General features: G+C 35.9%; 1 protein-coding gene across 2 annotated transcripts; it reads right to left on the minus strand.

The window, feature by feature from the left end:
* Positions 1-5,819: 5,819 nt before the first annotated feature.
* Positions 5,820-53,575, minus strand: sema3d (sema domain, immunoglobulin domain (Ig), short basic domain, secreted, (semaphorin) 3D). Of its 2 annotated transcripts, none has more exons than XM_066723994.1 (18): positions 53,279-53,575; positions 44,260-44,448; positions 36,581-36,741; positions 29,345-29,407; positions 29,069-29,188; positions 28,330-28,423; positions 25,577-25,705; positions 24,231-24,373; positions 21,261-21,375; positions 21,102-21,171; positions 20,703-20,847; positions 18,195-18,417; positions 16,977-17,065; positions 16,028-16,069; positions 15,310-15,464; positions 14,632-14,696; positions 14,207-14,346; positions 5,820-7,678 (listed from the first exon to the last, which is right to left on the minus strand). In XM_066723994.1, the coding sequence occupies exons 2-18, from the start codon at positions 44,405-44,407 to the stop codon at positions 7,232-7,234; spliced, it is 2,349 nt and encodes a 782-aa protein (XP_066580091.1). In that variant the 5' UTR covers positions 44,408-44,448; positions 53,279-53,575; the 3' UTR covers positions 5,820-7,231. The 2 variants fall into 2 exon arrangements, with proteins under 2 accessions (XP_066580091.1, XP_066580090.1); XM_066723993.1 differs by having other exon boundaries at positions 15,310-15,467.
* Between the last annotated feature and the right edge of the window lie 18,514 nt (positions 53,576-72,089).

The following is a 72,089-nucleotide window of genomic DNA, read 5'->3' on the forward strand; positions in this document are numbered from 1 at the left end:
CTATCCCTCATCTCCTGCAGACTGAGAGTATTTCAAACAGCCACGGTTTTGTCTTTCATTAAACCAATCACATCAAATCACAGATTTCTGTCCAAAGTCCACAGGGAAGCTCTGATTTCCACGCTGTAGCTGAAGATGGATTAAGCCAAGGTCAACTCACTTTTTTGTTGTATCTGTCTGCTATGAAATTAGTGTGAGTCAGTCTTTACAGTTGATTGGTGAACAGTGTGATCTAGAATAATACGCATGACATATCGAAAGCACTGTTACAATTTTCTGAGAATAATTCACTGCACTGTGTAGTGTTTGTAGTGTTGTTGTGCGGTGCAATGCAGATATGCAGAATGTTTTTTCAAATATATCATTATTAAAATAACTACTGAAAAATTGGGAAATCTTAAAATTATTGGCGTATAGCACCATTAGAAAATATTTAAATTAGAGTTGTAGGAGATGTGAGCTTATTAAGTTTTATTTTACATTTAAATCCACCCACATGTTCCAACAACAACAACACAACTATGTGGATTATTGTCTGTCTTCTTCATATTTTTCTTTTTGTTTTTATTCTTCTAGAAAACACAGGTTTGTATTCTCCTCCATGTATTTAAAGTTGTGATGAATCCCTTTAGTATTGTACTTAATTAATTTCCTGTTCAGGGGCCGGATTAAATCAAAACTTTGACCCAGCCGCTATTAGCAAACTTCAAACCTGTACATCATAGCGGTTACATTTCTGATTAGAAGAAAGTGGTATCTTACTGAAAATGAAGTCGCAACTGAGTACAGTTCTGTAGTTTTCTATAAGCGGGTGGGTCAGACATTTGATTTAATAGGAAATATATCCGTTTCCTTGTAATTGCATATTTCCAGTTCAGTTATGCCTATTTCCTGGGTTTGTGCACCTCCTTCCAAAGTTTTCAACTCTTAAGATGGAAAATGTCATTGAAATGGAAGCTTAGAATGCAGACCTCTAAACCAATGACAACCTCAGTTTGCTCTAATCAATAATGCCTTATTACACACCTGCTTAACAAAATTTGAGTGTGACAGCACCAAATCCCTGACCTCTGATCTTTCTTGTCTGTAGCCAGGATGATTAATTCTGCTGATGTTCCTCCCAGTTTGACATCAAGGAGCAGTCATCTAATGCACAGTTCTGCTCGTTATCCTCCACTCGTTTATGCCTGTCAAGTTTCACAGGCTCAAGATTTATCTCGTGGAGTCTTAGCAAACCAACAGCTGAAGAAAACTTTTGAAAGCGTCTCGGTTTATATGTCTTACAGAAAACATTACAGAAGCTCATTTGAGTTTATAAATGAGAGGCTAAACCTTTGAAATCCTTCAGTTAACAAGGATACAAAAAATCACAATAAAAAATAAATAAATTGAAGTCTGAGCTAATCTGTGTGATAGCCTAGAGATACATAAGCAGGATCACACTGTACTGATATTTTAGCCCCTTTCTAAGCATACTGGGCCAAATCCAAAATAGGATTTAGTCGGATTTAGATTTGTATTAAGATTTCCCAGAGAACATTTTCTATTATGGTGCCCTTCTCAAAAATGATTAAGCAACATTAACATTTAGCTGGATGAAAGTCAGAGACTAACAGGTAGTTCATTTACAATAATGCAAACAATACAATGTGTTCTGCTTAACAGAAATGAGGAAAAACCCAGTGAATACAATATTCAAAATACTGTAACTGTGTCTATTTCTAAGAACATGTATTAATACAAAAACTGCAAGATAATGATGTTTTTAAAGGTTTATAGCAGTAGCTCATTGGAGGCTATTTCCAGGGGTAATGCTGGAGGGTACTGGTAAATAAAATAAAACTTGGTTGGAAGGGTACAGCTATATATACAGATACATACTGCCATTGGCAAGAGACCTGGGTGTTGTTTTCACTCGCCACTGTCAGCAATCTGTAGACCTCAGATCAGCGTGGAGAAGATGTGTACTGGGGTGGAGATTTAATTATGCATCAAGGGAAAGCACTCTTCTCAACTCTCAAAGCTGTATAGATAGAGCATTGTATGAAAGAATGATGAACACTGGTGTAATGATAGCTAGACAATATTTTTTTTAGATCTTGGACAACACCTGCTTCTCATATGTGTTAGGAGAATATATTGATTACAGCACAGGTGCACATTATATTTCAAATCAATGTATCACTATTGCTGTTGGTAGAGAGTTCTGGAGCACCTTGTGTATGATTGGCCAGAAATGAAGCAATGATATTTCATTTATTCAGTGTATATGTCTTACATATAACTCCAATATTCTGCATTTATCAGAAACACCCAATACCGAGGGAAGTGTTTTGTTTTGTTTCATGCATGCCAGCTTGCCATATGCAACATAAGTCAACAATTGTGATTTATGTGAGATTTTGAGGGAAAAACAAAATGTTTTTTTAAGTTTCAGTTCATTTGAACAATAAAAAATAGTTGTTTTTCTGAACATATACCAAAAAGCCTCTATATAAACATATCTAAAGTGCCCTTTAACAGCATGTGATTTGAGAATACTGATTAAAAAAACCTATTCCTTGTTTGCTTGTATTGAACAAGAGAACAAATAATAACTGTTTTTAAACACAGGCACATGCAATATATATTTTTAAAAGTGTGTCTGGGGAGACATAAAAAATAGTTTATTAGAATAACTTACACAGTCTGCACCAGCATTGATCATTATTAAAACACTACGAATGTTTCTCACGTCAGCTCACATAGCTCTTCCAGTTGTTTCTTTTTTCAGAAATTATTACTTCTGAGATTTCCAACCCAATATGTGTTTTTGGGGAATAGTTATTACTTTGAAGTTACTGAGAGTTTAATTATGTATACTTAGGGACCTGCATTTGCTGTTGAATTGTTTATGCCCTCATCCTCAAAGGTAATGCTCATTCTGCTGAGTCATTTCAATTGTGATATTAACTCAATACCATAGTTCTAAAATGATTAATTATAATTGGTTTCGTATTGTTTTGTTGTGATGTAATAATAAAAGATAAATAGGTTATTATAGTCTGTCTATGATTCTCTTCTTGGAAGAGGGCAATTTATGGCTTTGCTTACGTGGTTGATATTTTGAACTTGTTTTTTAATTTGAAAATCTTGCAGAGGAAGCACAAATCCAAAACCATTTTTTGTTCACAAACTTGACATGTGACTATGAGAAAGTCTATTTTTCCTGTGCTGTCAGATCTTATACACGACAGTGGTGTGGTTGTGCCAAATGTTGTCACTTTGCCAATCCCTGATCCTGAAGTGTACAGATTATGTGAGTTATCAATATGTGTTGAACAACTGACAAAACCCCCCAAAAAATCTGAAACCGCAGTGAAATTATGTTTTTCGTAATTATATAGTTTTTTTAACTGAAGTTTTATGGAAAACAAATACATTTACACATATGAAAAGTTGTAAATACTGGTCCTGGTCACATGGAGGTCAGTCATGCTTGGATGATAAAACAATAAATACATGTATAAACATTATAAATAAATGTCAGTACCAAATGTGAAACCATTCTGCAGTTTTCATGTGTAAATCAAAGAAATACTAAAGGATGGAGGACTGAAACAAGATGTTGAACCCCTGGCATTAAAGTTTTTAAAAATGTTGTGCAATGATAACTGTTTTTATTTTTCGTTTTGTTTTTTTGGAACAGGAAAATTGTATTGTTCAATAAATAAACAATGTGCAAGCAAGAGCTTTTAAATGTATCACTGAAATATTTATCAACAGCTTTGAAAAGAAAAAAAGAAGAAAGAGACAAAACAAAATATACTGTGGATGCTTTGTGTGCTTTTCTTTGTGTATGTAAATCGTATATTTGTGTTGCATGTCCTTATAACATAAAAGAGCAAAATAAGACTTTGTAAATTATATAAGTGCTTTCACTATTTTTTTATACTCCAAATGGACATGCCTTTGTAAATGACATCATCTCATTCTTTGAATAATCTTATCTGTATGTATTTTCTCCTTTAACAAAACTTATGTAAACTGAGGAAATTAATACATTTTCTTTATTTTTCATTTCTTTTAAAACGTTTAAGCCCTAAAGCATAAACTATACAAAGGCCAGGACATATTATTTATTTTCTTTCCTGTCGAGATGATAACCTGGAGCTTCTTAGTAAAGCTGTTAAAAGTGCATCAAGCTTCCCAAGTGAGCAGCAAGACCAGGTAGAGATTGCATAGGTTGAGCTCAGCCCTCAGCTCCATAACTTGGCAACATCTGCTGATTACGTTCACCGGGTGCAAAAGAGCAACTCCAGGACTGGAAGATGCTGATCTGTCTTTCGTTGGATGTGGGTAGCAGTGAATACCAAGACTGCAAAGGGGGGAGGAGAAACAGGAGAACAAAATTCATTATAAAATATGTATGATGAGATTTTATTGGAACTTTAATTAAATTCTATATAATGAATGCATTAATTATATTAAGTTGATCTGCGAAGGAAATGGGGAACAGGTGATGCTGACAGACAGATACAGTCTGAAGGTCTTGAATCTCCCATCTCCACGTACTGATGCAGAGTAATGTGACTGCACTGAGTTTTATTATTTGCTTAATACCAGATGGCTGCCTTACTTAAGGAATTGATTTATGTAAAGATATCAATTTATATTTTCAAAGGACTTGAGCACGGGGACCAATTTTAAGATAAACTTTGAGGTAAAATACCTGATGCATTCAGAAAAATTGTTGACTTAAGTTGATTTGTGACAAGAAGTTTTTGAGCTCGCAGTACGTGGGTGGTCCTCTTTATATAGACTCAGTTCTGACATTCATTTTTTTTTTCTCCCATGGATAAGCATGAATTTGATAAGCCTACGAAAATCCCAAACAGGAAATGTAAAGGGGCATGCCATCACCGATGCTGGTGAAGCTTTTAATGCACTGTTGTGTTATCGTATGTCTTATTCATTAATCCATCTATTAATATTAACTTACTAGTTATAATGAGGCTGTATTTGCAAGTTAGCTAACATTGGCTAAAACCAAATCCCTTGTAACTCCTCCCCATAGTGCATTGTAAAATGATTTAGCTTGAGATAACTGCAGAAATAGAAATCAAAGTCATTTATCTGCGCCTGCTCTTGATTAAGATATCATATGAAAGCATGACTTCGAAAGCTAATTTCAATGTATGTAGTATTGTAATTAAAATGATTATTATTATAAAGGACAGCAAATCAGATTTCGTTTACAAATGTATTCGTATGTTTGTTATTTAACTTCAAGATGTAGATATTTTTCACCAGACGTTATAAAGCATTAAGACAACTTAGCAGTACTGTCTGAAAGGCCAGACGTACCCTGACCATTTGGTAATTGTGTTAACATCTGACCCCATTAAATCTTTCCAGATCAAAACGTTTTACACACCCACCAGACCTGTCATAGTGCGGTTCAGCCACTTAACATGGCAAAATGTCCATCCGTTTAAACTTGACTTGGGAAGAAAAGTTAAGAAGCCCCTTTTTGCCCTTAGGGTTATCATTCTGTTTATGGGCTTGGTTCAAATTTAGTTCAGATCACAAATCCAGCGTTTTAGGGCTGTCCAGTGTTATGCATTTAGGGTGAGTAGTTCACTGTCCCAAACCACATCTGAAAAGGTTTGTCCATAGATCCGATTGTTCCCATACCAATAAAAGCCAACCCCTCTTCGTGCCAGTGGTTATTCTTATTCTATTTTCAGGCCTGTGGGGTTCAGTTGGGTCTCAGGTGAATTTTCTGTTGTTTTAATGTCCAAAACAACATGTTTTATTATTAAAAGTGGCATTCAACACAAATTGCATCATTTTTTAATCTCATAACCTGAAACATTACAGGCGTTTAGTGACACATGCTATCGATTTTATTCATATGTTAACAATATATACATTTTATATTTGCATTCATTAGAATAAAAACACAGATACACATGTTTGAGATAGTTCTTTAAGAGCAGTCTACATGTATTTAATATCGAGTGCCCACCAGATTTCTATACATACGTGGGCTATAGACAAAGTATTATCCTGACAATCCCATTGGCATTACTATGTTTCAGAAACCTGTTTCATCCCTTGTAGTTTAGTTAAGGTCACATATACCTCACACTACTTTTACGCATAAATCAGCATGATCTCTTTGTCATATTTAGCAGAAGAACATGCCAGAACCACATTCTAATGTGTTAAAGGGCTTTTCAGTTAATCAGGCAGGTTCACTCTGAGATGACCAAGAGATAAACCCTTTAACACGAAAGGGGAGATTTTATGTTCCTCCTCACTGAAATATGATAATCTAACACAGGCAGGGTTTCTCAGAGGGAGAAACGCAACCTAAAATGGCTTTACTAGTTGTTCTGAACAGCTCTGGTTCTGACATTTTACATTAACATCACAAGAGCTAAGGTCCTCTCATATGAGTCATATGAGGTGAATGGAATTGACAGTGGCTAAAAACTCACTTCCCTTTACCTGATTTAAGCTAGTATTCATTAGCTACGTTCACCTATATCATGTGCTGTACTGAATATTATACAATAAATATTATTCAGAGTTGCAACTGAAGGTAATATAAATATACTTTTCTTCCTTCTTTTTCGTCGTTTTCTTCTTCTAAAATCTATTTATACCATAGGCAGTGGATAAATAAGGTGCCAACTATATGCCAGTGTGAAACATACACACAAAATCTGCCTTAAAGCTACAAACCAATCCCCCCCCTAAGTTTACAGCCCACATAAGAAAGTCCTGTACTTTTCACTGAAGTGTTTTTACAACCTAAAGAAAATGTTTACTACATTATATAAAATACTGGAATGTCTTTATACAATAACAGCAACAATAACATGTTTTGTTGCTTTAACCAAATGTACCATTTTGGTTATAACTGGAAGCTCAGTATGATTTCCAAGTCTGACTAATAATAATCTACCTAAAGCAAGTATGCTCTCCTGTACAAGTAACCTGAATATTTACATTTATTCAACATGAATGCATGTTGGTCGTGACATTTCAACAGAGATGCATTGCAAGACATGGCCTTACACATCAGTGGGCACTTAAGAAATGTATTTCAAGTGGCCTTTTGATCCTGGACATGCCAACTATGCCGTACATTTGAAAAGGTGCTGTTGACATGCTTGCTCGGTACAATGGTGTCTTTTGTGTGTTGGCCTAATTCAAGAGAATACCTGTTACTGAATTGGTTTTATGTGTCAGCGGACTCAGGCTTGTGGCCTTGTGTGTGATGCCGTCTGTTTCTGCTCTTCTTTAACTCCTGCATATGCTTCCACTTCCCAGACGAGCTTTTGTTTTTCTGTCGCCGTTTCTCTCGGTACCACATTTGTTCACAGTACTCGTCCAGCGTGAAGAGAGGGTGGCTAACAAGCCGGAGGTAGTCCTTGTATCGGTAGCGGGATTCGGAGGCCAGATGGGAATCTACGCTGCTGTCTCGACTGCGCCCTTCCTGGTCCTCTGCTTTGGCCTGCTTGATTTCCATTTGGCCGTTTTCAATCACTTTTAGATTCAGCCGGAGGATGGTGTGGGCGAACGCGTGCTCTTGGGCAGTGCAGTAATATGTTCCTGAATCCCTTCTGTGCAGAGAGCGAATCAGCAGACCCAGATCGGTGTTCATCACCCTTTCGTCAGGTTTTACCTAAACATGAAGAAAACAAAACTCATGATAGTGACACCTTAGCCTTGTTAGCCTTTGCTATGCTCTTAATCAGTATTTATACTTCTGTTTTCCTGAGGTGGAGTGGTTAAGAAGTAGAAGATGGTACCTGTTAATTTTATTAAGAGTTTTAGAATTTATATGGAGCAACACATAAAATGGGTTAAATGCGTTAATGAACGGTTAAACGAGAAACAAATTGAGGTAACTCATCAAACAGCTTTGAGGAGTTCAAAGGTTGTCATAGCACTCTGAATGCTGTAACATGAAGATGGCATACGGCAGATGATAGCGAAGTGATGGCATCAGGTAAAGGTCAGCTCCCTATGAACTACTTTAATGGGCTGTTTAGATAGCTCCTTCTTTACAAATGAATCACGTGTCATGGTTCTGTCAGGGCTAAAACAATACAGCTGCTTAGGGGGGAAGAAGGAGCTTCAAAGCATACTTCCCTTCACCATCTGAGGTGAAAAATAGATCATAGACAAGATGGGACTTTTAGAAATGATAGATTTTGACCAGACCCTACCGTTTAAGGATTAATCAAACAAATAAGAACTTGGCACCTCCAGACTCAATGTTTGCCAGCCCTAGCCATCATGAAGGTCAGATCCTTCTCATTTTCATTGGACGTTATGATCTTTATAATACAATTTCATGTTTTTCCATAGTTATGAATGATTTAAATTGACCTATTAAAGGGGCGCACACCAGAGTTGGCCAAACCTACATATTGAAGGCATATAAAGATGGTTTTCACAGCCTTTGCCTTTTATGAGATACAGCATTTACTGAGCATGAGTAAGTGGAAAACTACATATGTGTGTCTGTAGCCTATATTCCCCATCTTGTCTTAATTAGCCAGTACTAATCAAACGTGACAATTAATTTGCTTTTAATCTTTGAGAAAACATCTAATTATTTATCTGGAACAGATCATGGGTTTTACTTGCATTGCATTACATAGTGAGACTATTCGTTATACTTTGATCAACAGAATAATACTTTGCTCACAATATCAGTGTTCTTATTAACATAAAGGGGTTAGTTCATGCTTTCACGGGTTAATTTAAGTAGAATTCAAAGAGTTAAGAAATGCATACTGCAACAAATGACTAAATGAATGAGACACAAATAAAACAAGAAAATAAATGGTAGGATGTATTTACCAGTCAGCAAAACCAAATAACATTGCATTACTTTAACTCCTCGTGTCTTCATAGTTTTAAATATCTGTATTATTGTTTGATTTGATACCATTGAGGATGTATGCCCAAAAATCTTTACAAATGTTTACATGCATGCCTTCTAAACTGGATAATATATGTTTATATATACTGGGCTGGTAGGGAGGCATCCATTCATAAAAATTCCAGCTTGCAATTTATGTTCTGGTCTCTGTTTACATCTATTGTTTTCACTGAATGCAAGTGGTACATACGGAAGCAATTATAAACAATTTGGAATACCCACTGAGTATTTTTTTTAATTACCAACTACTGAGACATTGTGTCCACATTGCCCTGCTCTCCTCCCCTTGCCCGATAGCAATCTGGTATTCTTCACAGAGGCCGTAGATTTCTAAAATGGCTGCTGTATGCCAATATGCAGCACACTTCTGTGGAACAACTTTGAAGTCTCTGTTCCCTGGGTACATCCACTTGGCGAAGAGACAGCCTTCCACTTAAATACGAGGCATCTGTGACTAAAGCACAAAGGCTTAGGATGTAAGCATGCCAAGAAGAAATGAATAAACCATTGCATATATAGTACCCCTTTGCAACCATATAATCTTTCCAGTACAGTAATGTTGACATCGACAATTATAAATCACGGTTTAATGAAAAAAGGAGCAATGTATTTGTTCACATGTGGAAGTGAATATTAGAACTTCATTCACGGGAACGACGCCCCAGATAAAGGTCAGTCCTGCCTTTACATAAATCTTACAAACATATTAGAGCTCTATAAACTGAGCAGTACACCCAGCAGGTCAAACAGTTCTCGTGCTGCAAGGAGCAGGTATGTTCCTAATTAAGGCCAATATATTACCCATTTAATGGCAGCCAACACATTCTCCAGCTCTTATGAGTGTGGGTTCCCTCTGCTGGCCCTGGGGAGGTTGTCCACACAATGGTAAATACTATCCAAATACCGGGGAGGTGAGGAAGCATTACTCCATGAAAAATTATGTGAAGGAACTCGCGCTTGAGATCCATGTCATAATCGTGTACTACAAGGCTTAGGTAGGCAAAACAGGATTGTTCTATACATGTGATTGTTGTGTGAGGCATCTGGAAGGCATGAGAAATGTGTAGGCGCTGTTGTGCATATTTTAACACAACGGAAAAGGGTCTTTCATAGCGTCTGAAACGGCAGAATTAACCACTGACAACATGAATTCCAGCAAAAGATCCCGTCTCCTCCCATCGCGTATTGAGAGGCAGATTAGGACCTCGTGCCAAGACCTGATAGGTGACAGGCAGGAGACACCCTACTGAGCCAACAGCTTCCGACGTGGACTGCCGGTCCCCTCCCCTCCCCTTGCTTAACGAAAGTAATGCTGTAATTGCTGTAATGCATGGGAGGCCCTGCAGCCATCACTCAGGCAATGTGTCGTGAATGCTAAACCGTTCAAATGGGTCCTAGTCAATCCCGGTTAGATAGGTTGAATAACTTGACTGTTCAAGAGCTTTACATGAAGAATATCACACATTTAAATCATAAAAAAGTAGATTAATTTTTTGCAACATTCATTATTTTCTAAGAATAATTCAGGTCCCAGTGTGTGTCGTTTAGAAGGTATATGCATAATGCAGTCTGTATACTAGCTTTTCAGTGTCACTATTACACACACACACACACACGCACACACACACACACACACATAATACCAGATAACAGAAAGCACTCTTTTATGTTTCTAATAGGAACCACCATTTCAGGAAATTACACCATACTGGCTATATATTCAGTGTATTACAACTCCATGAAATCCCCTCTGTCCAATTCCATATGACTTTCCACTAAATCACAACTATGCTCTGTGGAAGCACTGATCCCAACAGTATGAGATTGAGTTGCTATTAATTAATGCAACAATCAATAACAATGACAACTTTTGGCTTGGTAAAAAGCGCAACACTGTTACATAAAGGAAGCAGTTAAGGCCTGCGGCTATAAATCATGCATGACTGGTCATCCACAAGTGCGTCTACAACATCTCTTATGTCGCAGGCATGGAAACATTAATTCCAATACAGGAAGCATTACTGTAGAAGACAAGTCATTAAAAGCACAGGGTTTTTCAATATAATGTTTCAGGGAGAAGATTGATAAGAATATGTGGTCATTTCATAAAGTGATACCATGTCTGAGTCAGCATAAGTCTTAAGGCAAAACCCTGTAAGGTAAGGTAGTAATATTGAAACCAATTATGCAGTCCGACTAGTAAAACCAGATATATTTTACAGTCGTGGACAACATTGGAGATCTGTAATCAAATAATCCGATATTTTAAAGAAGACAATCACTATAGATCAGATTTTCACCAATTATAATCGAATGAGATACAAATTAAACTAAAATGAGCAAACATCTTAACAGACCGTGATTTCCAATGTGTGAACATGCTGATGCACTGGGCAAAAGCACAATTGCCACAATCTGCTACATATTTTTCCCCGAGTCTTCTTTGTTTTCTTTTCTGATGTTGATGCCACTTTGTTAAAGCACAGAAAAGGATCTGCTGGCAATGCACCATTTAAGGGGAATTCTCTCAGAACCTTGTTTCACCTTCTTTGTATTCAAATTAGTTTATAATAGCTTGTTAGCCAATGAACACAGAAACACTGAATGAATGCTAAACCCCTTACTGTAAAGTATCACGCTGTGTTGGAGTTCATGTAACATAACCTCCAGTAAGAGTCTTGTTTTTCTTCTTCATGAAGGTTACTCGAAAGCTTAATTTACAGGAAACATTCAGACACAGGTCTGTGACTTCGTGCTGCGATATTTTTAACATGATATAAAACAGCAAAGGTGAAGGTAAGTGTAGGTCATCATGAACAGCTTTACACAACTTCATACCTATTCTGTCTTCCGGCCAGCAGTAAATGTAACTTAAACTGCAAGTGTGACTTTAAATACAAACACATGGTCAACTCCACTATATCCCGATTGTTGGGGATATGCTTTCGACTTTGGAGAATAATAAAACGTTCTGCCTTTTGAAGTTTCAGCACCTGTCTTTATGTTTGCATTCTTTGAAAAGAAGTAGTATAATGGTGACACTAGATCTGCTGACTAAGCTCATCTTTGTCAACCCATTTTGGGGATGTATGTCATAATGGAGTTCAGCGAGCAGTTCTTGCGAATCGTTTTCCATGTGGCTGAAGAATTTTCCAAAAGGCTGTTTCTGGTACCAGTCATTCATCACCTCTTTATGAAACAAAGAACACTAAAGTGTCCAATTGCCAGATAAAACCAATAATGAGTTCAAGTAAAGTAGAATGTGAAATAATAACCAAGCATTGAATTACCTCTTATGCATGCTCTTTTCAAACAGAGAAAAACCTTTACTTTTAAAAAAAAAATGTAAGATACACTTGATCAAATATTTTATTTTACTTTTCAGCTTTTGCACATTTGTATGGTACTTCTCAAAAGCAAAACTGATTTATCGGGTGTTGCTTTTTAACATTGCATGTCTGTTTCATAAATAGAGGCACATTAAATGTTAATAAATATAAATAATATGTTTCAAGCTGCTGTTTTACATGCATATCAAAGTGACGACTGCAAGTACAATATTAATGGAGAATACTATCTCAGTATAGACTATATTTATACACAGACTCTTACATTCTATAAGATTTCAGTAGCAGTAGCACTATCCAAACAGGAGAGCACACTTTTAAAAGACATCAGATTCAATATAAAGCACTAGAAGCTTGTGGATCATTAAAATAGATTAGCTTTATGTGCTGATTCTTGTCTTTCAAAGAAGGACTAATGTTTAATGTTTTAATATGAAATATTATTGGCTGCAACAAATGCTCTTAACTAATTAAATAATGATAGGCCTCACCAGAAGTATACATTGTTTTCATTGTTATAAATGTGTTATAATAACATTTTAAGGATATATTTACACGTATCTAATCTGTCTTTAAGCACTGAACTAACTATATTTCAAGCCATATATATATATATATATATATATATTGCACAAACAGAGGCTGCAGGGCTTTAAATCCAATGGCTAAACCAACCAAGAATTTGGACTAGAAGGGTAGGAATCTCCCAGCAGCCCCCTGTGCAGGTCATAGATTCAGAAATCCCCTTGTTTAAGAATATTATTCAAGTGGCTCAGAGCCAACCGTTGGAACAAACAGATCCCAGTTTGGCTCCCCTTAGCTACATGCAAACCTTGTAATTATAAACCTAAACATCCAGGTGAGGCTTTGTAATCCTGCGATGAGTTATGTGTTATTACTCACAGCATGTGGACAGTTCAATACTATGGTGCCCTGCCAAAATAAAATGAAATCCTCCAAAAGCAGACAAATATTCTTTATGTTAATATATATATATATATATATATTTTTTTTAAGTGATACATTAGAATGTGTAAATTCCTTTCAGAGTGGCATGTGGCGCCTTGTCCTGATCCAAATCAACATTTATTTTATTTTATTTCTGGGCTCATTTTACAATAGCTGTTTGTCTGTTTCTTAGTGGGGGTGCAGTCTATAATCTATCCCTGACTCGGGATGAAGAACCACCAGCAGAGCATTCTTGAGGAACTTCACACAAAGAATCCAGCGCTCTGCAGTAACCTATTGTGGAAATATAATGCCACAACCATGCATCACGCTCTCAGCACCACTGTACTGTTCTGCTCCACCTCTACCTGACAGTAAATGCTTATAGATCGTAAAGTAGCACTACACTAGACAGAAGTTGTACAATGCCCCATACTCCATCAAAGGATGAGAGATAGGAGGTCACACACACACATAAACACAAACACACTAACTCCCAATAATAGGTCTTAAATCCACAGCCTTTTCATGAAAACCAAAATCAATTTTAATCTTTTTAAACAGACTTTGTGCAATTGAACATAAGAACTCAAATTTGAGCGGGCAATAACATTGGAGCTTCAGATAACCTTGTATTGTTGGAGTAGACTGGCAATTGCAAATATCGTTTGTCTGAGGGAATGACATCTGTGACGATGAGAAAATCGAACCTCGAACTGGGAGAATTGAGCCAGGACTCTTGTGATTTGTGACCCTCCAGCAATGGCTGTGATTTGGGTGGTGGAGGAATCTGAAACAATGGACGCTGGAAAGGGAACTCTGTCATTCGGATTTATACTTGTGCATCTGAGGACGAGAGGGGGGGTTCTTTTCTTGTGAACTTTGCTTTTGAACTCCATTGACTTCCATGAATGCAAAGTGTGCATTGTGGGATGAAAAATTATAATTTTAAATGAAGCTTTACCTCTTCCCGAAAGTCAGTCCCAGACCTCTGCAGAAACCACCTGATGGATGCCTGCTGAGACTTTGGGATACATTCCAGGAAGGTTGAATTATGTTCAACACCAAACATGATCTTTTCTTCAGCTTGTTCATTAGCCAAAGCTGAGGGGAAGGAAAGGAAAGGACAGGAAAGGAAACAAAAAAAAAGTATTTTACATAAATGATATGGTTCAACACATAGTACATTTTGGTTATCAAAAAGGCATGTCAAATACACAGTACAGATTTTATGTATTTATTATCTATTGATTTATTTATTAAATGTATTTAAAATACTTACACAGTACAATTATATATGTTGAAATATATACAACACTTTTTTTCTGCAATATATAATTCTGACATTTATTCAGTGTTTTTTTATTCAGAGACAACAAAAATACTTACTATCCTCTATGTCCCAACACTGGCTTGAAGGATCACCATGTTTTATATCTTGTCTTCTTGCTCTTCTGAGGAATCAATTCAAGAAATACTGTCAGACTTAATCTATCTATACCCCTAGTTACAAATGTATGTTTTCATGTTGAATATGTGTAATGATATTTTGATTGTTTCCTTTTATTGGAAAAATGTCACAAATGTATGAAAGAAATTGTTTAATTCAAATATTCAAACATAATGTTCTGACTACACACTCCTCATGAATAAAAAAAATAATTATGGTATTACTCTCTCTTGCTCTCTGGCACTGAGAACTTCCAAATAAAACCACAAAACCTGGAAAACTTGCCCAAGGGAAGACTGATCTCTCAGAGTGAAGTATAAAGTTTTACGTCCTGTGACATTAATCCACCTGCGTAACATTATACTCGATTACTGCAGCTCTTCAAATAAATTAATTCAGAAACTGACAATATACATCTGGCGACACTACAAACAGGATTCTTTTGGAACGAGCAGCCAGTTCAGAAGATGAATCCGGGACTCTGTTTACAATTCTGTTCTTTGAAAGAATAATGAACTGATAGTGAAACTGAAATTAGGGAGTAATACGAACTGAGCCGCTGGCAGGTTTCTTAGTCTTTTTTTTTTTTTTTTTCGAATGAGGCCGTCCAACTCTACCTTTTAGAAGCCGGGACATATCTCGAACATGAATATCCATCCCATGCACAATACGGATCCCTTGCAAGACAGCATTCAGCGCAGACCTTCCCGTAAATGTGACATCTGTGAAGCGAGACTTGAACCAGCCCATCCCTGGAACCGATATATAACTGCTGCTGCAAAATAAACAACACAAAAAGTACAATTAGGGGCACTTAATGAATCCAAGGCATTTGAAATATTGTTATATATAATATTGTTGTATAATTTGTATATTGTACCGCTTATTGGATGATAGTTACTACAGCTACTGACCTTTAATTGAACTTATTCATTGTGAAGACATGTAGGTGTGGGGAAACTTCTCATCCAGTACATTTTAAACACCCATCACACTGCTCTTTGACAGACCTGAGAGTATTGCCCTGAACGCCTTTGAGCTCAGGTGTCCGTTTCATACTGGTACAGCCTCGGCCCAGCCTCGTAATGTTTGCATTTTTACCCTAACCCGCTCATGAAGGTACCACTTTGTTTAATGTTTAAGGGTGGCTCCAGATTTTCAGTTTTAAGTTTTGTTATGTTTTGTTCATGAATAGAGCATTCATGCATTTCATTTGTTTACCTGCTGGAAAAATAGACTGTGATCCAATATTTCAATTGTTTAATTGTTTATAAGATTAGTCTGTATGCTGCACCTTAGAAAATAAATCAGAAATACATAAATTAATGTTCTTACCTGTTTGGAGGATATCTCCATAGTCAGAATGGGTGAAGGAACCTACAATAAAAAATACAAATTCTTGATAAATGTAGGTAGATAAATGTCACCCCCATATTATACTTTTATATTATGTATATCCTCCTTAAAGACCTTGTATGTCCTATTAAAATATAAATCTACTTCAAAGCAGTGTACATAGTGGGATATAGATTGAAAGGTATGCGATTCTTTTAACAATACTCCATTTGTTTTTAAAGGCGTCACAGAAACTGCATATATATGTATGTATTTATTTATTTATTATATCACTATCTACAATCAATCTACAAAGTCGTTTTTTATAATAATAACAATTATATTTTATTGTTTTGTTTCATGTATTAGGGGAATCTAAACCAGATTGTGCTTTTTCAGCTTTGTGTTTAGTCAAGCTAAATTAAATCCAGATGAAACTGCAGATAAGCAATAAGTGTACTGACTCAAAGGCTTGGCCGAAGAGAGAAGAGGAAACTACGCTTGAATTCGAGAGAGCGAGAGAGACGACTCCACAAGATGTACTCCTCTCAATGGCTTCTCTATAGTAAGGCAAAGGTGTTGATTAGTTTTGCTCTCCTGACCTGGCAGGAGCTGTTCTGGGAATATTTGTTCTGTATTTAGATAGGGCATTAATACGTTCCTTCTGTTTGATGTGTCAATTGGTGGCGAGTGAGCTTCTGACTTTTCTCGTGCGAATGTAACTGTCAAGAAGCACGTCGAAGTGTTCCGGAGATTCCAGACGTTGTCTTGCTTATATATCTGTCAAGGTTTTGATGAATTAATTCAACTCCTGAATATGCCTGTTCTTGCCCGTTTCCTGAACAACGACACAAAGGCTATGATACTGTGACTACCCTGTTTAAAATGGTTGTTTTTGTTCCGGACTGATTTAATGGTGCCATTTTATTCCTGTTGTCTTCTGTCTTACCTTAAACACCTGCAGTTCTTCCAGGACAACCTCTTCTGTGAGCCAGTTCTCTTGTGTTATGCTCACAACTTTTAACACAGTCCCTGCATCTAAGAAGTACAGAACAGAGAAAGTAATTATCAGCCTAGCAGACAATCATATACTGTATGAATTTTTATTTTTGAATGAATTTATTAATCCTAATTGTCCCAAATTACTTTCTTCTTATTAATAGAACTATTGTTTTATAGTCTAGTTTGATTAAAACTGAATTTCACTATTTCTGACATTCTGTGCGGCTGTTTACATTTCTCCTTTCTTAGAATTTTTATTTTATATTTTTGTAGACATTTAAGACATTCCTTTGCATTAGCGTGTTTGAGTTCATAAGCGGTATTATTTACATTACATCCATGTGAATTTCAGAGGAATACTCAATTTTGTTTGATGTTAAGGAACAAAGCAATATTGTTTTCGATTTTGACAAATAGCATTACTGCTTTAATTCTGAGAAAGACATAAATAACAGTTCTCCCAAAGGTTTATGTATTTCATCACTGGTTATTTCTATACATATGTTTTTATTTCTTGACAAAAGCATTTTTCTGGCAGCAGCCCAGAACTGGTATTCCCTTTTTTCCTCTTATAAAAAAACATTTGCCAAGTGTTGAAAACATGAGTGAGTTATGAAAATGGGGCAGAGCCGAAGATTATATTGTACACCAACAGCAATGTAATTATAGCTTTTAATGAAAATCCTGATACATACCAATGCCTCTACCTCAATAACAATGCTACACAAACAAACACTGGAGATCAGTTTCAAAATATATGAAGTAAAGCGATAAAGATACGTTTCTTACATATTTGCTGATCTCAAATCATAGTGTAGCCTATAGTGCCATCTGTAGTCAGAAATGAGCAAACTGCACCTCAGGAGATTTAAACACTTTGAATTTACATGAAGATTTATTGTATATAAATAACAGGAAATGGGTATTAAAGGCATTACCCTGTAGGATTATTTCGCCGACATGTATGTAATGAAAAAATAGAATTACTAATTGTAGCCATATATGAAAATAATTTTTTTAAATTACAGCAGCACAACTACGTATTTGATAAAGAATACGATTCAAACAATGCTCAAGGAATTGTGTGTTATTCATCCTTCAAGGCAGCAAATGGAGTTGCTCTGTGCGCTGTGTGTTGTTGTGACACTCAATATGGAAGACGTACCTGTCCCCAAAAACATGACGGCGTATTTTCCATCTTCTGCAACAACACGATCCACCACAATCTGGGTCAGCCTATAATCCACATTCGTCCTTATGAACACAGGCTCTCCAGTGATCGGGTAAACCGGTTTAAACATCATGGGGTGGTATTTAATGAAGCTGATGACATCATCAGGAAAGTCTTTTGTTGTCTTTATTTGGGGATCATACGTCTTACTTGGACACTGTTGCACAGAAAGGGAAAAAAATATGTAACTAATCACTAATGTCACTGTTTATACATATTGCAACAGACAATAACAACAACATTACTATTACTACTAATACTAATATAAATAATTACAAGACAAAACTTCTGTTATACACATCAAGAGCAGAAATTTGGTTTTCATTTAAGAAAATCGGGGAAAAGTAAGACAAACCTAAGAACAACAACATATCATAGTCATATTGCATATTTGACCACATTATACTCATAGCATATAATAAACATACATTTTAAGAGAACAAACACCCCTAAAGTATTCTGGCAAAGCATGTCTCATAAAGTTAGCTTTAATAAAACAACTAAAAACGAAGTAAATGTTTCCCTCTAGTGGCAACATAGAAAAATGCAGCTATAACAAAACTTCAAACAAGCAATTCTTAGGGGACAGCCAGCAAGCTGATTATTTTCACAATGAATATTTACACAGTCAACCCCCTAATGTATGTCGGACAGCTTGTTGAAATTCCAGAGAATGACTTGAAAGCTCCCCTAAACATATTTAAAGTTTGAGTGTTATAATTTGTTACGTAAATATGAGCACTTCATTTATAATGTTGTACAATACACATTTGTGATTGTGATAACGAAAGACTAATTATAACGGCACCATATCAATACCAAGGAATGACCCGTGTTTATTATTTCACATATAAACATAACTTGTTGCAACACCATCCATTATATCAGTACCTCACAGCAAGCTGTCCATATCAGACCACTGCTCTATTTCTCAGCAGCTTCCAACTGAATGGCAGTACAATGCTGTATAAACCTTTATAAACGACCTTGTTTGCAAAGGCATTAATTTAGTGGATACAATTTATGCCATTTCAAAAGTGTTAGATATATTTGCAACAGATAATTTTCCAATCAAGAGATTACATGTAGAATCAAATAATAAATAACATATAATACAGAGTTATATATGTCTGGGTAAAGACATCTAAGATACAAATAATCATAAAAGGGTATAGCTTAATGGATTGTTGATATCCATTATATGTAATGGAGCAAAAATGTTATCTGTCAGTCTCTTGGAAAAAGTCAAGCATCTTAATTTTTATCTGATAAAGACTTTGTAATTTGCTTTGGTGGTTTAAAAAATTGTCAATTGAATGGAAATAACCCAGCCTTTACTTGTAATGGGGGAATGAGTAAAGCAAATTCAATTCAATAGATTGGTTTGAATTTTCTTACGGTTTTAAATCATTTAAAATAGTATGAATCATTCATTTTCATCATGTATATTTTAAAGCAAATGTAGTCCTTCTATTATATTGTTTACTGATCAAGGTTTACAATATTAACCACTTAAAAGCTGTACAAAACCTTTTAGATACAGTATCTTGTATTTCAAGGTTGTTGACATTGTTGTCAACATGTACAAATTGTTATTGGCTACCAACAAATTAAAGCAGAGCCTTTTGGTTATTGTTCAAACTAAGGCTGGGATTAAATCAAAACTTTGACACACCCACTAATAGAAAACTAAAGAACTGTACTCAGTTGTGGCTTCATTTTCAGTTAGATGCCACTTTCTTCTAATCATAAATGTAACCGCTATGATGTACATGTTTGTAGTTTGCTATAAGCGGGTGGGTCAAAGTTTTGATTTAATCCGGCCCTAAATTAACATTTGTCTGTAGAATCGGTCCTGAAAAACGGCCGACACAATGCTGTCAACACCAAACATTTTGAAACTATGATAAGGATCAGTGTCGACAGGTTCTCTAATGCACCGCACACAATCATTACCTTCAAGTTTGAAATAGTGCCTTTGGACAATAATGTTTGTCATTTTAAGAGCAAGGATTGTTTTCACCTAAAAAGTGTGTTCCACACAGCATTCAAAGCAAAGTCTTTGTAAAAATGTGTCTATTTTACTTTCATTTTTGTGTCAAGAAAAACCTTTGAAGATACAGGAATTTCCTCACTAAAATAAACAGAATATTTGTATTGAAGCTACATTCAGAGTCAGCACTATTCATTTCCTATTTGCCAGTGCCTGACCCTGAGTTCTCTACCTAGCCATTTTTTGCACGCCCAAGAAAGCTAAAGTGAAATGTGTCAAACCACAGGCTCAGTTTGATAACATGAATTCAATCAGACACCCTTCTTGCAAAGTGGATACTTTTTCCAGTAAATCAGGGGAAATGACTGTATCCCTTCAGCTTGATTTGCACGTCCTGCCAGTATCTATTTTAACTGTTTCCACTGCAGATGCCACTGTCATATACTTACTGTGCCCGGTCGTGGATACGGTATCTTCCCCTCATACTCAACCCAGCGATGGTCCGGCCCGTCTTTATGAGCATACGGTCCATTGAAGACGGCACGAATATCCGCCATACTGTACACACAGACTGCAGAGCCTTTAAATATTGAACTGAAAGATGTTGGCTTTTAGTCAATTATAAATACAGATCAATTTCCATAGTACTATAAATGATAAACTACAGTAATACAATACAATACGAGTGAATGCAATTACACAAAACTATAACTGAATGAATAACTGAAATAATATTATTATTCTTTTGCAAAACATACACAAAGTCAGTACAAATGTTTACATGACATAAGAATGTGTGTCTCTTTAGCTTTGGACTCCAAAGTGGAATTGGCGGGATGAGTTTGTACCTTGTTGTTGTAAAGACGCCATACACGACTGGGTTTCTATCATCTTTTGTGGAAAGCAGGAAAATGTCCTCTAAAATAAAAAATAAAACAGATAAACAGATATTATATTTATTCCAGCTGCAGCCAAAAATAAAATGGTTGATCACGAGCCTCACTTACGCAATTCATCAAAGTGGGTATCAACACCGTCAGATCCAGGAATGGAGCAAACCAGTCTAGCTTTCAGAAATGTTGTCCACTTGTTAGTTAGGCTCCTGAGACCTCCTACATCATTCTGAAATAAAACAAATTGTGAGTTTATAAGTAGTCAAATAATTGGAATGTCTATGGTTTGGAACCAGTCCTCCATGTTGATGAATAAAGATTGAAGAAGGCCCATTATTCTACTTCCCAATAGACTAAGTATTTACAGAAGTATTAACACATCAACCCTTCACAGCAACATTTAAATAAGTTTTCAAGACTTTGAACTGGGAAGTAAAAGGAATCAAGATGAAACTGAAACAATGTGTCAATATTATCACCATTTTTGCAAAAACACCTGAACACCCGCAGCTTCAAGTTCAGGAACTCTCAGATACATGTATGAAAACTGTCCTCAAATTGAACTTGAGTAAAACCAAAGTTATGTTCAATAGCTAAGACAATTGAAGTAGACAGAAAGATATTTCAAGACGTCAACAGTTAAGTCTACCTTGGACAACAAATCAGTGCAGATGGAGATCTTATGGAAGAAATTTAAAAAAGAGTAAAAAGTGGATGCAGCACATTTGGAAGTAATGGCAGTGTAGAAAGAAAATCTACTCTAAGGAGGCATTTATTCCCTCAATAGATGGACAATAGATAGTGGACAAGGACCCAATTTAATTGGAATCATACCACAGAAGTTTATTCATCTAAACCGAAGAGCTGAGTCAGAAAGACTTATCTGAAGTTTTTCTAAAGAACATACTATCATATATAGAATTACTGCCTTGGCTGCTGAGCAACTACACTGACGTCAATGAGGTCAGTAAGGTACCCCAAACTTTATCACAGACTCCTTTGTTGTTTGTTCTTTATATGGCCTTGAATGAAAATGTTTTTCTAAAAATCAGCTACACAGGCACAGTACTGAACCTGGCCTATCCAGAGCAACACACAGAGCTGCAAACTGCACATGATTTACTCAATCTTGCTGCAACAGCAATTCAAAGAGAATATATTTGGCATCTAGACAGGGTACTGTCCCACATCATATATATATATAAATGCATTTCAAAAAAGTTATAAATTGATTTGCATGTTAATGAGGGAAATAAGTATTTGATCCCCTATCAAACAGCAAGATTTCTGGCTCCCAGGTGTCTTTTATACAGGTAATGAGCTGAGATTAGGAGCACTCTCTTAAAGGGAGCTCGTTACCTGTATAAAAGACACCTGTCCACAGAAGCAATCAATCAATCAGATTCCAAACTCTCCACCAGGGCCAAGACCAAAGAGCTGTCCAAGGATGTCAGGGACAAGACTGTAGACCTACACAAGGCTGGAATGGGCTACAAGACCATCGCCAAGCAGCTTGGTGAGAAGGTGACAACAGTTGGTGCGATTATTCGCAAATGGAAGAAACACAAAATAACTGTCAGTCTCCCTCGGTCTGGGGCTCCATGCAAGATCTCACCTCGTGGAGTTTCAATGATCATGAGAACGGTGAGGAATCAGCTCAGAACTACACGGGAGGATCTTGTTAATGATCCCCATGCAGCTGGGACCATAGTCACCAAGAAAACAATTGGTAACACACTATGCCGTGAAGGACTGAAATCCTGCAGCGTCCGCAAGGTCCCCCTGCTCAAGAAAGCACATGTACAGGCCCGTCTGAAGTTTGCCAATGAACATCTGAATGATTCAGAGGAGAACTGGGTGAAAGTGTTGTGGTCAGATGAGACCAAAATCAAGCTCTTTGGCATCATCTCAACTCGCTGTGTTTGGAGGAGGAGGAATGACCCCAAGAACACCATCCCCACCGTCAAACATGGAGGTGGAAACATTATGCTTTGGGGGTGTTTTTCTGCTAAGGGGACAGGACAACTGCACCGCATCAAAGGGACGATGACGGGGCCATGTACCGTCAAATCTTGGGTGAGAACCTCCTTCCCTCAGCCAGGGCATTGAAAATGGGTCGTGGGTGGTATTCCAGCATGACAATGACCCAAAACACACAGCCAAGGCAACAAAGGAGTGGCTCAAGAAGAAGCACATTAAGGTCCTGGAGTGGCCTAGCCAGTCTCCAGACCTTAATCCCATAGAAAATCTGTGGAGGGAGCTGAAGGTTCGAGTTGCCAAACATCAGCCTCGAAACCTTAATGACTTGGAGAGGATCTGCAAAGAGGAGTGGGACAAAATCCCTCCTGAGATGTGTGCAAACCTGGTGGCCAACTACAAGAAACGTCTGACCTCTGTGATTGCCAGCAAGGGTTTTTCCACCAAGTACTAAGTTGAAGGGGTCAAATACTTATTTCCCTCATTAACATGCAAATCAATTTATAACTTTTTTGAAATGCATTTTTCTGGATTTTTTTGTTGTTATTCTGTCTCTCACTGTTAAAATACACCTACCATTAAAATTATACACTGATCATTTCTTTGTCAGTGGGCAAACTTACAAAATCAGCAGGGGATCAAATATTTTTTCCCCCACTGTATATATACAATCTGAAGTTTTGTGGCAAATTCATAGTCCTTCATGCAGGATTAGTGCGGAGGAGTTATCCAGAGCAGTATAATCGGTTTTAGTGAAATTCAACATACTGTGAACAGTTATAATTAGAATCCTGTGCAGACACAGAAAGTGCATGTTGGTGTTCATGGAGATCAGTAACAAACACAAGGTATCAGATTCACTCCATCGCTGTGATTATGCAACTCTGACTGACACTGTTGGAGAGTCCTCCGATATTTAAAAGAAAAACAGAACCAGGCAGATCGCTTCCCAGGGGATTTTAAATATTTACTCGATGTGACGTGCAGGACTACGGTTCCGCCTCATTGGGTATCATCAAAGCTGTCAATTCAACATAAATAAGAAAACATTATGTCATTGTGTGTGTGATAAAACGATGCAAAACTGAGTTCATGTTCCAGTCTCACCTTACAGACTCTAGCAACTCTGGAGAAGACACTTTTATCACTCGGGATACCCTCTCTGGAAGCCTCTCGAAAGAAGAAGTAAATCTTATCATCATCCGGGTTGTAGGTGTCCGCAACAGGGTGGGCTGCAATGAACTTTGCCTCTGGTAAAACAAACAAAACAAAAAAAAGACACAAGTTTACCATTGAGCACAAAGTGAAGGCAAGTTGAGAAAGGTGGATTGAATGAAAGTGCAATTACATGTTGCTGACTACAGTAGGCAAGCAGTTAAATCAGTCTGTTCTGTTGCATCTAAATTAGATCAGTATATGAGCAGTATATAAGATAATATTATACATTTGTTTTTACATATTTTCTGTATTATTATTGGCCCTTATTTTACACTACAGGTCAACTGGCCACTCTACAATGAAGAGTCTCACAGTGGAAAACTGAGCCTTATATCTGAACTCTTCAAATGTACAGTAAATGGCATGAGTCAGCTGCTCAGAACTGCAGTCAACAGTTAAGAAAACAAAAACAAAAGACACATAGACAACTTGGTCTATTTTATGGACATGATATCATATTCTAGAAAAACCTACCATTCACAGGGGAGCATTTCAATTAAGGAGGTAAAGTAAATTTTTGAGCACAAACAAGGTTTTGTTAGTGATATTTGTTAGAGCTTTCTAAAATGCTTTGGAAGAGACATGGAAAGTGGGAAAACATAAATAAACTGGGAATGTAACCCTGGTTATCTGTGAAAGAAGATATTACTTAAAAGCCAGAAAAGGTTGTGTGGGAGCCTCTTGGCTTCCAGCAAAAAGAGTCTGACAATGCAGTGCGGGCGCACAGTGGCCAATAGGCAGCTTTGGGTAGTATCCTCGACTCAAAAGATAACAACATTATACTTGGCATTACTACACATTTGGAAAATATGCTTCAAAATTTGGAGCATAATACAAATAATTGATTGAGTTAGACTTTGGAAAAACAATGAAAATCAAGGATGTGTGGTGAGGATCTTTTTCTGCTTCTTTGCACTTCATAAATAACTGGATTTCATTTTGGCTTAAGAAGAAAATAAACTGCAACCCTCCCCCCCTCCCACCATGCATAAGTGAGGCAGAGGGAGTTTCTGGTTCAGTGGAAAGGGTGTTCACTGCTGTGTCTGTTTACAGAACAAAATGGCAAGAAATCAATATTGGAAAAACACTGACGCTGCTTGGATTCAAATCGGACACCTGCGCAGCCCTGACTGAGTTATACCTCTCTGAGCGCACAGCTGGCACAAAATCTTTCCAGTACCATGATGTTCTAATTACAAAAAACAGAAAACAAGAATACAGTTTTAAAGATGTACCATTGATCCAATAATGTTCAGAGATGTCCGTCCTTATGTAATGGCGATCATTCGGGGGGCCGAGAGAACGAGTGAAAGTTGTGTCTTTGCCCAGAAAATCAGATGCGGTTCCAGCATACAAGTATTCATCTGTACATTAAAGAACAAAAAGATAAAGGTGAGGCACACTACAAACAACTACCTGGTTAACATATTATTGAAATACAGAGATATGGAAGAATGAAACTGAGATGTACCTAAATGTAACTATGTTATACTTAAAATGTAGTAATATTAATCCATTTCAATAAACCCTCCATCTTTAATTATTACTTTTATATTTTGTTATTGAATGTATAAATCTAGTCTTGGGAAATACAGAAGCCTACTAGAAAATTACTATTATCACTGAAGAAAGGAGCAACAAACATCAAAGTGTCTTCTGAACAAATCCTATTGCTACTCATTCTTTTATCTTCCTCAGCGGCTCTGCTGAAACCAGTCGGAGATCAGTCTGGCTTCATCCACAGGTTTTATTGAATACCTCCTCAGTGGGTACGTGCTGCAGGGTTGCATTGTTGTCGAAATTTTACAGCCTTGCTTTTTCACACCCGTGGAAGTGGGGAGTCCAGTGCAGGGTATTTATTCTTCAGATCAGATGCACTACTATAGCCAGCTCAGTGGGAGCAAAGAACCAACCTGCTGTTTGCAGAACAAGCTGTGAAAGTCTGTGGACTTACTCTGATGACCATACGTGCATCGTAGGCAATAAGACATCTTTCTGACACTTTTCAATTGAGAGTAAACACCGCAAATGATTTTAAACCTTTTTTGTTTTAATGTTAATGAATAATATACAGTTCTACCCCTGATATGTATGAGAAGATGAATCAATCTGGAATGTTAATTCTGAGTGAATTACACACGTTGTGGTATGACACTGTAAACAACCTAATTAAGTATTAAAAGATCAACAGGACAGGCATGATTGTACCAGTGTATAAGAATTTGTAGAAATTAAAACACTTCATCAAAACATAAAGAAGTGACCGGGCATAGTCTTTGGGGGGGGGGGGGGGGGAAACAAGCTAAAACTTTTCTTCTAAAATGCACCCATTTATCTTGGCAACGTATAGAACTAAATGTAATGAAAGACTTTAGCAGAGTTCATGAAATAAATTGCTGCACTATGTCTTGCACATTTCTCATCTATAGGATGATTCTGGTTCAAACAATGGTACTCTACCTAAATAAATAAAGAGGATTCAGAGCCACTGTTATTATCATTCCTTTCCATCACCCTTTATAACAAGTGTTTATAGATACATCAATCAGGCAGCCAGTCTCCTCTTCAGGGAAACAACAATAGCATTTTTCCAGAAAGCTGGATGTCACGATGAGAAATGGGTTATATAATTAGTGTTTGCTTAGCTGACAGACAGGCAATGACCAAGGCTCTTCCAGGGGGAAGCTTTGTTGAAAGACTTTAAAACGTTCTTTCTGTGGTTATACACTCCCCAGCAAATTCCTCCAACCCAGTTTAGACACAGTTGTGCAAAAGAACATTAAAACATACATAGATATTTTAAAAATGCACAAATAACAGTAATTAAGGATCGGATAATCAGCTCAATTGGAATATAGCACATTCTCAATGTGATCTGCATCCACAAAAACCAGCCTAAATCAAATTATTGACCAACAGACTAAATAGACTGGATTCAAATCAAAGCAATAGAGATTTTAAAATCCAAAAGTTGATAGCTGAGTATATGGCATCACATGGAATTTGTGAACTTTCTGTTATTTAAGTTTTATTGACTCTTGGGCAATACTTGACTTAATGAAAAGGTCATTTATTAACTTGTGAAATTAGACACTGACTACTGGGAGAATAGTTGATTCTTGAATGGAGAAAAGACCCCATATTTTTCCCCCCGATGAATAGACAGTCTTTTGAAAACCACATCTTGACAGCCCCATATTCTTTACGTCCATTATGAATTTCTTTAATGTAGATAGATCAATCTCTTTTTCTCTCTCCATGTGTCTATGCAACTCCAGTGGTATTTTAAAGATTCACTATGGGTTGTAGACCAATGAAGACCTTGCAGCAGGAGAACAAAAACTTCTCAAACCCATAAAGAACCACTTATCACCGCTCAAATGTGCCACGCACGATAAATGACCATCTGCAGGAGTCAAGATCACTAATCATGTCTCTCATTATAATAGAAACTGAGACACAGCACTGTCTCATTCCTTTAATAACCTGGGGTAGGAGCCCCCACTTCAAAGTGATTGCTTCTCCATTATAAACCATGAACAGAGCTGATTCATGATGATTTAATGGGGTTGAGAATCCATAAATTCCTTAAGACACAGGTCAAAAGGAATCTCTCTGCATAAATAAATAATAATACTGGTAGATTAATGAAGAAAGATTACAATGATAATTATATCTGCTCTGTGAAGTGTCCATACATTCTCGTAATCTTCTATCCCTCCACACATTTTAGTTCATATTTTAAGATTACATCTTAAAGAAAGTTAGTGGAGCAGCAAGATAAATCCCAAGTTTCCAGTTACGATCTGTAGGCTTGTATGCTTTTAGGCACTTTTAGTAACTTATCCTTGTTTTTTTGAAAAGTTATTGTATTTATGTGCTTATGGATATGGGTGTGAGACACATACACCTATGTATATTGGAGAGGATGAGGTCCCAACTGACTCAGATTGGGATGAGAAGTGAACCGTTTCAGATTGTTTCTTACCTGTTAAAACTGAAGCAAATGGCTGCCATGGATCAAATGGACATTTCAGTCGTCCCGATTCAATACTGTGTGTGTTCAAAACAAATGTGGTTTCCTGATGAGGCAGAAAACAAAACTGCAGTCAACAAAACTGTCAATAATATGATTTTCTAACATTTATTAAATACAACTAAATTGCTTTATCAGGTGAATTTAGTTGATGTTTTAGTCTTTGAGAGGACACTTAAGTTTGATGTTCTCTGTCAAGATAAACCCTCCAGACAAAACCCTCAACACCTTCAAGACAGGGTAGACAGACAGAAACAGTGTGAAATATCAAAAGAATATGAATATACTGTTAAATATTCTTCATGGAGAATTCATATTAAAGTTCAAGATGGGCTGATTTCAGTCTTCTTTAAAAATGTGCCCTGGATATCTGTGCATACATTTCAAAATGTCCGCACAGATGTACTAAAATCAAACAATTAAGGCAAATTAGTAAAGGAATGTTTATTGTTTTCTCTTTCAGTATATGCTGTCAACTTGATTTTTAATTGTATACCCTAGTTAATGTGCAAAGTAGTGGCTCCAATAATGTATTTGTCCTCCCAGATGTATACATCACTGCATTAATTGCTATATACAAGTCAAATCTGATGTCAAACTAACATCTTTGAAAGCAGCTGATAAGTGATTCCCAGCACAGCACCTGCCATACTCTGCAGTCCCCTCCTGTCAATGTCTAAGATCACTTTACCTCTCCACGCCCTCCAATTTCAATGAAGGCGCACACAGGATGGAAAGCCCCAGTGCCACAGGCGTACACGTGAGTCTTGTTATAGTTGTGGAGAACGCGGATGAAATTTGCACACTCTGTCTGTTGGGAGAAGTAGTGAAAAAGTCCATTAACTCAGGAATTTAGCATGTACGTGTGTATTGCACCAGAGATGTCAAAGCAAGTACATTTAAAAGCAGAGTTATTATCAGTGTAGAATAGATAGACTTGTAATAGTCCATCTTCCATCAGACTTACATGCACGTTTTTCCCTGTAAGTTTACACAGTTCCACTCTTTCTTTAGATGCAGGCCAGTGAATCTGTCAACAAAAACAACAGACAAAGATAGTCAATTCCAAGTTTTCATACTTTGTATAAGAATGGCTCATCTCCATACATTTTGAGGGACAATTATAGGCCAAGTCATGACATAAACAGAAGCCATTGTAATTACAAAGCTTTATCGTATTACAAAATAAAACATAGAACATCTGTGCATGTTTGTAAGCAATCTGGCCAACTTCTATATTTTCTACCTATTTCCTAAAATATGTACTGGTTCCAAAAATACTAAATCATTTAAAAAAACTATCAATGAATGCATAGTTCATTAACTTTGATTGGAAACATCACTTAGCATAGAAGCAGAAATCTTTGAAAACAAAATTCCTACTGTGCAAACACATATTTTACAGAAACCTTTACAGCTAACATGACAAGTAACTACATGTAAAGTCCCTGTACCTGTACAATAACTAATAATTATACATTCATTAGTTCCTGTAGGTAACATAAAAGCTGCACGTATCTATTCACACAGAGAGGAAAGCGTTGGATCAGTGCCCTAGCAAAATAAACCTCAAGTACCACAGTGCATCTATCCACTGGTTAGTGAGTAATTCAGTTTCTAAGCCAAGTGAATCACAGGCCTCTCGCCTTGAGGCTTAGCAGAAGCCTTCCCAATTATTTTGAAGTATGAGGTATCGTAGACAAACACATTTACTTAGTTACCAAAGTCAAGGGCTTCTTTCTGTGCTGTACTACCCTACTCAGAAAACAAGTACCGGCTCCATCATTGTTTGTTTATCATGTTTTTCTTCCCACTTTCCACACACAACTTGTTTATGTTATTGTTCAAATGTCTTTAAGGGTTAATATGTTGTAACTTGTTGTAAAACCCAACCGTATTCGTACAGAGTTCTCTCTCGTTTTCTGTTCATTTCCTCCTTAGATTTGTATTTGGTGTAACTGGTATGAAACCACTTTGTGCAACAACTTGTATCAGAAGTATATTATTTTAATAAAATTGCTGCAGTATCTATCATTCAAATGAAAATCGAAACACACAAAAACAAAACAGACAAAGAAAAAAGGTGGAAAAAGCAGATCATTTATTTTGCTCCTTTAATTAATCCTGATATAGAAACACAGCACACACGCATACCACAAACTGCTTTATGAATAGGATAATAACTTAGCTGACACAGAACCAGTTGTACTACTTTATGGACCTGTGCACACCTTTGATTTGTGTAGTGTAGGAACTGAAAGAAGAAGTGTGTTTAATTTACTTTAATAGATTAGTCCATAAATCAGGACCCACAAGTCTTCCTCAACCATAATTTGGTAAAATAATTGAGGACTGGTTGTGTGTCACTGGTGTGTATGATCTCAAAGCTTCCTGGAGCCTCTTTTTGATATCTTACCTCAGGTTGATCATATTTTATTAATTTACTCTGAAAATAACAACATATTCTAATTCTAGCTTATGATTCAAATAAAATCAAATAATGTCCATTTAATACTGTCCTCATCTAATTTGCCCATTATCAGCAATGACTTCTTGAATTTGTAGTGAGCATGTTGAGTGTGATAGGAGAGACCGAGTTGACCTGCTGCTGAAATATAAGTAGAATAGATCGTCGTAGAATTAAAATAATTGGGTCCAGGAAGTGATCAGCTAATGATTGGAGTGAAACAAATAGTGCATGACTCAGAGACACACTTTCACAGTTCAGCAATTGGATGCAAAACATCTGTTCCTCCTCAATTCTGTTCCATCGGCAGCAGGAAAAGGATCAAGTAAACGAACTGGAAGTTTCTTCAATGTCAATGAAACCTGTTGCGAGCTAGCCTGTCACACACACACACACATCAGTTTCTACGTATTATTTATTCATTAGACTATAATACTGAAAAACTTTTATATTTAAACATTTTTTACCTTTTTAAATTTTTCTTGATGGTTTTCATAACTTTACTGACATGAGTGCATTCAAATTCAAAGTAGGCCACCTGGAACAGCCTAACTCAAGCAAGACTGTCTATTTTATACTTAAACCATCTACTATGGTAACAAAGATCTCATTTGATAAAAATGTGTTCAGGATGCAGAATTCAAGTCTTGAGAGTCAAATTGTTTTTGTATGATTGTATTACATATGTGGCATTACGAATACTAAGCCTATTGAAACTATTTCCAGGCATATTTCCAGGGTAACAGAGGTTTTTGAATACGAAAAACAAGACAAAGTTGGCTCACAATTTGCAGAGCTTTGACAGAAAAACAAACGAGAAAAGGTCAAACGTAACAAAGACTTGTATTCTTCAGGCTGTTCTTAAAGTGAGCATGGCTATATCAGATTGCCAGTAGGTCCAGACTTATCTTAACTTCCTGTCTTAAATTTGGTCAAGGAAAAAGTCTATATCGTAATAAAATCTTATGAGAGGTAATTGAGTTCTGTTTAAAAGAAAATAAGTGTGTCACTTCTAATAGAAATCAGTCTTTATTTTATACATGTTTACTGAGGGTCTGAAACCATTTAGGCTGAAACAGAGAGAAACACATGCTTGACAAAGAGATTTTGTTGGATTTATTTCCAGTTACAAATCCAAGCTACCGAGAATATATTGAAAATTGGCAAAAATTGTGCATGTTGAATACTGCTTGCACTGGTATGGACATAGCAATTTATGTTTGATGATAACTACTGCCTTTTAATCCTGCTACAAATTTCCATTGACTTCAAAAATTTGATTTTTTCTTTGTCTAAGAATAGACCAAGACGCAATTTAAATATTTGACTTACATTTCTGATGTTTTCCATGCCATTCTCAAGGCATACATTACTAACTTGCCAGAACATAGAGTCTTTGTGGTTTAAGCATAGTAAATTAAATAATCTGAGGTTGATTAAATGGAATGGAAAACAATAAATATGAACTAGATATGAGAACAGCTTAACAGAAATATGTAAATATTCATTCAGAATTTTAGACCTCCACTATTGGTATTCCAGTATATATTTTAGATTTTATTATAAATGTCCAGTAAAATCTACAGCATAAAGTAGGAGATTAATATGTCACCATTTGAATTAACAGCTACATTAATTATAGAGGTCTACGAATACAAAGAAAATGATAATATGACTTGTAGTTTTGTGGTCAACTCTTACTACCACTAATACTGAATGAATGTAAGTGTACCTTATGAGTATTTAATGTGTTTATTACTTTATTATTCTCCAGATCATTTGTGCAGCCTGATTGAGATCTTAATGTTTCCAGTTGAGAACCAAGCAACTGTTCGATTTCCGCATTCATTTCACTCACCCAGGTGACTACTAATGGATTTATATGCAAACTAAATCAACAAATGAACAAATACACCCATCCTTCATATTCCCCAAATACAGACATTTTAGAATGTGTTCTGTAGCATTTACACACAAAAAAAATTGAGTAATTTGTCTGCTAATTCTAGCCTATTTGTGGCAGCTCATGTAGAAAGCAATCTATTTACGTTAGGACTTATCATCTTTACATTTTACCGAAACATACTTTTAAATCCAAGAATTTCATAGAAGCCACTCTTTCTAAGGTATCATGATAATATCTTGTCATTATGCAGTACTCTTCTTTTAAGACATTTTTATTTTACGTTGACTAAGAAAGGTTCATATTTTAACGTTTCAATTTTAACTGATCTGAATGGCCTCGGCTCTTCCATTTTATTCCCTCTGGTCTGGGGGTAGGGTGGTGGTGTTTTGCGTGATAGACAGGTTGTAAATCTTTTCTGCCTCTCGCTTGCTGACAGTGCTGGAACTCATGCAATTGCTGCCTGTCTCCACATTATCTACCAGTGATGTCCCGAACGGGGCTGACAGTGATTGACACAGTTCATTGGTTTGGGAAGCTGCTGAATTGAATTAATTGGCGTTTTTGGTGGCGTGGGAATCTTTTATTTGATTCTTTTGGATTTCTGTGGGTAAGAAAGGGAATCTACACTTCCTGCTAGAAAAAAAAAACAATCACGGACGGAAGCTTCTACCAGTTTTTTATCATCAAATACTAAAATGTTGTGAGTATGCTGTCTGGCAGCATAAATGGTCTGTTCAATGCTTTCTCGTCTAATTGAAAAAAAGAATGTAACAATGTAAATGTAAATTGATCTTTTAATAAATCGAAGTTCTGGTGAACCCTATGTCTAATTAGTTACTAGATTAAAACAGCCATCGTGAATATTAAACAAAGTTAACAACATATTTGTACAATAGTTGGAAACATGAATTAACATAACAAGGTATACAAATATTAAATTCATCCTTGTGGCTTTGCACCTCCCCATTCCCAGTACAGACTGTTTTCAGTGCGGCACTCTTTGAGAATTCAGATCTGTAAGATATCTGTGACAAGGAAGCAACCAATTTCACAACTTTGTTTAAAAAAAAAATAACTAGTTAGCTCTCATACTATAAATGGGTTGCAGCTGCATAAATAGATCTCAGTTTAAAGAGAGTAATCCCTTTAAGTTCAGGTGTCTCTTAAAAACGTGATAGCTGACATTGGAAAACCACAGTGAACAATAATGAACTAACACAACTCTGAGGCCCGCAGTGTGTGACCTTTCAGCCTGGCGATGATGCTGATATACAGTCAAATATGAAGATTGTATCCCACATTAGAGGTCATTTGTGTTTGATCATGGAAGGAATGGATATTAAGTATCACATATCCTTCCACAGAGGGCAGAAGACTCAATTGGCATGTTTTTTCAGCATGTTTTGACCTTGTTCTTTATGAGCCAAGCCTCTAGAAAACGACAGAGGCCAAATTCTGAAGCCCTGCAGTACTGATGTGTTGTTTTTTCAGCGTAGTAGAGCTGGACTGGAGCCTTCTGGCACAAAGCCAGTGTAAATGGAGTAATGGCTCAAATTCAACACAGACACAACACCACATTCTGTCACTTATCTGCTACTGCTGATTATTGAACAATTCTGCAGGCTCTCTAAGTGACTGAGATGTATGAGTTGATGCTGATGTCACTCTCGATGATGCTACAGGAGATGCAGGAAAACCACATTCGGGTGCTGTCAAGTTGTAGAACATGAAGATGAAGTGAAAGTTGATCTTGAGACATCAAATTAGTTACTTTGAAAGACAAGGGAAATTGTAGGGGTTTTTTTACATCTTGAAACAAACCAGTTTTTCTTTTCTTTTTTTTCCCTGCCACTGTGTTTAAATTAAATTAACTTGAAATGTTGATGGGTTTGGAAGTACTCCTGATTATGACAAGCAGGTCTGGAGGAAAGTTACCTTTTAAACATATGAATATACTATACCACCATAATTATGAACTTAGATTAAGAAGATTTCAACCGTTGCTAAACTGTAATTGTAATTTCAGTTTCAATTCCATCGTTGCACTGATTACATATTAAGCGTTGCTGTAACCACTTTTAGTTACTTAGTTAACAAAGAAATCTATTGAAAATATATAATGTAATGTAATTCACAAGTAATAAAAATTAAAACATTTAACATGAAAACCACATGTTGGTTTGTCAGATTATCACTTCTCGACAAGCTGAACACTCTGTGATATACTGTGCTGTGTTTATGCTGTCATCTTTCGTCTATATGTATTACATCATTCTGTCTTACACTGGCAACACTGCACTGAGCAGTGGGTGGGAGAGGCCCCAGAGCTTCATTCTGCAGTCAGTGCTATCAAAATCATCTCTCTGCTTTCTATTAACAATTTTTTACGGTTAATTTAACCGTTTACTTTTTTCTCCTGAAATGTCACGATGGCTTTGAATAGGGACACTTCTGCTTCAACTTCTGTCTTGACTTACTTCTCCAGTCTTGGAACCAATTACGTAGTAATATCGGGGGATGACTGTAATAATGATAAAGTTGTAGGCTATGAAATACCTGCAAGATGCAATCAAGCCCTCTGAGCACACCCTTTCATATTGTAAGGTAAGTAAATGTGACTTTGGAAATAGCTACATGCACTACAACAACTGCTATAACAATGTATGTCATGTTTAATATTTAATATTTCTTCATTTACTTTAGTAAGCTGTATTTAACCATTTGCTCCATTTGACTGCCCAGCCCATAAGTATTCTACCCCTGGATTCTGAAATCTCATCAGAAATTGGTGTATATAAATTATATAAACACCTGATTCAGCAAGCTCTGGAGTACAGATACATAAGGCCTCCTTGTAGCATGACACTACCAAAAATGTATGAGGGCCCATTCTATTAAACAAGTACAAATCAAAAAGTCATACACCGCTAGCCAAGCAATGTGTCTTCATTTCAGTCAACATGAGCTTGAACAACAAACACAACAACAACAAAGTCAAGTTTAACCCTTTAGTTCAAACATTATTGGATCCAGTCTGGGCAATGTCACAGTCAACTGAGACAATGATTCGCCATGGGTTGCATGCAGTTGCAGTACTACTGGGGTTAGGTGGTCAGTCAATCAGGCCTCAGATTGTTGGACAATATCAACTCCCGGTAGTTCAATGGCAACCCATGTATGGTATCAGTGAGAGCTGCATTAGTTCTTCCTACTATATTGTCACATTTACATAGATTACAGTATACTGTCACATGGCTAACATTCACTATTCTAGTATGGACTGAAATACAGTTCCTCAAGACTTCATAACACACACACTACTGCCATGCCAACAGGGCCAGCTCGTTTGTCAGGCTGTAGGTACGTGGATTTCTCTGTAGCTTATTACACTATAAAGCTGTAGCTTTGCTGTTTGCACTGTGGACTTGCACTGTGGAAAAGAAGCAGCAATAGAGTAACCATATGGCTTCATGAGACAGGACGGGAATGTAAAGTTGACATTAACACAGAATAACACTCAAATTTAAAATAAATAAATGTCTAATCTTTTAGTGATTGGGGTCTCCTCAGGGGGACTGACTGAGTTTTACAGTTAATGAGTGTTCTCTTGTAAAATTAAACATAAATAAATGAGCTTCTATGAAATAAATCTTGTACAGTCCTTATATTACAGAAAGAGACAGCTGGGATTATAGTTCGAACACATTTATAATAATAAAGGCATTAAACATGAATTTTATATGGTATTAGACTGAATTCAGCCGTTATTCAGAAGATATTGTTGGATAATGAATGCAGGGCAGTGGAAGCTTAGCTGAAAATAAACATACCTTCCGCAGGTTCTTGTTAAAATGTTCCAAGTCAAGCAGAAAGATGTGATCTTTGGCTCCCAGCAGAAGGCGCCCCCTTTCCTCGTCCAGTAGAAGAGTTTGAAATTGAAGCCCTTCACTAGAATCCAGGAATGGGATGGAGCTATTTGAGAACAGCAGGTCTGCATGAAGGACAAGAGATGCTGTATGAATGACATGACTGGCCGTGACTCACCGTAGTGCTTTTATAAATACACCGTCACAGCTTGAAGTTCTCACCATTTGATACAAGGTTCTTTTCATAATTCATAAAGCTTTATTTTTCATTACTCTCAGCTATGGAAGGTTTAAAAGTTGAACCTTAATGAATTGCAGTGATTTTTTCCAGAAGCTTTCCCATGGAAAATAGCTATATATATATTTGTTTTATTATTAGATACAGTGCCTATAGAAAGTCTACAACCCCTTGAACTTGTTTCACATGTAATTGTGTCAGTGCCTATGAGTTTCATGCATTTAAATGAAAAATGTTCCACTTATCTACACACCACACTCCACACTGTTGAGCAGGAAAACTTCTGAAAATAATTATATATTCTAATATATATTCTAAGTTGGTACCTCCCTGGGTTAATACTTGGCACCTTTGGCAGGAATTACAGCTGTGAGTCTGTTGAGATGTTTGAATATGTTTCTTCAACTTTGTACACCTAGATTAGGCAATATTTGACCATTCTTCTTTACAAAACTGTTCGAGCTTTGTCAAGTTCCTTGGGGAGCGCTGATGGACAGCAATCTTCCAGTCATGCCACAAGTTTTCGATTGGATTTAGGTCGTGACTCTGACTGGGCAACTCAAGGACATTTACCTTTTTCTTCCTTAGCCACTCCAGTGTAGTTTTGACTGTGTGCTTTGGGTCATTGTCATTCTGAAAGATGAACTTCAGTCCCAGTTTCAACTTTCTTGCATAGAGCATTTGGCTTTCCTCAAGGACCTTTCTGTACTTTGCTCCATTTCCCTTTCTATCCTTACCAAGTGCCCCAGTCCCTGATGATGAGAACTGCAGAATTTATCGTGAAATCATGTAAATCACTACTATTCAAGATAGGAGGAGACCACTTAATTATGTGTGTTATTTTGACAGTGATTGCTTATTTAGTTTATTGAGCAAATTTAGGATTTCTATTGACACTTATCCAACCATTTTTAATCAATTGTCTATAAATGTCTAGAAGTTGTGATATGTAGATAAATGGAAAACAATATATAATATTTGAATGCCTTTAAATTCCAGGCTATAAGGAAAGATTTTGAAAGGGGGTGTATACATTATAACTGTGGCTTAAGTATGTCACACAATACCTAACAAGGTTTTAGTATTGTTGTTATTAATAATAATAATAATAATAATAATAATAATAATAATAATAATAATAATAATACTCTACACCTCTAAACAATGCTGTGACGAGGTGTTGTCAGTTTGTTGCAAGACAGTGGCCATTTACACTCATTGACTTCATTAAAATCATTACAGTCTTTCAGCGCTTATGGGCATAGATGTCAAAGGTTATACAGTGATCAAAGTTACAACATATGAATTTGGAATTCCTAAGGTAGATGGTTTGACAGAAACACAAATATTTATCCCCTTAGGGAAACCTGAGTTTCCCATCTGGCAGAAATTGACTGTCAATCTGCATTAAGTCCAAACCCTGGTTATGCAGCAAAGGTAATCCAAACTAAATTGTGCACATTATAAACATAATCTAGTATTTACATAAGAAATAGGCTTAAATATACTAACATAAACCACCTAGTATAACAAAAATGTTATTTTAGAAAAGCATTTTTTAAGTAAAAAGACAAACAAAACCTTCTATGTTTCTGAATTAGCTAATCAAGAAAGACCTCTTCCCTGTCGTCCGTTCTCTGTGATTTCTTTAGAAATGTAACCAGACAGACCTAACCTTTTCTGTGGAGTCATGTACCATTTACTGCAACACTTCTTTAACAAACATTACAAAAAACAATGTGATGGCATTAAATGTCAAAGGCTGAGAGGCCCTGCACCACGACTGGAGCGGTGGTGTGAGATTGTAAGCGGGTTATACATAATCAATATTTGCACATTCACATGTTCACTGCTTACTGCTGAGAGATTAGCCACGCTGGTCCACTTCTAATCTGCTTTGTAAACAGACTGTGTAAAGACCAGAATGAAAGAACTACTTAAGTCTATCCCCCAGCCAACACTTCATCTGGACAGCTCCCAAGGGACATGACTTTTTCAGCTAATTACACAGTCCTGTTTAATATGCACATTGAAGACATGCATTGCAGTGATTAACTTCTAGACAATTAAGAAGCATTGTGCCATGTATCTATTACAAACTTTAAGCAACCAATAGCATAACATTTTGAAATTGATTTGAAATTGAACAATATTATTTGAACATATGTTCTACCTTCACAATTATTATTGCCTGAGAAAACATGTAAGGAGAAACTGAACATTATGTAGTAGAGTCGAATGTACTGTTTGCAAACTATAGTTTTTTTTTTACTTTTTGTCAACTGAAAACAAGTATTCATTTAAATTCAATACATTTTTTTCATTAAGATGCATGTGGTCTATATGTATACTTTGCGAAAAGCCACTATAGAACTGGAAGTGAAATGCCTGTAACTGAATGAATGCTTTTCACAACAGTGCTGAGTCTCAAAGGGATATGACTGTATAGTTGTTATAATACCCCTATTGGATGTTAATCTACATTGTTCCAGTTGACAGCCTTTAAGATTAACCTGAGGATTGTTGGGTTGAAGTGAATTGAGTTGACAGTCAATTTAATTATCCAAGTTCTTGGTTAACAAAGGGACTACCACCCGTTGTCTTGAGTGAGAAGGAAAATGTATTCAACTCATTCCCTGTCACTGTCAACTTCTTTCTTTGGGGGGTTGATGCAGGCCACTGGATGATACAAGAGCACAAACACACTGTGCTGGGATGGGCTGTAATCTTACAAATCTGGATTGTTTATATACTTACAAAACACATAATGAAACTGGCTTGCATGAGGATGAGAGTGATAATACTATGAATTAATCCCATCATATTTAGATAGTATGGGTAGATAGATATCTATCTTGGGGTAAATCCTAATGGCTTGGAGTGGAAGCTTTAAATTGTCACTGAAGCCTGTTTAAAATGACACCCTAAACCCGTCCGAGTGTACTGATAGATGACAATAGTTAGTCGTTGATGTTTTTACTCTTAATGGATTATAAGTGTGTAATATGAGTACATGGAAGTAAAATGCTGATTTTGAAAATGCATTAATACAGCTCAGTTGCTGTGTTTGTGTTGTGCTGGATTAGCCCACCTTTTGTTTGAGAACCTGTCAGGTAAAATACGTCATTTGTTAGAGGAAGTCATTCAAATATACGGTTACTAATGTAACTCTTATCACAAACAAAATGTCCAGCCTTGTTTGCATAGAATTTACCGGTTTAAAACTGTAATACCTTTGTTTATTTACCCACTATTCAAAAAGGAAACAGGAAATAGAGCACTACCCAAATGGTATGTTTTTGCATGTATCATTCCTGCTCATTTCAACAATTTGCTCTTTTCTCTGTGAGTGTAACCACATAATCTTTAAAGCCAAAAAGTCAACAAAAAACCATCCCAATGGATTCTGTTTACCAAAGGAAAGTGAACCTAAATCTCAATTTACAAGAATCATTAAAATATTATCAGTTTAAAATGACTCCACATTAACAAAATAAGTACTGTATTTGCCAATTAGTTGGCAGCTGTTGAAACCTAAGACATAGACTCTGCCTGGTAGCTTTCCATAATAAATTAATGTCTTCAACAACAAGCACTATAATCTCAATCAATGCTTGCAGTTTACTGAAATAGATTAAGTGTAAAGTAACTAAAACACTGATTTAAATCAGTTGAAGTTGAAGTAGAAAGTTTTAAGATTTCCTGCTGTTCACCTAAAGTAATATTTATGTAAAACGAATCCCTGTTGACCAATTCATAAAAAGGCTCCCTATATTTGGCAAAATAAAATATTAAATTAGTCAAAAGGGGCAGATGGAATGTGTAAATATTTTCAATATACATAAACAGTGTATTTGCATTTCAAATTATGGTGTGCTGCCATTTTTAAGATGTAGGCAGACAGTATAAGGAATAGTAGAAAACCACCAGCCACCAGCAGAAAGTGGTCCTCCTCTACAGTTTAAGTAGGAATCGTTTGCACATAAATGCTTTTAATTGTCGTCTTTGTCTCACGCTGTGAGATACTCGTGTTGTGCAGTGCGGAAGCATGTTACAGACCATCTGTCTCCAGGGTTCTTCTACAAGTGCACAATGGAATGGGATCGGTGTCCAAGGGCTCTGTCCCCAGGGCTCAATGAATGAGAAGCACTAATTTAAAGTAGCTAACCGAAGCCCAGAACATCAAAAAGATCATCTTTTTAGAAATAGCCAATCGTAATGCACCAAAATTCATCAGAAAGTTTAGAAAAAAAGTCACATGTCCGTTTCCAGTGTAAACAAATCAGCTGTGATGACATATCATTAGGAAAATTATGTTTTATTGATGCTTAATATTTAATGGAAAATACTGGTCAATATTGCTGGTATTTAAGGTAAAATTATCACTTGCCCCTTCGGGCATGTAATCTAGCAAAGAAGCCTTCCTGATAGATCTTGGCACCTGCCCCAGGCGGTCCCTTATGTTGAACCAGCGTAGTTTCTAATTTTACACTTCTCTTTTCTTTTCCATAATCATGGGACCAGGCATGGGGACAGACAGGTTATCCAGGGCTTGATATTGACTCCCTTATTTCAGATTGATAACAATGCCTGGGAATTGCTAAAACATACCTCCATAACCATAGTGTTATGGAATGAGATTTCTTTCCAAAAACACAATTGCGAATGCAGATGGGCTCTGAACTGAAACTGACCTTCAGCTGGTCAAAGACAATAGCTGTTTTCAAGTAAACTCTGTTCTCTTTCCCACATTAAAGCATACTAATACCATTTAAACATTATTTTTAATACATAAATGTATGTGTTTATCAAAATAACACAGACCTAAGTGATGTATTTATTTGTATATTTATGTATTTGTTTTCTTTGGAGTATTTTACAATTTATATAAGTAAGTTAATTATTTAGTGAAATCAAGATTCTTTTTAGTGGAATCCTTTAGGTTGAGGTTTTAAGTTGCCTTTCAATTATATATATATATATATATATATATATATATATATATTAAACAACTTGCATTTGGTGTCTTTTATGACAAAAGGTTGCTGTTATGACTTTTCCTGATTATGAAAATGATCCAAAGCCCTGTGGGAATGAGAAAAGTGGCCCAAATCAATTTGATGTGCTTGCCCAATCAGTGAAGGCTTCAGTGTTGTCAAAGAGGGGCATCTGTCCTTTGACCAAGACATTTCGTTGGGCCAGTGTGGTTAGGAGCACATTATCCTGTTATCTTAGTTTGGCTTTCCAGATTGATTTTGATTAGAAAATTGCATCGGATTACAAAAGAGTAAAATTGGTGGTCCCATACACTCAAACTAAATCGGCTGCTCCACTTCTAATTCAGTCATGTTCAGTAAAATCAACTCTCTATACAGTAGAGGTTCATTGTATACAATGTGTACATAACAATCTATAGGTCTTGCTATGTTTTCTTATCTTTACACTATTACCTGTTTATAAACACTTAAGGCTTGTTTAACTTGTGTACTGTTTGTCTTTTCAAGCTTGAATTGTTTATTTGCAAAACAAAAAGCAAACTTATTTTCTACACAAACCTTCCTTAGTATGTGAAACTCAATTATAGAGTATAATGTTGTTGATCTTTAGCACCAAGAAAACACATTCTGGTCCCACAATCCAGTCTTTATCAGATCACCTAATCAAGGGGGATATAAAATAAATTTAGGGCTAAACCAAATAAAAATTGGCATTTTGTAAAATATGAAGTTTTATGGTACAGATTTGTACTTTATGATTGTACGTCAAAGTGTTGATGTGGTTTAGCCCATAGTAGGAAAAGGCCATGTCTTTAAGATAAATTTGCATGTAAAACATTAAGCTTTAAAATCACTAATTTCATTTAAATTATCCTGTTAATGATACAAATGTCTCAAAATGTTCATTTTGTGACTGAGAAAACTGACTGTTCCTTCTACAAAACCCTCTGCATAAAACCTGATGACCAGTCTGTCAGTGCTGTCTTTAGAAATGAAAGCACAATGTGTGAGAACATGTTTTACCCCTGGCTTAGAGGTTAATACTGAAACTTTAGTTAAACATGGCTTAACTTAAGCTGCTTAACATTGGGTTACCTGTTTTCTAACTCTGTCAGGAAAAGAAGCAAACTGTATCACCAAAAGGCAATATATTTTTGTGTAGCTAGGTAATTAATGTGAATAATAATAATAATAATAATAATAATAATAATAATAATAATAATAATAATAATAAATGAAATCTCTGGTAAAGTGTTGCTTGATTTGAAAAAAGTAATAAAGCAGTTGGGTTCATTTTGTGGGGATATTGTTAGAGTAGCTCAGACTCAGACGGGGTCAACCTGCGCTAAAACCAAAGACTTCTACTAACTAGACAACAATATACTGGACACAAAAACTTGAAGCGTATGTCAAGAAAAAATGTCACACCCACTGTGAGGCACGGTGTTTGGCTTTGATTCAGCCTTACGAAATAGACCAGGATATTTTAGCCAATAAACCTGGCACACTGTGTCAAGAAGCTCCAGCTTAATCAAAATGGACTTTCAAACATGATAATGACCGCAGTACATATGACCAAATGGAGCACAAAATCAACATACAATCTCCAGACTTGTCTGGTTTGAATAAAGATAGTGGCTTCTGTAATTACACAGGAAGGCACGCATGATTTCCTGTTGAGTATGCATTCGTTGCATATCATTAAGTCTGTATTTATTTACTAATATCATCCCTCTACAAAACAATTCATGAAATATACAACATGTAATGAATTATGTATTAAAAAGTGTTACCTGCAAATATATTATGGTTATTAGACAGACCAAATATGAAGAATCAGTTAAGGAAATAGCACAAAAGAAACTTCTCCCAAGCATACAAGACGTTCCTTTTTGCTGACCCTCTGTAACCTCAGCCATAAATCACAACGAGGTGGGTCAATAAAATCATCTCTCTAGTGTTCAGGCATCCACTTATCCAAGGAGCATATTCCCTTTGGCATCTCTGTTACACCATCTGCTCTGTTGGTGCATTTCAGATTCCATTTAACCAATTAACCAAGAAACCAGGGCACAGTCGTGCAGTATCAAATGTTTGAGTCACAACAGTAACTAATCACAGACACCATTAGAGATAAGTGTCCCCTGAAGGCCAATGTAAAACCATATTCAGTGAATGCTTTAGTTCCTTTTGCAGCCTTGGTCCATATGAATATAAAATAAAGTATAAGTCAATAATAATAATAATATGGAAAGCAGCAATAAACAAAAAAATGTACCTGCATGCTTTTTAGGGTAACACTGTATTCTAAAAATAAACAAATAAAACCCATATTTTGAATTAACATCAGTTCAAAAATGTCTCCTTATACAAAATGTATTGTTCTACTACAAAGAACAGTCTCTTACCTTTGTAACCAAGTTTGAGTCGTGGGAGATTCAGCTTCAGGGAGTCTGATAGAGGAGCTAGCATTCCCAACAGACACAACACAAGCTGGAGTGGAGAAAAACGCCTGCTCCTTCTAGCCACCTTTTGAGCCTTTATTTCTGCATCCATGGTGAGTATCTGCCTCTGGCGAAATCCACTCAGCTATAGTCCTGTTAACAAACAAAACACAGACTTCTGATTATGTCTCCATCAGGATCAAATCCCATGTGTTTGGGAAGGAGATACCTTTGAACTACTATTTTAACAAGAAGCTAAAGTTGGTTCCTTGTTTAAACTCTTCTCTTTATGTTTCAGTGATTGTTGATGTACACAATCTCATTTCTAAATTTGAACTTCTCTAATTGTCTATAGATGCAGTTTATTCATTATAAACTTCCAAAGCAACATCATATCTGTTCTCTATACTCCAGCTCTTCCTACTGTTTGAAACTATAAAACCATTAATCAGGTGAATATTAAGGCACCTGTAACTTTAAAACAGAAACCAAAGTAAGACTCTTACAAAAGTGAACATTTGGTAAAATCCCTTTGAGAAAGTAATAATTAAGGATGCAACAGTAATGTAATGCAGCTTCTTAACACTTTATGCGTTCCTAGCATCTACTAGTTTTCAAAGAAGCAAGGTCTAATCTTTAAAAAATGCAACTAACAGCTCGGAAACCAATTAATTTATACATCAAATACATAGCTACTTTTTTATATAAAATAATGTTTCCACAGTTGGAAAAGAAGGCACAGTTAATCTTCTAATGTATTTTACACAGGAAGTAACAGCATATATTTGTGTAAACTATGATAAAGAAAATATTTTTCAAAGCACACAATGGTACATTAGGTTGACACACATCAAAACACTAGTTGAAAAAGATCATAGAAAGTTTCTGAATGAAGTTCCATAGTAAAGCTCAAATGTAAATGTATAAACTTCTGATCATCAAATAAAACAAATCCGTTAAAATCATCCTGATTTGTAATGCAGGCAAAAGTCATAATTCACAATTCGTTTACATTCAAAGGTCAAAATGAACGTGTTCAGGCACTTACCAGTAACAGCTTTGCAGATTTAAAAATGCAGTGCACCAGCCGTAGTTAAAAATATATACACACCTTATAACGTTGAACACACCTCTTTGCACAGACACATGATATCGCCGCTGTTAGTGTGTGTGGAATGCACCTTCACACAGTGATTGATGTACTGTATCAATTATGTTTACATTCTCAGAGCAAAGGAGTCGTGTTTCTGTGATTAGAAAGCTACTGTGTTCCATTAAATTCACCAGCGTTCGAGCTGGTCACATGACAAACAAAACAGATTGTTTATCTGGAAGCAATGTTTGTTTTTCACTTTTTATGTGATGAGACAAAACAGTTAAATAGTTAGATAATGTATCCTAATATTATTTCCTTGGGTGGTAAGTGGGGGATTTGGTAACAGATAAGGAATAACCTCCATCCCCCTTAAACAAATCTGAAAATAAATACATTATATGACTATTGCGGGTCTTTAAAATGTTTGTCCTCACAATTTTTTTTTGTTTGTTTTCTGTCACAATCACAAACAACCATACTTGTCCAATGTGATTAAACCAGCTCTGATTTCCCCTAGAGACTTTGATTTGACTTTGATGGTTAAAACTAGGTTGGTGCAAATTGTATATCAAAGTGCCTTATTTCCAGTATATTTTATTATGTATTAAAATAAAATGTAGCAAGGCACACAAAACTCTGGAGGTACCACTAATATATGCATTTGTTTTGTCCGTAATATTATCTGAAAAATGTATACAGACAGTTCTGTTCACACTACTTCTCTGACAGCAATGATAAGTAAGTGGATAAGTAAGATAATCAATTGACCATCAATTACCATTTTGACGGTAACATGCAGTTCATTTAAAAGCACATTTCAATTTAGTTTTGTTTTGGATCATTCCAAACAATGGATCTTTTATTTGCTGCACTCTCTTTCCTAAAGTATTTTCTCATAACATGAGTTAGTTTGTTGATCGAGTACAGTCTGCAAAATTAATGTATATTTGAATCTGATCGTAAGGTTTTGAAGTGAGGTATAGAATGCACAATTAAAACCTGGCCATGCATACAGTAAACTGTTTACATAACCTGCATATGAACACACATTTTAAGCGCAGAGTTTACCGAAAAAATACAGAGCAAAGGTATTTTTTTCAGATTGAAATGATCCAGAATGTCCCAATGGAATGTAAGGAAAATATTATGAAAAAAAAATAGAATTAATCTTCTGTTTAACCCATTAATTATACAATTTATAAAGGAACAATGTAACTAATGTATTATTAAATGGGTACAAACAGTTTGAACGTATCAAGTGTGGTCACCAGCGAAAGAGATACAGCACCTGGTAATGTGACTATGGCTACCACAGATACAACGTGTGGCATATTGTCCAGAAATGCCCACGTTAGCCTTTCACTCTAAGTCTCTAAGAAAGCTCCTGTCACTCCAAAGTGGCTCAACCACTTTTCTATCAATGTATAAAGTTGCTTAACACCTGACCATATGAAAGATATAACACAAACCAAAACCATTTGCCTCTCTTTGTCTTCAAATGTGAAACAAATATTTGTATCTCACTGAGAAACTCCCTTGAATAATAGCTGACACACAATAGGCTAAACCAAATCATTTCTCTACATCACCATTGTCTTCTAGAGAGAACCAAATCAAACAGGACAGAGAAATAGAGATACATTCACCACAGCTGATACTATTCTGTCCATAAAGGGGGAATAACTAGACAAAATTATTTCAAAGCATGCATTCATGAGAGGTAAAGTATTTGAATCATTTGTATACTCTGTATACTCTAATTTGATTTCTTTCTCCACCCTTTCTCCACCATCCTCAAGAGTGAATTTGTTGTCAGTAGTAGCTAAAAGTAATTAATAGTAAAAAAGTAATGTATATGTTACATCAAGTAAACAGAAACATGTGCAGTCTAAAATACCTACACAGGTAATATATGTATCCAGTGTGGGCATTTCTGGATCTGGATTAAAGATGGAAGGATGCCAGAGGTGAAAAGTACAGTCCATTACTTACGATCATTATTTTTGGAGCCAGCAATAATTTCTTGTTCTCTGATTCCTAATAAGCTCACCTATATTTAGAAGAATACAGTGCTTGATTACTATTTACTTAACCTTGCAGGTGTCAAGTTCGCATATTAATGTTATACCTCATCATCTTAAATCTTTTCAAGTTTTTCCACTGGCCCCATACAACCTAACCTTAATAAATAATATGTATGTTCAAAAGTCATAGTTTATACAGTTTGATTTATACTAAGCAAACATATGCGTTGGCATTGCATAATTACAAAGCTGCAGTACAAAGTAAAATCCAATTAAACTACAATCAAATTATAAGAAAACATTTCTTACAAGAACTTTTATGCTTTCAAATATAATTGTAAGTCTTTAATCGTATGAATAAACACACAAAACAGGCATCTGAATTCATTACAGCAATTCAAAGTTGCCCTCTATATAATTAATATAGCATGATTTATCAGATCCTTTCTTATATGGAGTCTCTATTTTCCATCTGTAGTATACGGTTTCCAGTGTGTGTGTGTGTGGGGGGGGTCTTTTTCTTTCTTCCCTGGGTGTAGCCACTATCCTAGGGACATAATAATAGAATAGACAGAGCTAGTCACAATTATAATATATTACAATGCCTGAGAATAATTATTACAATAATTGGGCATATGTTGGCATACATACACATTCTTCTGTTTTTTGTTAGTTTAGTTTAAAGAGGACATCTTCAAAATCCAAAGTGTTCGTTGACAGTGGCAGGGGTATAATTATAACTAGACAAAACTTGAATATAGAAATGACTCAGAAAGGAAGATATTTATATAAAATGCTAGTGTGGATTTTGTTAAGTTTGCTGTATATATGACAATGACTGTATTTATTAATGACTCTTCTTATTATTAGTAGTAGTAGCAGCACTAGTAGTAGTATGATTGTTGTTATTATCATTATACTACTTGTAAAAGAACAAGTAAGACAAGCAGGGGAGAAAGTAAATCTCTGCATGTAATACAGTAACTTGCCAACTGAAACAAAACATACGCTTGCACATCCATACTAGAAGCGATTCATTTTTGTGTTTTGGAACTTGTAATTAACTCCATTATTTCCGTAAATTGCTGCAATTTGAAACTTCCCAGGGAAGGAGTAGCACACTTGAATGATTGTTCTGTTAATTTACTCTTTACACTAAATAGGCTGTTGGGGTGATATCCTTTACTATACTGGATAATTCCGTGTAATAACAGGTTTTCGAAATTGAGCTAAAAGAACTACACCTAAAATCTAAATTAAATCCAATTTCATTGAATTGTCTCCCCCAGATAAATGCTTTAGAGGCAAACATGATGGTGACCTTTTGTCCCTCATATGCTGGTTCTTGATTTATCACATTTCTGAAAGAGCTGAAGAGAACGGAAAAGAAAAAGGGAACCATTCAAACAACTGATTCTCCCCATCAATCAGCTGTCATGTAAAACAGGCATGACAAACAGATAACTGCCTTTGGGGCCTAGAATTGTGAACCATTCATTTAATGATATCAATTCCTATGCCACATTATACATATAAAGTTACATAAATGAGGTCCTTATAAAATAAAAATGGTCTCTAATTCAAATCATTTAGGCTTTCCCTGGGTATTTGTGTCATTATTATTTTTGCCTCTAAATTACTTCCCCCTGAGTGAGTATGGAGGGAACCTGTAAACTTTCTTAATTGAAAAAATGTTAGTTCAACTTATTAAAATCACTTAATCATTACAATGCACAATAACTGATCCAGAATGGAGTAGACACGTAAAAAAATGAAGACAAAAAAAGTAATGCTGATTTTCTGAATTGAAATGTATTTATTTATTTAGTTCACTCGTCCTTCCCTGAGCCTGTCAGTCATAGTCTATATTCCATCGAATCAACCATTTTACTGTCATGTTTACTTTGCAAACATTCACCCTGATAACTGAAAGGATTTACACAATACTTCATTTTATAAAGCATAAGTCCAGAACAAAACATTGACTGATATCCAAGATTATAAGTTAAAATAGTGTTTAAATAGAGAGGGGAAAGCTCATGTGCTGATTGCTGCCTATCTAATAAAATCACTAAGGAAAGAACCCCAAGGCATATGGAGCAACGGGCCAAGAGCTCAGAGAATAGTGTAGAATAATTGAAGGTTTGTGAGGGAAATACAAAGAGTTTTCTAAGTGAAATGGCCTATCTGTTCAGTGCCACCCACCCCCTCCACTCCCCTAAAGCTGTGACATCCAAGGCCACAACCTGGACCTTATCATAGAACTCCCCGAAATATACTGCATAGAGATATATTCTTTTGATAAACTTCACATAACAGGTCTCATTCTTTGCACTGTACATATGGCTGATTTTCAAATGAATACATTCGTTTTGATTTGGTTATTCTTACTTTAAACCGTGAACAAAAGCCAGTAACATTTTTTTAAACCTTTCAACTTAAATGTCTAAGAAATACCTAATATCTAATCCTTTACAATACTTAAAATTCCTTGCAGTGAAGGACACATTACCATTATTATTTTCTTGTTAAATGATGGGTATCAAAACTCCTGAGAAGTCTGAGAATTCTAGAATGCTACACTTCCTGATATTCTATATTGAAACCATTTAACGGTGTATGACAAAATATGTATTTTTCTCTACTAACATATATCTACAACTTTTGCGGCTATAGGAATTTACAGAGTTGGAGGTGAAGATGGTGGTAGAATGATTGTAAGAGACCTTTTAACTTCTAATTCCCATACCTCAAAACAAATATTCTGCTATAATATCTCCACTCCACTATCGAGACTATGGGAAATGGTATCAGATATCAACCTAAATCATCAAACTCAGTCACAGCGCACAGAGTACAACTTGTTTAGGTCACGAAGAGACTCAAAACATACATTTAAATCTTGTCACTCAAACTCCACCATATACTTAAACTGATGCATATTTGAAACTGAATTTTCTAATGGTTAAAGGAAGACTTTTGCCCATCCATTCATATGTGTTGCAGCTGAGCAATCAAAGGGAAATGACCTGTCATGCGGGTGTTGCAGGCTCTTAGTACACCTATAGAAGTAGCAGGGCATTACTATGTAATACTTTCCCTCAGGCAATGTACAATATCCACAACTTAATTCACAAAGCTTTTCACTAATGTTAACACATTAATAATAATCACATTTTGTATTATATCATGGTTTTCATTACAAATAATTGCAAAGTACTTTTCAGATAGGCAAGGACTAACTTCATCAAGCACCTTCTGGGAAGTTTGCACCACCAACTCATTAAATGGGAGATAAGGTGGAAAAGTGAGGATAGACTTTGCCTATTAATTAGAAAAGGATAATTGGCACACATTGAAAACCAGAGCTGGACATGAAACTGGACCCTGTTGTTAGTTAGCACCCATAACCTTTATAACAATGTCAGGCTATCTTTACTAACCTATTGTAGTCAGGAACTTCACCTTCGACATGTGATCTAATAGGCCCCCTGTCACAATAATAAGGCACTGGTTGACATTTCTGGCACAGAGGGAAGTATATTACCTACTGGTCCATTTCCAACCAAAACCTAATTTTCATTAGATGACTCCTATCTAGACATGTTTTCTAAATTATTATGAAAAAAAACTCCCCAAACATTTCAATACATTTTATTGTAACAAAAACCACATTTACTTGTATCTGTGCAGTGAATGTTAATCACAGTGTGAAAGGTTTGATCTGATTCAAATCAGATTCAGATTCAAATTCCTTACTCTATGATCAGAACAATGTGTTTATTACATTATTAACAATACTTTTTCCACTAGTTACACTACATACATTTTATTTCTCGTGTATTATTAATTTGTTAAGAGCATTACATTAATTAAACTTGTATATCTTTTGTTGTACACAACTATTAGTGTGTCTTTGTTCCCAGTTTGAATTCATTTCCATGTGTAACTCCCAAAGTTCAAAATAAAGCATCCTACTGCTGACAGAACTAGTACAGCAATTTATATAAGGAAGTGAAAGGGGAAGGTTCTGTACATCCCTATAGAAAAAGTGAATAGTGTCCCTGGGCATTCTAGCACCTAAGGTCAGGTTAATTAAATATGTTTTTAAATATGACTGAAATAGCTTTAAGGCACACGGAAATCAAATTACGTTTCAAAGCCTCACACAATGAAGTGGTATTTTAATTTATTTTGCTTTTAACGTGAGATAACAGAAATTAACCCACAATTTATTTTATTCTGTCATTCTGAGAGGAAACACTGGCACTGCGCCAGGCCCATCAGAAATCACATTCCAGAGTCCAGTCATTTACACACAACGTTTGAAAAGTGTATAACCTTGGTTCTTGTTAGGCAGTTCCTCCTAAGTAAACCTGGCATAAGGTTTGAAATTAAAGAGATAATTGTGATGAAGGCACAGAAACGAAGCATTCTTTTGAGTATTAAAATTAAACTATAAAACACTAGGCTGTGAAATAGTGTCTGTACAGTGAGCCCACCAAAGAGGCCAGTTATGCAGACTGTCAAACAGCTGTAAACATTACAGGAGCCAGGAATTCAACCTGCTTCACTATCACTGGCTATTTGAATTAAAAAAAAGAGTTGTTATGCCTTTAAGAATATATATTATTAACCATTTTCAAGATCTACATATATAATAAGTACAGAAAATGCATCTTACTTAAACTGAATGTGTCTAAAACAATGAAGCCCCCCTTAATTAAGGAGTTTAGAGCCTCTGGATTTGATTCCACTTGTCTTGTACTAGTCAGCAGTCAGATTACATGTATGAATACTACTGCCAACAGAGACATGCCTGTCTTTAAACTATTACGCTGTTTAAAATAGTATAAAATATCTCTCCCAGGTAGGATTCATCACAGATAAAATGACATGTAGGTTCACTGGTACGCAAACACCAGCCACTTACAGAACTGGTTCAAAAGTCAGCGAACACATTTCTTGTAATATGTTTGATGTAGAGATAAGAGAGCTGAGATGTTATACCAGATGCCCTGTGAAAAGTCATTTATTTTGGCACCTGTTTCAAAGCCAGATGCATGTCAGCACACTGCATTAAAAACGCCGTGCTTAGTATGCAGTGGAGCTGTTCAAAACTGTCAAAAACACATCCAACCTTTCTGAGTGCGAAAGATAGCACAAAAGCAGTGGTTCTCTTGGGACGGTGTGATGCATACAGCCCCAACCATGAACAGTTCACTTTGTTTTAGCTGGCCACATAATCAATAAAACCAGATGCTTTACCTGTGTCAAGTTTAAAGCACAATCAGATCTTGTCAAACATAATCTCTTCAGTTGCTGCTGCTGCTGCTGCCAACCAGTGTTTAATCTGCCACAAAAAAGTGCTTCTAACATAAAAAACAATGCCCTCACTTTTAACTCTAACAGGATGTTAAACAGTGCTATACTTGAGTGAAGACAAAGCACACATCACTCAGATTTAAGTACATCCTTTACACACAAATGCTTTATCTTGTGATCATTGCATATCTAGCGTCTGTACCACAGATAGTATTGCTGCTACTAAGATTAGTTTTCTACTACTTCTAATAGTTAGTAAGTTACTAATACTAATAAGTTAGTACTAGAAGTAAAACAGGAAAGAAATACATTATGAAATACAAGATGTTGTTTTTGTTGTTTTGTTTTTTATATTGAAGAAAATACGACACAACCACAATAGCATGAGTTCTAACTAGCTCATTAGTGTTTCACTTAAAACAAAAAAAAGCAGTCCCATACCGGTTTTAAAAGTTAAGAGAAACTGTACAGGCGTTACTTGCAGTTATATAACTATGACATATAAATAGATACAATTATTAGACATGAAAGAGCATACCCGAGGTCCACTCCGTCTCCAGACAGCAAAGGTGAATCCGGACCTGCGACTGGATGCTGCTGCTCCAACACGCATGTGCTCAGCGGCTCCTCTGCGCATAGAGGGCGCTGCAAACTGGCACCCGCTGCCCCGCAAGGTGAGAAACAGAAACTTAGCCCAACTTCAGTGTTATTTAAAACGCTTGACCAACCACAATTAAAATAAAACCAAATGCAGAAAGCGGCCGTGTCGTGGTAACTCCGAACAGACTAGTCCTGAGCTCTGCAAACTCACAGCCGCAAACCTACAATTAGTGCCGAGCTCTCCAGGCAGGGAGGGGTCACATCACACTAGGCAGGGAAGAGCTGGGAAAAGCTAGATCTGTAGAAGTAAAAGCCTAAATCCTCACATGTCTTTATGATGTTTGTGTGTGATTGGATATGATTGGACATGGTTAAGTTATCTGATGCTAATGGTGAAAAAGAACAGAATTATAGTAGTATAGAATTATTATTAGGATCATTAGTAATAATAATAATAATAATGATGATATTAAACAATCTAAATTAGGTTGTATACAGAAGTCAACATTTTCTAGTTTAGTCTTAAAGAAAAGGATCCCCCTTGTGGAAACATTTACACTTAAGTTAGTATATACTTAAGTAAACAACAAATCACTGATTAATTCAATACATAGGCTGTTAGGATTGTAATGCAGAATCACTGGAGTCTGTGTTAATAGGGGTTTTATCTGTTGCTCTTGGTCAGGCAGTTCTTGTATTTTCCTGAATGATTTCTGCTCAGCTTTTAAACAATACTGTACTTTAAACTCCTAATGATTTCTGGTGCATAAACTGTTTTGGCATACAGTCCCTACATGACTACTGCTGGTTGAAATTAAACAACGGGGCCAGGAATGATATAAACATGAAAATATTTAATGGAATTGATCATCTCACTCATGGCCCAACACAGAAAGATTTAAAAAAGATTTATATGGTAGATGTCTTCTTGCTACAGCTAGAAAATAGACTTTATACTGTAGATATTTTAGTTTTACAGATGTTAATGAAATATTTTGTGGTATTTTCATAATCAAGAATGTACATTTCAAAGTCTTGAAACAACTGAAGTGAAAAAATGTTGAAAAAAGTTGTTAAAGTGCACGTTAACAATGTTACACATATATATGCCATGTGAATGAAACACATTTTGTTGTATTAATATTATGGGGGATAAACAGCAACAATAATTACGTTGTCGCTCTTGCAAAAAATGATGACTGAAAATTAATACATTTTTTACACATATGGAACCATATTCTTACAACATTTACTGTCATTATCGGGTAACACCCAGTTTTCCTAATGAGACATCTAAAACTCTCAATGTCAATTAATTTGCAGATGTATTACATTATGTTGTCTGTTTGGAAAGTTTATATTTATTCTCAGTGGTTTCAGTTATGGGTTTTCTTTAAAAGAAAGTCCAGCTGTGTTGATGATGGCTTTATGTGCTAATGCATATAAAGTTAATTATAATAAATAAAGAAAATGTTTTACACCCAAATTCCTATGAACAAATAAAATTAAATAAATACACTGCGTAGGCCTATATTATTTAAACAAAGTTGCTCATGGTGCATTTTTACCCAGTCAGTATATGTTGTATATTTAACATCCAACAAAATGGAGCCTTTTTTGAGGCCACAGGTTTTTATTATATGAGATTATATGTCAGACATTTGAGTCTCTGGAGAATGCTGATACCTTTATAGATGCACTCTTAGGGCCTGTAAATTATTATATTTGTTGTTGTGTTAGCCTACCAAAAATGCCTGAACTATCTAAGAGACTGTGGGTTGAACTTACAAATATTCATTGCATCAAAATCTCAGTATTAATGCAGTCTTCTGTTACATTATTGTAGGGAAAATATTAAGATGGAAATAATAATAATGAAGTATATGAATGAAGTAGCTAATAATTAACTACCTTTTTATTTGTCTTGTAGGTGTCAAAAGTATATATAAAGTATAAGCGTTAGTTTCTCAACCCAAATCAATACTACATATTTTTGTGACATTTTTTCTCAATCGCTTCTATTCATGAAATGTTCCTTTTCATAGGGAGAACTCGGTGGAAGTGAAAGGAAGAAATAAACAGGCCTGAACAAATCCCATGTCTCTTTTTGTGGCGGAGAGGAACAATGAATATGTATGAAGACATTTCTTATGCTTAATATATGTATAACCATTGATAAGGCTAGTTTTTTTTATTTTCTTTATGGAAAACAAATCAACCATAAAACAAATTGAATTAACATTATCAGATGTGAAAACCATGAGGCCAGATTTGGCTGCCTCCCTGTCTCTCGCATTTGGTTAACAATTAATTGTATCCTACCGTCAAAATCATTGAAGCCATATGTTTAAATATATATAAACATATAAACATGTGCTATAAATGATTTATAATATAGAAGCAGTAAAGAAGAAAAAGAAGTGAGACAAAGAAGATCTGAACAACTTATAGAAAGTAATTACAAAGATATTAACACATCGCTTTCAAGACACACTGGACTATGTCTAACCAAGAGAACAAGCAGGATGCATATAAACATGATGGATCATATACACCGATCAGCCATAACATTATGACCACTGAGAGGTGAAGTGAATAACACTGATAATCTCGTTATCATGGCACCTGTCAGTGGGTGGGATATATTAGGCAGCAAGTGAACATTTTGTCCTCAAAGTTGATGTGTTAGAAGCAGGAACAATGGGCAAGCGTAAGGATCTGAGCGACTTTGACAAGGGCCAAATTGTGATGGCTAGACGACTGGGTCAGAGCATCTCCAAAACCGCAGCTCTTGTGGGGTGTTCCCGGTCTGCAGTGGTTAGTACCTATCAAAAGTGCTCCAAGGAAGGAAAAGCGGTGAACCGTCGACAGGGTCATGTGCGGCCAAGGCTCACTGATGCACGTGGGGAGCGAAGGCTGGCCCGTGTGGTCCGATCCAACAGACGAGCTACTGTAGCTCAAATTGCTGAAAAAGTGAATACTGGTTCTGATAGAAAGGTGTCAGAACACACCTGGGGCTGCGTAGCCGCAGACCAGTCAGGGTGCCCATGCTGACCCCGGTCCGCTGCTGAAAGCGCCTACAATGAGCACGTGAGCATCAGAACTTGACCACGGAGCAATGGAAGAAGGTGGCCTGGTCTGATGAATCACGAGTTCAAGGTGTTGACTTGGCCTCCAAATTCCCCAGATCTCAATCCAATCGAGCATCTGTGGGATGTGCTGGACAAACAAGTCCAATCCATGGAGGCCCCACCTCGCAACTTACAGGACTTAAAGGATCTGCTGCTAACGTCTTGGTGCCAGATACCACAGCACACCTTCAGAGGTCTAGTGGAGTCCATGCCTCAACGGGTCAGGGCTGTTCTGGCGGCAAAAGGGGGACCTACACAGTATTAGGCAGGTGGTCATAATGTTATGGCTGATCGGTGTATAAGTTGCCAGAGAAGTATTAGAAAGATGCAGAGAATATGAGCTCCCTCTGTTCCTGGGCTTTATTGACTAAAAGAAAGAACCTGATGCAATATATAAAAACTCAGTCATCAGAGCTCTAACAAATCAAAACATTGAGGAAACCTATATAACTCATATTAAACATATCTACAACAATGCTACATCAATAATCTGACTCCACCAAGACGCTGACAAGATCAAGATTTGTAACAAAGAACATCAAGGAGACACCATCTCTACAAAGAAGTGTTCAAGACTTTGAACTGGGAAGAAAAACGAATCAAGTTAAATGGAGCTTATTTGATCAAGAATTTTCCAATGGCATCGTGATCATATTTGCAAACTGAAGAACTCTCCGATGCAAGCAGGAAAACTGGAATTAAAATTAAGTCATGTTTAACAGCTTCATTACATTGAAGTAGATCAATGGCTACTTGACGTCAAAAGTTGTCCACCGTAGACAGCAAATAGGCACAGATGGAGATCTTATGGAAAACATCTAAAGGAGAGTGAAAATGGTATGGCATTTGGATGTAACCATACAATTTTGAAAGGAAATCCAGTATTTGATCAATGCACACTACCAGTGCTCACTTATGGCTGTGAAACCTGGTCACTTAATGCAAAAATTATACAGAAACTGTGGACGACAGAAAGGAGCATGGAATTATGTGTGCTTGAAATAACAAGAAGAGAAATTATTGGAGCCAACAACAAACAAATATATGTGACTGAAAGAGTGCACATTTTAAAATGGCAATGGGCCAGACACACTGCAAGAAGAACAGATCAAAGAAAGTTATCAAATGTATCCCAAAGAGATGAAAAAAAGACTTATTAGATGACAGCATAAAAGATGGGAAGATGAAATCATAAACTTTGCAGGTGTGAGATGGAAAAGAGGAGTTGTAGTTCGAAGCAAGTGGAAACATCTTGGGGATCCTTTCTTTCAGCAGTGGATCGATACAGGCTGATGGTTATGATGATTATATATGTATATGTCATTATATATATATGACTTGTTAAAAATACATATATATATATATATATATATATATATATATATATATATATATATATATTTTAACATTGCTGTGCTGGTAATGTCTAAAGCACATAATTGATGCTATTCCATTCTACTTACTAACTGGATATTGTTTTGGCCTAAAGGCTCAGCATTATGTTTTGGCAAAAAAAAAATCTATGCTTTTCTCGTTCTAGTTTTGAATTGATTTACTATTTATTTGCCCTCTCCATACATGTCAATGTGTGTTAGTCACCACCACAGAAAACCTATTCCGCTATTCAGGATTGATTGCTTACATGACCAATAAATATGATACAGTGCTCAAATGCATGTGCTATTATATAGAGGAATATTATTGAAAGTATATGAATCCACAAAAACCACAGTTGTATGGAACAGCTTCACAGTCCATCTATAGACTACAACAGTCTCATATGGGCTAATTGAAAACATCATGCAACCACTGCTAAGGTTACAGCTATAATTATGTGGTCTCCTGTGTGTGGTTATACTGACATAGTTAGGAATTAAAAAGCCCTTATTCCTTTTTCAACCAGTATTTCCCAAAGTTAATAATATCTTCAAAAATGTGTATGATATCATTATGTGTACGTGTCTACTCAGAAGAGACAGCATCCCAGTAAACCATAGTCTACGTACGCCAAGAGGTTGGTACTGTACAAACCATGATACAGTAAAAATCATAGATGTGTCAGGATAATTGATTAGGTCTGTCTGAAAATGTAACAGTTGTATTGTATTTATCTAGACTATAAATAATCAAGTTGACAAACGCCAATCCATTTCATATGGCTCAATATTTATTTTGTAATGCTAAATATCAATAACATTGGGGGAAATTATGAGCATTCATTTGCAAGGGTGTTAAAAAACAAAACAAAAAACAACAACTACTAATTCACTTATATTATTGCAGTGCATTTAAAGCATGCATGGAATGTGTTGTTTGTGATGGAAGCAATAAGATGAAATACATATGTTCATTATTTAGACACAGTCTGTTGAATTGCAGATTTGGATACAAATGATCACATACCTAAATGCATAGATACGTTATTATGTTTCTTAGCAGATGCCCATATCCAGTGTAACTAACAATTGTTGTAATTGATTACATATTCTTTACATACAATTACCCATTTATATATGCAGGATTTTACTGGAGCAATCTTGGTAAAGTATGTTACTCAAGGGTACAACAGCACCTGGAATTACAACAATCAATCAATGAAAAAAAATTACCAATTTGTGAGACTGTAAATAAGCACTGGAGTCAGTTTATTGGCACAATCCAGTCTCAATATGTTTAACAGCAACCATACTGCAATGACACTGTTAATCCCTAGCAGATCTTTTTCAGAAGGTTATTCAGTATTGTCAGTAGGGCAATGAACAGCGCTAAACATGTGGGCAATTAGACCCCTGAACACTGGCTACCAAAGATATTCCAGCAATAGCACTAGAGCCATTTTAAAGATTTAGAGGATTTTAAATGAACTGGAAGCTAATGTTTAATCTGTGGTTGTCAGTTTTCTCAGTGGGTGTTGGCTTTCAAAAAAATAATGACACAGTGTGGGTCGTCAGGACTGCAGAGCCTCCGATATCTGAAGCCAGCTTAAGATGCTTTCCAAATGGTTGGCGTGAAGTTTACAGTTTGGTGACATGAAGTGCAAACAACAGCCAAACTGCAATCCAAACAGCAACTGGCCTTATAAAGCGTCTTTCATGTTCACCAGGGGACTGTATGAGGGTATTGTTGGAAGGGCAGACAAAAACTCATTAAAAAATAAAAGGTATGAGTTATATTTGCCGTAGGTTGCTATGAATCCATGGAATGTTAATGCCTATCCCACGTTCTATTATCTCAGGATTCAAACTGTATCAAAGTGAGAAAAACCTAAGGGAACAAATGCTTCAGTTGATGCTTGAGTCAAAGTTTCATACTAAAGTAATTTTAACGTTTTTAGTATAGAATAGTATAGTGTTGTGTAGTATAGTATAGTATAGTATGGTCCAGTGTCATACCATTAGTGAATTCCTTAGCTGGAACTTTATATTAGTTCTATGGAGTTATGTCTATTCTATTCTATTTGATACAGATTATAATTTTAGTGCAGAATAGCAGTTACCAATATACCAAGTACATTTTTACTATCTACACTGAACACCAGATACAATTCATATCTGTTTTATGTCATATTCTTCTAATAATATTTCAGTTGTTAGTGGATACAAATTTTGATTCATGACTCATGATTCATGATTCAAGTATAAAGTACAGTATGTAATTTTAAACTATAAATAATGTGTATACAAAGACAATACACGTTTTTTATACAACTTGAATTCCTTTGTTTTTGTTGTTTGCTGTAACATGAACAATAATTAGTGTTTATGCCTTCTATATTTATAGTTTATTGTAAAACATTTGGAAAAGGCATAATCCAGTATCTCATTAGTAAGACCATCATGGGAAACTGGAACACACGACTCGTTAGTAAAATTAGAATTTATGTCTTCATCCTTTTCCTTGCCTTAGGCTGCTTGTAAAGTTTTACATTACATTGTGCCTGTCATTCTACTCTTCTTTCTTTACAAATAAATGGGAATTATAAGTATGTAGATATTTCTTTGTTAAGCTTTTTCAAATCAAAATACTGTACTCATGTTTACTACATCCACTACTACCACTAACTACATACATACACCGATCAGCCATAACATTATGACCACTGACAGTGGGCAGGATATATTAGGAAGCAAGTGAACATTTTGTCCTCAAAGTTGATGTGTTAGAAGCAGGAAAAATGGTCAAGTGTAAGGATCTGAGTGACTTTGACAAGGGCCAAATTGTGATGGCTAGACGACTGGATCAGAGCACCTCCAAAACTGCAGCTCTTGTGGGGTGTTCCCGGTCTGCAGTGGTCAGTACCTATCAAAAGTGGTCCAAGGAAGGAAAAGCGGTGAACCGGCGACAGGGTCATGGTCGGCCAAGGCTCATTGATGCACGTGGGGAGCTAAGGCTGGACCGTGTGGTCCGATCCAACAGACGAGCTACTGTAGCTCAAATTGCTGAAAAAGTGAATGCTGGTTCTGATAGAAAGAAAGGTGTCAGAACACACAGTGCATCGCAGTTTGTAGCGTATGGGGCTGCGTAGCCGCAGACCAGTCAGGGTGCCCATGCTGACCCCTGTCCACTGACGAAAGCGCCTACAATGGGCACGTGAGCATCAGAACTGGACCACGGAGCAATGGAAGAAGGTGGCTTGGTCTGATGAATCACGAGTTCAAGGTGTTGACTTGGCCTCCAAATTCCCCAGATCTCAATCCAATCGAGCATCTGTGGGATGTGCTGGACAAACAAGTCCGATCCATGGAGGCCCCACCTCGCAACTTACAGGACTTAAAGGATCTGCTGCTAACGTCTTGGTGCCAGATACCACAGCACACCTTCAGAGGTCTAGTGGAGTCCATGCCTCGACGGGTCAGGGCTGTTTTGGGACCTACACAATATTAGGCAGGTGGTCATAATGTTATGGCTGATCGGTGTACCTGCATGCATACATACACACATCTACATGTGCACATATATAGATAAACTGTTAAATAAATCATTTTTTAACAAGTACACTGTCAATGCCAGTATATTATAAATTGCCACAGCATTCATCAGCATTAATTCATGCAACCACATATCACATTGGTGGAACTAGTCCCTGCTTTCTGCACTGTCCTGCAACAATAATGGAAGTGTGGCTCATCAAGGTATAGATGAAGTTGTGTTTATGGGAGGTAAGAGTCTTGGAAATGGCTTTGTTACATGCACAATGTACGGCAATCCGAATGTTCCTGTTTTCTCCTCAAGAGCCGGGCTTTCAAACCTATTGAAAGAGGAAGAGTAGCAACAAAATCTTATTATGTTCCATCTAGACCATCTCAAATGTGAGTTATTTAAAATCCATTAGTTTTGATTGTTTTGTTTCCTGCCCTATACAATTCTTGATGTATCCAATTATATTGCAATTTCAACCATTCTTTTATTTCGGGCTGCAGTTGTATGTATAGCAAGAACACAGATGCATAACTTTTTACCAGGCAAGAGGAAAAGAAAGAGAGTACAGTTCTCACTTTTTTTTCTCTCTAATCTGTAGACCCAAATTTCCTTAGAGAATATGAATTAGAATAGCGAAATCTGCAAATAATTTGGAATTGCATTAATCAGTTGTGTAAATCATTGGCAGAAAACCAGGCTTTTTGCCAGTGTTTTTTATCACGGGAACACTTACAGCCTGTATTCCACTTAGAAAAAAAACATATTAGTGGTAAAGGGTATGAATGATTAGACAATCATACTATTAGTGTATCTAAGATGCCAGAAGGTTCTTGGCCCAGTCTTATAGTAATCAGCCTCTGTAATTCAGACCCAGATAAATGTCCAATAATCCTGTGATGCAGCTACTGTTAGTCAGATATAACCAGGTCAAGGAATATCTTGAATATGTTTATTAACAGTTAGCAGTGCTCATGTAGGAATATACATTGAAAAAAACTGCACAATAAATGGATGTATAGTTGTTGCATCAAAATGACAATCTCCTGGAAAACTTAAAGCAATTATAGCTGTTGGCTCTCATCCCATGCAAGGTTTGTATCTATAGTGTTAATTCAGAAGCTTGATAAATGTGCACAGTAAGGTTTATTGTGGATTGTACCTAATTGGTATATTGCCCACATGCACCGATAAAGAAAACACACTAGGCATTTAATCTGATAAGAGATGGAGGGTTCATTTGTGATTTTTATCAGCTTTGTTCCTGCAGGGCTTTTAAATTTCTCTCCTACAAACCTCCTTGACGAAGACAATTGTTACGAGAGATGCTGGGAAACTTTCTATAAATTTTTTTTTAAAAGGACAAAGCCTCCATGTGTTTCAAACTGTAATTGGAAAGATAAAATAAACTGATCCTGATACTTTTTTAGGAAATGTGCCAAGACGTCCTGTTGAGGTGGCCCAGACACACACAATGTGAACTGCACCTGAATACTCAGTTCATTTGTAAGGGTGGTTTCATTAGTCCCAAAAGAAAGTTGATTTAGTGAGGAATTTTGTACCTTAAAGATTCTTCTGGCTTCTAACTGTTGTTTGTATTTATTACTTATTTCAGTTAAAATCCAGTAACCACCCTTTTAATAATTTAGTTAAAAAGACAGGAAACACAAAAGGCAGAGTTATGTGCAAAGAGGGGTTTAAACCAACGAGACAGACAGAAAAGTAAACAAAACCCTTGCTCTTCTTGAGCCTAAACACATTTAAACCCAGCAAACACTAGCAAACAATCCAGCCGTAGTTCATAAACAGAGTCCAGTACCGTAATCCATTTCTTTAAATGCTGTTCTCTCGCTCACACACTCCGCTCCTCTCCCAGGCTCTCCTCCTTCCTCTCCATGCCAGGAAGCCAGTAATTGAGCAGCAGCTCGTCAGTTGCCCGATAAATTTCCTCCTCCTGGGTCCAGGGAGTGCCAGAGCCTCACGGTCTTCTATTGTGATGTTCTCATTAGAGAAAAACAAATCTGGTCATTTATAATTTCCTTATTAAGTTCATGCAGGCAAGTAAACAAGCTGACGTGACAGTACAAGAAAAGTATACATTTACGCTTAATGTGATTTAGGCATCCCTACAACTGTTTTTCCGAAACACTGTAGTGCTTTTGGGCTGCATTGGTACGCATAAGGACTTAGCATCACTATATACATCCAAAACAACTTAGATGTCTCTAATATAATCGAGATATAAACCAGCAAAACTGATTTAGTATATTGGCATTATGGTATTATGAAGATGTTTTGGAGTATACTATTTTTAAATAAAGACTTAATATGATCAGAAAAGCAATGTAGAGACATAGATATGTTTTATTACATTTTTAGGTATTTTTTGTTACATTCTTAAGGCCTTGGTTATAGTAATTTCTTAGGCTTTGCTAGAGGCCATTTAAATTACTGCTGGTCTGCTGAAAAGCTCATTTCGTTCTGACATAAAACTCTTATTTTTACCCCCACCTAGTCCAAATATTTATTTATAATTGGACTTTAGTTCAGTTCAGTGTCAACTGTATTTAGTACAGTATAATTTTGCTGGAAAATAGCAGGATGTATAATCACCTATGAGAACTTCGCTGCTGAAGTCTTATATTTAAGTATTTAAATGTAATTCCTTGGGAAAGATTTTTTTTTTTTTTTGTCAATGTGGAAGACTTTTAAACAAAAAAATATTTTGGGATTTTATATATTTTCATGTAAAGTATAAAATAATAAAAAAGTATTTTTCCACACAGGAGATGATCTGTGTATTCTATATGATTTCTTCTCTTTAAGTGCTTTAATCTGTTGATGATTATGCAGATCTTGGGCAGGATACTTACCTAAAGATAGATTCTATAGATAGAGATAAAGATAGATTTCTATAGATTGCCGAAATTGCTATAAATCTTTCCTTCAAGACAAACTAAAGTGTTTGAATCCAGCTTTATGGGAATCTTTGAAACTGCTTAAAAATAATATGTAGGAGCCAAGCTGTGCTTTTTAATTGTATCAACAACAGAGGTGATGACACTACTGGATTCCTCACAAATGAGATGGAGTTTCCAAGAGTTATGGATTTAGCTTCATAAAACCAAATTCTAAGACTCCAGTTTTGCTTTCATTGACCCAGAATGACCATAAAAGCTTTAGGTTTTTGTATTTTTTTAACTTTGCTGTATGTCTTTTCAACTGTGTCTTCCAAACCTTCCCTTAACAATATCTTGGATATTGAATGGCCACAGGAGACATGTTAAACAGAGCAGTTAGTGCCCCTATATTAAAAACGTTAATTTATGTGTGCTGTAAAGACTGAATGATGCAGTATGGAGTTATACAACAAAGTAGGGGGTATAGTAAATTCCTTTTTTTTGTGAATCTACTTATACAGTACTAGGCCTGTGTAAATATTAGAACATGGTTCTCCATCTGTAGGGCTGGAAAGTAACCAATGTCAGTGTTTATTAATGTCTAATTATGCAAGGGTCCCTTTCATTACTATTTTTCATTAAAGGATTTAATGGAGGAAAGTATTTAAATAATCCTATTTGCTTGAGTATTTAGCTAAAAGAGCATATTCTGTGTCTTTAACAAAATTGCCAATAATTACAGTATCAAAAACTTTGACTTCACGTTTTCAAGGTTTGTTATTTTATGATTTTCTGCCAATATAAATATAATTATTACTTCATTTTGTTTTTCTACAGAAACCTATGTTGAATAGTAAGTTCACAGACTGATTTGAAAGATTATTGACAGTGTAGGTATCAGAATCTATATATTGTTTAATTAATTGTTTGTTACATTTTAAATTATTCTCATTCCAATAAATTGTTAAATAAATAACACAATAAGTATACATACACTGAGAGTTTTAGCAAAGTAACTGTGTATTATTGCTTTATTATGCCTTGAGTACATTAAGAAATATACCAAATATAGCAAATTACATGTAACCAGAAACTGTCACATATAGTGAGATACAAAACATAAAGCAGTTGATATTCAGTTGCATGATAATTCTCTAAATCACATATTATTATTGACCTTAAAATGTAAAAAGCTGTTTAGCAGCATTTGTTGTATTAGTTCCCTGAGAGCAGATGTTGATGTTTAGCTAAAAGCAGAGTGTTTGAGATTAAATGTACTATTACTGTAGTATCTTTAAAAGTAGATAGATAGATTACATTTACAGAATGCATGCAAATAAACTGCCAAATCACACACTGAATTATTCATTCTAATTAATACATTATATTTTAAAACAATATCAATGAAAGTGATTTAAGTGGAAAATTATCAAAAGCAAAGTCAGTGCAAATAAATGACTGTATAACATAGACGCTAGTTTCCATTTCCATTCCATTTTCTTTGAAAATGTTTTCCATTTTAAAGGCTGAAATGGGTGTGTGGACAACTCAGTAAAGATTTATGCATATAATTATAAACCACAAATTAACCAAGATGAATAACCTTTCACTTTATGAAATAATTATATTGCGTTTAATCAAACATTTTACTTTATTTTTTATCTGGTAATGATAAACATTCCTTCATAGCAACAGCTCCAAGATTTCCCCTCAGACATTATTTTAACCTTGACATTTAAAATTCGGAATCAACATAGTCATTTGCTTTAAAATTGTGCCCTCTGTGGGGTGATGGAGCTCACTGAAGTATCTTCCCCCTTTACTAGTTAAACCAGATGACTAAGCTAAGCTAGGTGCCCCTGAGAGGAGTCCAAGATGTGGCCTCGCCTCTCATCGATTGGTCTACGACACCAACCTATGGGGGCCAGCCATCATACTTGTATGCCTAGAAGCCAGCAGACTGCGTCCTACTGGGAGCACCACAGCATGTCCAGGCCAAAGCTGTGGCCTGTGCTGATAGCAATGTCACGGAGCTGTCTCTGACCCCCGGCCTGGGATAGGGTTTCTTCATCACCCCATGGAAGGGAATGTCATCAGTTTAAGCTACAATTGTAAAAGTGTACAAATGTAAATGCATCTCCTTGGGACTGATGCCGGCGCTTGTGTGCTTGTGTGGTACAACAATGAAAATAGCTCTGTTCAACATGGTTCAGACATATTTAATGGACTGTACTTGAAAATAGCTTGAAGCAAGGTTTCTATTGCAGTACTATGAAAAATTCAATTAAAGCTAATTATAAATGTAGCATAAACTCTGGAAGTGCCTGCTGTGATTGAATGTAAGCATATAAGTGTTAAAAACAACACATTGAGAAGTGAGGTTACTTTCCTTATAGTTATTTCTAATTTGGCGAAGAGTTCTTACTATATCAACAAACTGGAGCATTAATCTTTAGCAATGTACATATTCATAACATAGGCAAAGGATAGTGCCTGTTAATCAAACCTTAAAGTTTATATTGCTTGATGAAGAAACAGGGACCATTCAGCACAGACCTGTAATACCTTAATCTGGTTTTCATCAATTTCAGCACGACCGAGGAAAGAAAAACAAAGCCTAAATCAATCTACATAAAATAACATATGCATGTAGACAGTCTGTTTTTATTGGACCCTGACATTTCAATGTTCAAGCCTTTTCACATTGACTCTATGACTCCGTGGTCACCGGGACATTAAGATAGGACAGGGTTTTAAAGTTGCCTTTAAAGGGTTTAAACCAGACATGACACCACTGTCTCACTGCCATACAAATAAAATCAAAACTGTTTGTATCACTAAGTATTCACCTGTCATATGTATGTGTTGATTGCAGTAATGAATAGTGATGTCACTGGAATAGATGGGAATGTAGGAGAGCCCACATCAGTCTAGTCTGGTGGTCAATCTGTCCCCATGAAAATTCACTATTGGCTTTCTATGTTTAAAACAATATGCAAATTTGCAATTAAGCATATTTATAGAGTGATTATTGAATGGTCTTCCTGCTTTTGACCATTTAAATGGATGAATGTGATGTTTAATATGTCTCCTTTTTAGATGATAAATGGTATGGGTCACGGATACATTTATTTATTCATTTTGAAGTGAAATAAACAATATATATATAGTATATATAGTATATATATATATACTTTTTAAGGACAGCTGTCTCACACTTTAAGAAATAGGTGTAATTCATCATGAATACCACTGGATTAACACATGAATATGTCATGCACTTCATCTGATGTTAATCACATGTATAAGAGGGTTAGGGTTAGAGTTAGGGTTCATGTCTTCAACAACAGAACTCACATGATATGGGTGAGCTTTTGATGTTTCAACCCTGTGGTATTCATAAATTAATTCATGAGGAATCACACAACCTTATTTTAAAGTTTCATTACATTATTTGAATGTGAGTTATGAAACAAAACACAAGATTTTCAAATACCCTTAATTTCAGGGTTAGAAAATAATATTCTTAAAAATGCTAATCAAAACTCATATGTCCAATTACAAACAAAATGCAAACACCTGATGTGACCACGGCAAGTTTAATGCTCTAATGAATAAACCTTCAACACTAAGGGATTAGGCATAGCAGAATAAAACACTAGTTGTCACCAATTGCTGAATATCTGATAAACCTGTGCAGCTTCTGTCCTAAGATAAACTCAGAGTGTAATATTAATATTTGACAAGTTGATGCCTAATTGTTATACAAGGGTTATCGTTCCATAATATGTACAAACAGTTTGCTTAACTTCAGTGACAATGCAAAACAACAAACCTTAAGAAAACACAACATGATAATATCTCAACGATTAAACATAATTGTGCAGTGAAGCTAAAAACGTTGCCCCAGGCGATGACCTTTCTTACTCGTTTCCACAGGGACTGCTACAATCAGGACGACTGGATTGCTGCAGTATGGCATTTCCTCACTGATATTAAGAAATGAGCAGATTGCCGGCGGTAGGTCATTTTATTCATCTTGATTTCCTAATACGCTGTTTAATTACTGTACTTATTAATGTGTAAATTAAATTTGCATTTTTTAAAAGTATTTGTTTTAGTTTTTATACAAATAAATATAACCTAATTGCTCTCTGTTAAATGTACTGAACTAATAGTGATTTTAGCTGACACTGCTTCCCTGAAGAATAACTTTCCAATGTCACTAGATGCTGTCACTATCACTCTAATATTAACCCACTGCCCATAGTAATACAAATAAATTAACTTGCAGCATTATACTGATTTTTTTCCTCAAAATGTACTATAGTTTCCTATCATGCACCATAAGTAATATGAAATCACATACGCAGACCAACAGAAGACATAGTGGGTGAAGACAATAGTTTTAATTTGTCTTTTCTTTCAGGCAATAATTGCTGGGTTTCAGGATGTGGTGTCTCTCCTCCCAGTGGTACTTTGACTCTGCTGTTTCTGTTCTGGCATGACAACATGTCTAATTATCTGTAAAAGAAGTTCTCACAGTCAAATGACTGGAAGTAGAAAAGAAACGTATAGCGAGGATTCCTCACCACAAAAATGCAAGAATATGAAAATATGAAATGTGAGGCTCGGGTAATTTTAAAGTCAGGTCATATATTCATTTCCAGTTTATTGTTTTCAAGTAAAATCTTCCAAGCATATACTTATAAACAATGATTTATGTGCATCTTTTTAATGATGTCTCGTGTTACATGTACTCCATCAGCCCACTTCGAAGACGCTGCCCCCTCTTTCAGACTCTTTATACTCTACATGAGAAAGACGGACGTTCAGGGACATCTGTATATTGACATATTAATTTTAAGTTACTCACTTTGTTTTACACCTAGACAATGAGTTTTCCAAATAGTTTATTTCAGGAGAATCAAAGGAAGTTATGACAATCGCATAATATGTTCTGTATGTTTCCAAATATTTTCCATGAACTACTTCCTCAGACCTACGAGAAAGCATAGAATTTAAGTGTGTAGTTTGCTTCAGCAATGGTTTCAGTCAGGAATGCTTGCATAGTCTTTACAGGCTGACTCATGTACACAAGAGAGTGCAAAATAATTGTTTCGGGAACCAGCTAACATTGTATCTTGACCCTGCTAATAACAAGAGAAGATAAGACCCCTCTCCCCACACAATATTTTTTTCTTGTTGCCGACAGCCTGATTCGTATCAGCTCTCACACAGAGCAGAAATTCAGAAAATCACCTTCAGCACTGGTGCACAATTAAATATAGGCAACATCCAACTCCAGTGGTCACTGGGATATCCAAACATACTTTTGATATGATCTTATTATATAAATATTTTTGAAAATTGTAACTGGAAGTAAATATAGCAACTCCTGTGGAGTTATGTGCTAAACTGAGACTTTTCTTACTGAAGACAAATGCTCTATCCATACTTCACTCTCAAAGTCTAAAGTTGTTATAAGGGTTGTTACCCTTTAAACTGACAAAATAAAGACGTAACAAAGAAAAATATTTACATTCATATTAATTTAACTTCCATCATAAATCTCAAGGTTTTTTTAATCAGGTTTTGAGTGGATTGAACATTATTCACTGAGGACACAAGGACTAGAACTGTAAAATATTAAGTTCATGGTTTAAAAAGACATGTAAAATATACAGTAATAATGAAGTACTTACAAAATAAACATTGTTGCATTACAAAACTATTATATTTGGCAAGTCATTAAAACACATTTGGGATCCAGAATACATTTTACCATGAACATAATCTAACATACTTAATAAAACATTTTATATTAGTTTGTGTTTATACTGTTGAGAGCATGAGGGCTTCCTTATGGAAAATATTAACTAAATTGAATGGATTCTGTTTACCAACAAAGGCCTGAAGACATCCCTTAAGTGGATGTGAAAGTATAGACAACTGCCACCAAATGCATTCAAAACTATACAGGAATAAATCAAATAGACAGTTGCCCCCAAATGTATCGATGGAGTTTAACTAAGTCAATTTATCAAGAAAATACATGTGAGCACGCAATATTTTTCGATACAGAGACATCAAAATGTAAAGTGTATGACTATCAATATTGTATGCATCAATAGCTGTCTGTTCAAAATAATTACACTAATATTTACATTCGCAATGCTCAAATGTATACAGAATTTTGTGAATGCAGTTTGGTTGTGGAAACAGGAAGTGATTCTTGTAGTCTTTTAATGGAAAGAGTTTGACCACTCCTGCATGCTGAACCTTTATAGCTCCTCCAGGTTGCACAGCTTCTAAATGTGTTTACATTTTAGATTGTGATGAGCAATCCAACTAAATATATTTGTAAAGTCACAGATGCTTTTGATAAGAATAAAGAAAGAAACAGACATCTAGCAAAACGACTTTGTACTTGACTTCATAGTATTCAGGGGTTTTAGAGACGTACTCAATTCTGCATTACCTATAATCATGCACCTGGTTCAACTACTCGAAAACATACCCTATAAATCATTCCTGCAGGACATTTACACTTGTCAAGTGGTGTAATCGTCTACTAAAATGTTCAATGTGATTAAAGGCTCATACAGCATGTACCCTTTGAAGTTAAAGAACATTGTTTTCCATATATTCATTGCATGTAATTCAACTTTCTTAAACAAACATTGTAAAGTGTATTAAAACTTTGATAAAAACACTGACATGTATATGTTTATTCAGTTTTGAAAATGATGCTAACATGCACTGTAGTCCACTGATGCACTGTTGTATATTTCTAGTTTATCTTGGTGCATCAATGCTTTGAGTAAATAGTCTTGTGTCTGTAGACAGCTGAATTATTGCAGGGAAGCTTTGCTATGTGTGTGTATGGTGCATTGCAATGCAGCAAATTCCAGAAATTAATCAGTTAAATCAATTGCAACATCCTGCCTATACACTAATGACTGATATTTTTAATTGCAGTTAGTGAAGTGGAAAGAGTGGACAGGAGATAAACTGTATGCCCTGGTTAAGTAAACTTCAGAGTTCAGGAGAGATCAGAATATTGATGGGTTTTCTTTGTTTTGTCTGTTTTTTTGTTTTGTTTGTATTTTTACAATTTAAACATTTACGAAATGTCTTTTGTAGGCCGGTGGAAATTTAAGCAGCTTCAAATATTAGATCAGAAACTAAACAAGGGAGATAACATACTCCGTTTGAAGACAAGTCCAACTATTAACTGAGACACCATGCTTAATTAAACATTAATTTAATACATGTGTTTTTCAATTGGAATGCTGTAACTATACATAAAATATACCTATACCTTGAATACGGATAAATGTTTATCTGTTGAGTATTGTACTGTCATAATATAGCCTGCTTACCAAAAACTGAAAAGGTAATTGATTTGATGGAAAAAACAAACTGACGTAATGGCTGCTGAGAAGCCCACCCCCGTAGAACACTGGCATATTTGTGCACAATCAGAGTCATGCACACTAGAGAGTCTACTACAGTTTCGTCTAGTGCATCTAATAAGAGCGATAAGGTAGTTTATTCTGGCAAGTGAATAAAACTGATCAATATCTATTTGATAGGCCGCAGACATACCAAAAACTTGCAAAATGCAATGCATCAGAAGAGAGGAAAAGCAAGCTGCCGAAACTGCCTTTTAAAGGTAAAACCATGAAATATTATGAAGAAAACATGTAAAAATATTAAAGGTCAGAAGGACGTTTTTTTCTTATCACTGTAACAACAATCAGAAGAGTTAATGAGTTCTTCATTATTTCTAGTAAAC

This window comes from Amia ocellicauda, chromosome 15 (genome assembly GCF_036373705.1).
Source record: "Amia ocellicauda isolate fAmiCal2 chromosome 15, fAmiCal2.hap1, whole genome shotgun sequence".
Classification (NCBI taxonomy): Eukaryota; Metazoa; Chordata; class Actinopteri; order Amiiformes; family Amiidae; genus Amia; species Amia ocellicauda.

What these genes read in the sequence shown, in the direction of transcription:
- sema3d (XM_066723993.1), bottom strand. Translation starts at nt 44,407, where the DNA reads ATGGATGCAGAAATAAAGGCTCAAAAGGTGGCTAGAAGGAGCAGGCGT. An exon ending in GGCGTCTTTACAACAACAAG is followed by an intron (nt 20,848 to 21,101) that starts GTACAAACTCAT and finishes AACATCTTTCAG; the next exon opens with TTCAATATTTAAAGGCTCTG. An exon ending in GTGTTGGGACATAGAGGATA is followed by an intron (nt 14,347 to 14,631) that starts GTAAGTATTTTT and finishes CCTTCCCCTCAG; the next exon opens with CTTTGGCTAATGAACAAGCT.